Here is a 70,156-nt window from a genome sequence, read left to right as displayed (position 1 = left end):
TGACACCACCCCACCAGCGAGGAGGCTGGGAGTGCACAAGAAGCTGGGAGGGGACGTGACCAAGACAACTGACCCCACCTGACCAAACGGATATTCCATACCATATGACATCGTGCTTAACGTTATAAAGCTAGGGAAGAAGAAGGAAGAGGGGGATGTTTGGAGTTACGGCATTTGTCTTCCCAAGTAACCATTACATGTGATGGAGCCCTGCTTTCCTGGAGACAGTCGAACACCTCCCTGCTGATGGGAAGTGGTAAATCAATTCCTTGTTTTACTTTATTTATTTGCGCAGCTTTTGCATTACCTGTTGAAATGCCTTTACCTCAACCCACCACTTTTCTCACTTTTACCCTTCCGAGTGTCCCCCCCATCCCACTGGAGCAGGGAGTGAGCAAGCGGCTGTGTGGTGTTTAGTTGGCAGCTGGGGTTAAACCACAACACTCCTGTGATCACTGTCAGTGTTTTCACATAAGCAACAAAATTCAAGTCATCATTTCTACCACCCCCAAAAGAGGTTCTTCACATGTGAAGTCATTGTTACAGTTTTAGATAAAGGTAAGGACATGCAGAAGGTCTAATCACCGCTACCAGGTGGGAGCTTCCTACACGCTTCTCATTACAATCAAATTTATTCTGCATCCCAGGGATAAGCTTGGCAGAACACGGCCTGAAGGCCAAGCTGTACATAGAGCATAGTAGAGGCCTGGGTCTGCTCAGGTTTTCTGTGACACTGATCACTAACTCCTGGATGTACCATGGTCTGTACCATGTACCAATACTCCTCTCTGCTCACATTACCCTTTCTGGATTGTGCCCTCAAATGTGTCAGAGCAATCAGAGAGGTTCTGGGATCCTCAGAAAAGGCAGACATCAAACATTTCTTCAAGAAGGGCAAGGAGGAGGACTGGGAGAATTACAGGCTGGTCAACCTCACCTTAGTCCCTCAGAAGGTGATGGGCCAAATACACCTGCAGGGATTCACAGGCACTGAAGGAGAAGGAAGGGACTGCCGAACCCACATGGGTAGGGACAAGAAGGGCATGTTTCGTACCTGGACCTTAGCAAGGGCTTTGACATGGTCTCCATAGTCTCTATACAGTCGGATTGGGCCAACCCTGTTGAATGTCTTTATTAACTCCCTGTACAATGTGACAGAGGGCATTTTCAGCTCCTTTGTGGATGATGCCAAACTGGGCAGAGCCTCTGAGCGACCTCATCAGGTTAACCCTGCCTTGAGCAGGATAGCCGGACAAGAGGAACTTCAGGGCTCTCTTCCAACCTGAGTTATTTGATGATTCCATGAGTCTCTCCCTTGGAGTACTTTTGGAGACAGAATCGACAGAGGAAGAAGACAAAACAAAGAGGCCGAAGTAGAGATAGAAAATGCAGCAGTAGAAATACAGCAGTTCCTCTGAGGAACATTTCTCCACTCAAATTGTTGGTAGGAAATCTACTGGATAAATTTGATGAAAGCAGCTTACTGTTACCTGCTCAGGTACTGGGCCACAAAGAGGATGATGGTTGGGCATGGTATGATGTGGTCAATTGTGTATAAGTACCTCATAATCCAGTAGGAAGCAAATGGGGAGGTGAGGTCAGTTCTGCCTCTGGAGGTGATAGGCCAGCAGCAGGAATGTGGCTGAGAAAGGGACTCTGAGGTCACTTCATTCTGAAATAGCTGATAGGCCAGACCTTGGCCCATGGCTGGGATATGTGCTTTAAAGCTCACATCTGCCAGTGTCTCTGACAGGCCAGCAGAAGGCACCTGGTTGGCACATTGTCTGTGAGATCCCATCTGCCAAAGGACCTAGGCTTAGTCCAGGAAGGGGGCTTATATCTTGGTGGTCATGTCTGTTCTGCCTGAGAACATGATGGGACAGCAGCAGGCACACGGCTTGGTCGTGTCTATCTGAGAAGCTGAAAGGCTAGCAGCCTTGGGAGATCATGGTGAGGTTACTTCTGTCTGCTCAGCTGAAAGGCCTCAAGAAGACTGGTGGGTTGGGATGCCTGCCTGAAGGGTTGTTTCTCAGATGGTGGAGCTTTCCTTGGAGGTAGGAAACAACAGGAGAGAGAAACGCTGCCACACAGTGCAGTGTGGAAGGTGGAGACTGGACATGAGGAGGAAGAACTGTCACTCCAAGGGTAGTGCTGTGGTACAAGAAGTCATCCCGAAGGAGTATGAGATCAGTCCATCTCTTTGTGTTTCAAGGAACAGAGCGTGAGGGTGGACAGATGTCCGTGAATGTATGGAAATGCCAGGGTGAGAGCAAGGTGAGGTAGTAAGAGGGGTGTCTACAGTGTGCAGGGAAAAGAAGCAGCTGTGGGACAGCGTAGGACAACGTGTGGTGGAGATGGCAAAGGGTGCTGGCAAGGCTGGAAGTCGCCAAGAGAACCCAAGTCTGTGTCCCCTTGGCAATCGTCTCTGCCACCAAGGTCTGTGAGGAGACATGTTGTCCTAAGGCACTGGGGGGGCCTCATTGCCTCCTTGCACACCCCCAGTAAGGCTGGGAACTGCCATCCCGTTGTCCTTCACTCAGCACGACACCCCCCACATCCCACTGCCCCAGGAAGAGCCCTGAGCAAGGCGTGAAGGACAGGATCTGCCTTCCCAGGGGCTGGGGGTCAGGCCTTGGCCCTTTTGCTTCATCAGACAAAAGCAGGGCTTTCTCTGCATCTCAGCTGCCTGCACATTACCTTTGCCTACCTGCAATCATGGCCTCCAATTATCCCTTCTAACGAGTCCTCGGGGAGCCTTTGCTGGTCATGGTGCTCAGTGGGACTCAATGCTTCAAGGTACTCTGGGTTTTTTCCTTTTACACTGAGTCTTTGAGAGGTTTGTGCAATCTCCTCTCAGTACCTGAGGTTCGTTACCTAGCACCAAATACATCATGGGACTCATTAAAATCAAGTAAGCCCTAATGAGACATCTCTCTCCCTGTGATTTTCTTCAAGTCTTCAAGAGTTGTACAGATAATTGGAGCTGTTTCCCAGTGTAGTTGTGGAGAAAGATTTCAAAGAACTGCTAATAAAGAGGAGGTTTTATTTCCAAGGGTGTATTTTACTACTTTTCAGTTTAGAGAAGAGGTGATGGCAGCATTCCCCAGTAGATCTTGCTCCAGGGTCTCTCCTAAGGACGCCTGGACAGGAGGAAAAGCAGTCCCTTGAGGTCTGACACAGCATGGACAGCCTCCACCTCAGCTCCCCAGCCCCACCATTTCTCTCATTGGCCACCGGGGACTTTCCCTTACATCAGACTTCTCCACTGAATTCTGCAGCTGGATGTTACAGCTCCTTTGTACCAACCCGCACTTGCTTTCCTTAGAGAAATGGCTGCACATATTATTTTTTTTTTGCCTATTTGCAAGCAAAGAAAAGTCAAGCACGATAAAGTTTCATCGACAATAAAACACACTCTGCACCATACGCTTACTACAAGCTGCCTCTAATGACGTTGCATTTCTCCAAGGGATAATCTTATGAGGAATGTTTGAGACAGGTAGGTGCCAAAAGCTAGATATAAACACAGCTAAAGAGTTGGCTAAAGAGCAAATTGGACTAGTGTCGTGATTTAATCTGGTCGGCACCTAAACCAACCCCACAGCTGTTCTCTAACTCCCCTTCCTGGGATGGGGGAGAGGACTGAAAATGGAAAAAAAGTAAATCTCTATGGGTTGAGATATAGACACTTTGATAGGACAGAAAGGGATGATGACGATGTTAATAATAACAACAATAATAACAGACTATACAAAACAAGTGATGAACAGCACAATTTCTCACCGCCTGAAGTCGATGCTCAGCAAGATCCCAACCTGCCCCGTCTCCTGGCAAGCCCCCAGTTCTATATGGAGCATGATGTCATAAGGTATGGAATATCCCTTTGGTCAGTTTGGGTCAGCTGTCCTGGCTGTCTCCCCTCCCAGCTTCTTGGTGCCCCCCAACTTCTCGCTGGCAGGCCATATGAGAAGATGAAAAGTCCTTGACTGCTTGGCAACAACTAAAACCACCAGTGTGTTATCAACAATACTCTCCAAAACACAGCACTATCCCAACAGCTAGGAAGAAACTTAACTCTATCCCTGCTGAAACCAGGACAGCTACTTAATCACAGGGCAAGCATTTAACTCCCTGATGTCAAAACAGCAGCTTGGGGTGGGTGACAGGAATGTGAAGGAACAAAGAGTAAGGGGAGGCGAAAACTGGAGCATAATCGAAAAGGCCTTTGTCTAGACAGTCTGCTGGAAAGATGACTTTAGAAATGGTTGTTGTTATCAGGAGAGGTGAAAATATAGGAAAGATCAGGGAAATTAAAAACTCCATATAATGGGCAGAGTAGTGATGATGAAGGTACAGGGGAAGATCAATATTTCTTTTGAATATCCCTTTTCAAAGTTCACAGGCTTGGTAGAGGTCTCTTGTGAGTGAGGATGTGCAAAAACTGCACCCGTCTTGGAAAGTGGCCAACATTGCAACCCAGGGAACCCCAGGCTGCACCAGCTCACTTTGGTGAGGAGTGTGCCATCAGGTAGAGTCTTCTCAGGTGACATACCTGGGCACCCAGATGAGAAGAACGTGTCCACAAGCCGTCAGCATGGACTTCCCAGGGTATATCATGCCTCACCAACCTGGTTGCCTTCATGACGAACTAACTGCAGTTATGCATGAGGCGAGAAGAGGGGCCATCGTTTACGTCAGCTTCAGCAAGACACATGGCATGATCTCCCTCACTATTCTTGCTCCCACATTAGGCCATTACAGTCTGGAGGGGTAGACAAACAGATGGGTAAAACACCAGCTGGATGATCAGGCTGAGAGCGCAGTGGTGAAGGGGTCATACCCTACGTGGAGGCCAGTGAGACATCCTGGGGCATCGTGGGGCAGCACAGGGGATGCTCCTGGGCCCTGTGCAATTTATCACCTGCATCCATGACCTGGAGGAGGCAACTCTCACCACGTGTGTCAATGACACTAAATGGGGGGGGGGGGATCGTTCCTGTGCCTTAGCGAAGCCGTTCAGGGGAAACGTGCCAGGTGAAGGACTGTCCTGTCAGGAACTTCATGACAGAGAAGACAGACAAAGGCCAGGTCCTGCACCTGGGACAGACTGACACCAGCAGTGGCCGGGGCTGAGGAATGCCTGGCTGGGGATCAGCCCTGCCTCAAAGGCCCTGGTGGTGCTGGGGGACAAACGACAACGATCGATCCCACCGTGCGACCTGCTAGCAAAGGCCACCAGCGGTGTCCTGGAGTGTGTGAACTGGAGTGTCAGCAGGAGAGTGAGGGAAGCGACTGTGTCCCCCTGCTTATCGCTCTGTAGACCATCTGTACGCTGCTGTGTCAAGTTTGGGGCCCCCCCTGGGGAGGAGGAGGAGGGAGTGAGCAGCTGTGTGCCTGCTGGGCTGTTGGCCAGTCAAGCCACCCCATGGAGGAAGACGTTGATAACTGGGAGCAAGCGCAGTGGGAGGCCTCCGAGATGCTCAGGGGCTGGAGCACATGCCTGGGAGGAGAAACTGAGGGGAAGAACCTTGTTCAGCCTGCAGAAGAGGCGGCCTCAGGAACCTCGTAGCAGCCTGCCAGTCCCTACGGAGACTTTTTCAGGAAGATGGAGCCAGTCTGGTCACCATGGTGCTCGGCAGGGGGAAAACAGACAAGAGTTAGATGATGGAATAAGGCAGGTTCAGCACAGAGATAAGGAAAATCATTTTCTCCATGAGGACATCCAAACATTGGAACTGGTTTCACAGCAACGTTGTGCCATCTCTGTCCTTGGGTGTTTTCCAGCCCCCAAGGGATAAAGCCTCGAGCAATGTGGCCTGACTCCACATCTGATTCTGCTGCGAGCAGAAGGCCAGAATAGACACCTCCTGAAATCCCATTTAAGAAAGTCGAAACCAAAAAGATGCAGCAGTTTCTTGTCCTCAAGGTCTGCATTTGATGACAGCAGGGAATGTTCTCAGGTTCCCTGTGACCATGGAAGTAAGTCAGGTTCTTAGTTTAGTCAGAGCAGCTGCAGCTGTCATGCCTTGCTCCAGGCACTGCTGCTCAGGTGCAGGCCTGCTTGACAGGTATCCCCAAACTGTCCTGACCATTTCCTTTGCTTCACCATTCATTCCCTTGTCACTCCCTTCCCACCTCTCCAGCTCTACTCTATCAGCATTGTTAGACCCTCCCATACAAAAAGACAACCCCTTTTATCCATTTCCTCACAGGCCCTGCACGTGCTCACTTTGTGCCCTCAATTTCGTGTTTCTGAGATGGTTATCATGGTGCTTTCTGCCTTGATTAGCAACTACACTACACTAGTACTCTTTTTCTCATCTGTAGTGTCCTGTAGCTACCTCAGTTATCACCTTGTTAGAGGCACCATGACTCAGGATGAACATCAGCACAGGTACTTTCAGTGTTGGAGGTTCATTCCAGAGGGACCTCGATACACCTGGGGATTAGGCCAACAGAAACTTGAAGGTTTAGAATGAAAGGTCATCTCATGGTGCTTGACTGAACATGATGACCCTCAGCAGTGAGCATTCTCCAGCTCCTAGGCATGCACACAACATGGAAAAATCTTTTTCATCCCTGATTTGCAGAAGAGATGTCTTCCTTCCTGACATCTTCCCAGGACAAACCTCCTCCTCTTCCCCATACACAGGTACCAGCTGCTTTCATTTCTGGGCTCAGATATGGTTTCAGCATTTACTAAAATCATAAGCCGTCTCCTTGTTTCTCACTAACATCCCTTGACCTTCTCTCTGAGACCTACACATGGACAACCACTGCTGCTCAGGGTTTCTTGCTCTTCAGAAGAGGCCTTCACATTCCTGGTGCTTATTAACTATCTTTCTGGCTCCCTCCAGAGCTCATGGCAAACTTTTGTCTGTAACAGGGCCTTTATGAAATCGTTGTCCTTTTAAGATCTTCTGTGCATAAAGAATAGCCACAGAAAAGCACCAAATACACCAAAACAGGTGTGGAATGAAGTGCCAGTGAGAAGGAGCTGAGCAACACCCAAGGCTGTGGCTTCCTGGCAAGGAATCTCTGCGGTTTGTCACTTTTTCTCATGAAAGAAACAGGGAAACAGTCTATCCCATAGAGCTCTGCAGAAGGAAGATGGAGCTGTACGTAGCGTGAGGTGATACGAGTGGGATCAGCAGGTAGAGAAGATTTTTGTAGGGAAGTCTTTACAAAGGAGTACCCTGACTTCACCCCAATAGAAAACAGAGACCAGTGCTGATGTGATGGGGAGAAGTGTTCTGGGGTAAGTGCGGATGAGAGAAGTTTGGAGACATTTGGTTTGAAGAGATTTGAGGTAGTACTTTCCTGGCCTGAGCAGCCTGAGCTTTGGAGCCGAGGAAAAACAAAGAAGCTCTCAAGGATGTTTTGGACTTAGTGGTACTATCGCTGACGGCAGCAACAGGACAGTGCTGTAAGAGACCTCCTTCATATTGTTGCTGGTCAACCAATGCTCTTTAATTTAGGTTTTACTAAATTAGTTCAGAGTGGTTAGCCTCTGGCATGCAATTTTTAGAACAGTGCTTTAAGTTTGCACGGCAAGGTTTTGGTAGCGGGGGGGCTACAGGGGTGGCTTCTGTGAGAAGCTGCTAGAAGCTTCCCCTCTGTCTAAGAGAGCCAATGCCAGCCGGCTCCGAGATGAACTCACTGCTGGCCAAGGCCAAGCCAATCAGTGACGATGGTAGCACCTCTGGGATAACATATTTAAGAAAGAAAAAAAAACCCCAAACCAACAAAAAACCCCCAAAAACCGAAACAGAAGCAATTTTTGCAGTGAGAGAGATTGCAAATACGTAAAAAAAAAAGAACCCTGCAGACACCCGGGTCAGTGCAGAAGGAGGGGGAGAAGGTGCTCCAGGCACCAGAGCAGAGATTCCCCTGCAGCCCTTGTAGAAGACCATGGTGAGACAAGCTTTTCCCCTGCAGCCCATGGAGGTTGATGATGGAGCAGATATCCACCTGCAGCCCCTGGAGGACCCCACAGTGGGGCAGGTGGAGACACCTGAAGGAGGCTGCGACCCCATGGGAAGCCCGCGCTGGCTCAAACTCCTTGCAGGACCTGTGGCCTCGTGAGGAGAGGAGCCCATGCCGGAGCAGGTTTTCTGTCAGGACTTGTGACCCCGTGGGGGACCCACGCTGGAGAAGTCTGCTCCTGAAGGTCTGCAGCCCGTGGAAGGGACCCACGCTGGAGCAGTTCGTGAAGAACTGAAGCTTGTGGGAAGGACTCCCATTGAAGAAGTTCACGGAAGACTGTCTGCTTCGAGAGGAACCGCACGCCAGAGCAGGGGAAGAGTGTGAGGAGTCCTGCCCCTGAGGAGGAAGGAGCGGTAGAGACAACCTGTGATTAACTGAACATCAACCCCCATTCCTCGTACCTCTGTGCTGCACGCGGGGAGGAGATAGAGCAATCGGGAGTGAAGTTAAGCCTGGGAAGAAGGGAGAGGTGGGGGGGAAGGTGTTTTTAAAATTAGGGTTTCTTTCTCATTCCTCGACTCTGGTTTGATTGGTAAAAAATTAGATTAATTTTCCCGAGTTGAGTCTGTTTTGCCCATTATGGTAATTCCTGAGTGATCTCTCCCTGTCCTTATCTCGACCCACGAGCCTTTCCGTGTATTTTCTCTCCCCTGTCCATCTGAGGAAGGGAGTGACAGAGTGGCTTTTGGTGGGTACCTGATGTCCAGCCAGGGCCAACCCACCCCAGTCTCTCACTGCTAACTCCTCCTTTCTGCACTCTTCCCCATTCTTCCTACACTCAGCCCCAGCCAGGTCCAATGTGTGGCTTCAGAGGCAGCCTTGCTCCAGGGTCTGCCAGGGTCTGGGCCAGAAGAGAGCCCAGGCAGAGCTGGTCATTTCCATGATACAGGCTCTGAGCCCAGCAGGATGGTGGAGATGGCCTCGTAGCAAGACTAACCCATAAACGTGGGGTGAGCAGCCAGTGCTGGAAATGGCTGATGAGAGAGGCTGGGGGGTGATGAATTCCCTGGGACACCTTCCTGTTCAATCCATGCCACCAAAGGCACAGACTGACCTCCTCTCTCCTGCGCCTGAATGTCTTAGCTCCCAACCATGAGTCCTGGCTCTGTACGATCCTGCAGATCCAAAAAGGTCTTGGAGGAAGAATCTCAAAAAAAAAAGATAAAAGAAGGAGCTGCAGGGCCCTTTTTATTTGTTTAAACACACAGAGAGCAGGGATCTTCATTTACACAGCCACTCAGAAAAGAAAAGAAAAGCAGACAGTAAATGAGAAGGGGGATGACAACCTCATTACAAGTAAAACACTACCACCAGTAGCAAAAATTACAGCTTACAGGCTGGGTCAGTAATAAGTTACATAATAAATGCTATGCAGAAGAAGGTGGGCAGTTTATTGGATCGGAATAACATCCGGTCATCAGTTTCCACACTGCATCCCTGAGCTCCTTGTTCCTCATGCTGTAGATGAGGGGGTTCATGGCTGGAGGTACCACCGAGTACAGAACTGACACCACCAGGTCCAGAGAAGGGGAGGAGACAGACGGGGGCTTCAGGTCAGCAAACGTGCCAGAGCTGATAAACAGGGAGACCACGGCCAGGTGAGGGAGGCACATGGAAAAGGCTTTGTGCCGTCCCTGCTCAGAGGGGATCCTCAGCACGGCCCTGAAGATCTGCACATAGGACACCACAATGAAAACAAAACACCCAAATGCTAAACAGGCACTAACCACAATTAGCCCAACTTCCCTGAGGTAGGCATCTGAGCAGGAGAGCTTGAGGATCTGGGGGATTTCACAGAAGAACTGGTCCACAGCATTGCCATGGCAGAGGGGTAGGGAAAATGTATTGGCCGTGTGCAGCAGAGCAGTGAGAAACCCACTGCCCCAGGCAGCTGCTGCCATGTGGGCACAAGCTCTGCTGCCCAGGAGGGTCCCGTAGTGCAGGGGTTTGCAGATGGCAACGTAGCGGTCGTAGGCCATGACAGTGAGAAGATACAATTCTGCTGAAATGAAAAAGACTGACAGAAAGAGCTGTGCAGCACATCCTGTGTAGGAGATGGTCCTGGTGTCCCACAGGGAGTTGGCCATGGCTTTGGGGAAAGTGGTGGAGATGGAACCCAGGTCTAGAAGGGAGAGGTTGAGGAGGAAGAAGTACATGGGGGTGTGGAGGTGGTGGTCACAGGCTATGGCGGTGATGATGAGGCCGTTTCCCAGGAGGGCAGCCAGGTAGATGCCCAGGAAGAGCCCGAAGTGCAAGAGCTGCAGCTCCCGTGTGTCTGCGAATGCCAGGAGGAGGAACTGGGTGATGGAGCTGCCGTTGGACATTTGTTCACTCTGGGCTTGGGGGGCTGTTGAAAGAAGACATTGACAAGTCAGGGCAGACTTCTTTGAGCCAGTCCTATGCTGTTTCTCAAAAAAATCCCCTCAAAATTGCTTCTCTTTTTTCGGAGGGAACTTTGTTCAATTCCTTTTTCTGAGCTCACCTTTGTGCTGCTGAGTGAGGGCACCTTCCCTGAAGGGGCAGAAATCCTCATCTTTCACCTTGCTCTCAGCCTGGACACTGGTGAGCCCTGAGGGACAAAAGGGCTCCCTGATCCCTAATGCAGAGTCAGGAGAGCTGGTCTGCCCACGAGTGACCTGATGGTCACCAGGCAGGTGCCCTGTGCTAATTATACACCTCTCTCCGTTGGAGGATGATCTCACACACAATGGACTTGAAAGAGAAACTGGACTTGAGAGCTTGGAAGAGTCCCGTTTCAAAGTCCATTTCTCACAACTCTTCTCTCTTTCTCTAAGCAGCTGAGCAGAGAGTGATGCCGAGGGGTGGCCTGGCTCTCTGCTCCCTGGAGTTGTCCCTGCCGGGAGCCGTTTCTCTGTCTCCAAGTCTCCTCCCTGTCAGTGCTCACAGACCCCATCCCACCTGCTCTGTGCTCAGCTCTGCCCTGAAGACACCTCCTGGCAGCAGGGCTCTGCCCAGGGCATCTCCCTGTTAGCAGCTCCGCAGGAGTAGGTCAGAGAAGCACTGATGCTGCAAGCAAAGGTGATGGTGGTGCTGTCTGCTGGTAGAGGAGTGGGTGAAGGCACTTAGGAGGCTTCTGGCAGCTGTGTTGATCCCTCAGTGTAAGGGTTCAGGAGTCTCAGTGACTTCTTCAAACTTGACAGCTCCTCTCCCCTTTCCCTTAGAAGAAAGCTAAGAAGGTAGTCCCTGCCTTGACCTTCCTCTTGAAATGCTGCTTCTCCCAATGTCCAGAGTGTGATCTTTGAACAGCCCTGACCGACACAGCACCGTCTCACCACCAAAAGGACCCTACCCTGCCCTGTGTTTCCACCCACAGCTTCTCCCCACAGCACCATGGGGATCTCCCCAGGCAGGCTGAGTGCTGACCTTGGCAAGGACTCTGCTCTGAAGGACAGCCCTGGGCACCCCTGGCTGCACACCCACCTGCACACCTCTGCAGCTCTCCCTCTCATGCCCTGACCCTCTGATGGTGCAGCAGGAAAACCCTGCTCTGGAGCACAGCCTCCTCTATAGAAGAGAGAGATCCCATAGGCTGTGGGTTATTTCAGCTTTAGGAGATCCCTCCACGAACTGCAGCTGCATTTCTCTGCACCCAGAGCCTGACCTTGTCAAGGGCTGTGATGATTTCTCCTCTTCTGAGCTCTCAGCATCCTCCCAGCCCCATCTGCCTTTAACCCCTCTCTCACTACACTTGACTGCCGTCACTGTCTGCAGGCAGTGCCCTCAGCCCTGCTGCTCTTTGCAGAGGAGCTGCTCCTGAGCAGAGCTGTCTCTCTGCAGCACTGCCTGCTCACCATGAGCTCCCTCCGTCCCAGGAGCCCAGCCCAGCTCAGCAGCAGATCATCAGCCCAAGGTGGCACGTTCTCTGCCCTCCCAGGCTCCCTGGAGATGTCCCTGGGGCTCCCAGAGCTTACAGCTCTTGAAAGGCAGCAGGACCTCTCCTGGGGTAGACTCAGGCTGAAGTAATCACTAATTGGACGCTGAACACTGGAAAGACTGATTTTAGAAGTGGCATTTGTCCTGCCATGGATTTGACCTGTATGGCAGGTGTAAATGTTCCCCTCCCTTTACCCCTCTCCCTGTCCCATTGCCAGGCAGGACAGCGCAGCAGTGAAAGGCAGGGATCATTCCCCCCTTCCACGGAGGGCAGGGATTCAGCTGAGTACATCAGGCTTCTCCTCTCTGCTGAGTAGCCTGGAGAGCGGAGTGGGGTTGAGCTCTCCCTCATGCACCCCACAGACTCACAGGAGGTAGGATTCCTCTTGCTTCAGCTCCGTGGGCACAAAATAGGTGCCTGCAGGCCAGCTCCTTCCCTGAGCTCCCACGGGGATCCATGGGGATGAAGGGTGGCAGGCAGCTGGTCACACACAAACAGCTGGTGGCATTTGAGGTGCCAGGGGTACTCCAAGACTCGTGGATGTGTTTGTGGGCTCTGATGGAGCATACCTGGGACACCCACACCTGCCTGAGCATCAGCTGTGGGGTCTTGGGGACGGGTGCCTTGGTCGCCTCAGCCTACACCAGATGTTTAGGGCATCTGAAAGCCTGCATCATGGTTTAACCCACGCAGCTAAAGTAACCACACAGCTGGTTGCTCACTCTCCCCTAGTGGGATGGGGGAAAGAATCAAAAAGAGACAAAAAAGGTAAAATATGGGCATTGAGAAAAAGACAGTTTTATAGGACAGAAAAGGAAGGAAAAAAAAATACAATAACAAACAAACCAAGTGATGCACAGCACAATTGCTCACCAACCGAAGCCGATATTCAGTTAGTCCTCAAGCCGAACTCCCTCCTGGCCCACTCCTCAGTTATACATGGAGCATGATGTCATAGGGTATGGAATATCGTTTGGGTCAGCTGTCCTGGCTCTGTCCCTTCCCAGCTTGTTGGGCACCCCCGCCTTCTCGTTGGCAGGCCAGCATGAGAAGCTGAAAAGTCCTTGACTGCCTGGCAACAACTAAAACCATCCGTGTGTTACCAACATTGTTCTCATCCTAAATCCCAAACACAGCACTATCCCAGCTGCTAGGAAGAAAATTAACTCTATCTCAGCCAAAACCAGGACAGTCCGTGGGACTCACATTTCCGTGGTGGCTGCTGCACTTTCAGCTGACCAAATGGAGGAGTGCGCCAGAAGGAGGGTCAGATCTTTCTCTAGGCGCTCTCCAGTGCACTCACTAGAGCTCAGCTCACTGCCAAACTCAGGCCCAAGCCCATCCGTGCGTTGCAGGCACCTACATGATTTCAAGGAAATAATTGCAGTGGGGGATGGGCAGACACAGCATGGCCTCCCAAAGGGATCGGGTGTGCCAGAACCTGAATGCCAGCATCACGGCAAGATGGCAAGGTCCACCTTGTCTATGCACCCAGGTGTGCCGCATGACTGGGAGGCACAACACACCAGGGTCTCCACTCATGTCGCTATGCTCTCAGCCCCTAATGGTCCTCCTCTCCATTGTCCTCTACCCACCTCCCTGATGATATGAAGAAAAGCCATGCCACTGATGTCCACAGTCTGGCTGGATTGCAAGCTGACCTCACCCAGGGCCTTTCTCAGTGGTACCTTGTGTTCCTGGAGATTGGCACAAGGTGCTGCAGAGTCATCTCAGTCAGCAAATTCACAGATTCACAGATTCACAGAATGGTCGGGGTTGGAAGGGACCTCTGGAGATCAGCTAGTCCAACCCAACGGCTAAAGCAGGATCACTTAGAGCAGGTTGCACAGGATTGCGTCCAGGTGGGTTTTGAATCTCTCCAGAGAAGGAGACTCCACAACCTCTCTGGGCAGCCTCTTCCAGTGCTCGGTCACTCTCAAAGTGAAGATGCTTTTCCTCATATTCAGGTGGAACTTGCTGTGTTCCAGTTTGTGCCCGTTGCCCCTTGCACGGGCACCGGGCACCATTGAAAAGAGACTGGCCCATCCTCTTGACATCCACCCTTTAGATATTTAGAAGTACTGATCAGATCCCCGGCAGCTCCCGGCAGCACCAGGCCGCACGCTGCTGCAGCGCCCTGGGGCAGCTCAGTCTGGGCAGTACAGGAGCAATTCCACCTCAAATGCACGACACATTTTGCATTTGGGGTATCACCTGTATTCTATCTGTTTCAACACTGTGAAAGTGTCTCAGTGAAAGGCCTTTGGGGGCTCCGACTAGCAAACGTTGACTCTGATATGTGGCTATATATATAATCCTTTAGACATAAACCGTTGATCAAGTCTGGGCCTAAGACTGGACCTAGCCGCACCTAGGGTCCTCTCTGAGAAGGAGTTCAGAAAGCAAGGGGGTCCTTTCTGAACCTGGGGACTCAACAGGAGGGCCTCCCTCAGCCACGCATCAGACTCTCACCCTTTACGTGACAGTGGGTCAGGTTACTTTGCCATGAACTCTCTGGTCAGCATGCCTGGGAACATTCCATCTCTCCAGGCGTTTTGGTTTTCCCTCTTTCTAAGTCCTTTGCCTGGTGATGAATGTCTTGACTGGTAGTTTGTTGGAATGGTCTCTCCTCTTCCTCCCTCCTACCCTTCTCCCTGGACGTAGCTCTTTGGTAGAGAACCCAGGAGCAGTCAAATGGGCCTTGAAAACAACATTTGCCATATGACAGCATTTTTTATGGTATCTTGTCTTTCAGGGCCTAGATTCCTCATAGGGGAGCCCGCTGCAGACATCTCTCTGGCTGTCTCATGCTCTTCTAACCTCCTTCCCCAACTCCTTCCCCATGCTAGCTGCTGATTAAGTGGCTTTGCTGGAGCCACGATCTCTCACGCCAACCAAAACTGCTGCTTTGATTCCACTTCTCTGCATCGTCACAGCCACCCGGAATAACGAGCAACTCTCACAGTCAAGGCAGATCCTGCTGGGGTCCCTCCCAGACCTGCAGCACGACCTGCGTTGCTTCGTGTGTCCTTGGAAGACTTGAAAAGGGAGAGGGCAGGAGGTGGCAATGTTTGCTGCTGTTAGGAAGCTGTTTCAAGCAAAGTAAACAGGAGGTGGCCGGGAGAGAGCCACCCTGCTACAGCCACCAGCATTCCCATAGACTCCTCCCAGGCTGGTGTCATCGGCCAACTTGCTGAGGGTGCCCTCTGCCCCATCACCCAGACCAGTAGTTAAGGAAGATGTTAAACAGGATTGGACCCAGTACTGAGCCCTGGGAGATGCCGCTCGTTCCTGGCCTCGCACTAGACTTGGTGCCACTGAGCAGCACCCTCTGGGCCCGGCCGTTCAGCCTGTTTCAGTCCCACTCGCTGTCAGCTCCTCCAGCCCATTTCTGTTGGAGTGACTTGAACTCCACATTGAAAAAGAAGAAAATGCAAGATGGGCAGAGGCAAGCAGACTGCTTTCAAAGTCCCAAGTCATAAACCTCTCACACTGGGTATTGGCACCAAGTGCCTCAAAACCTGCAGAGAAGAAAACAGCCCACGAATGACATAGGCAAGGCCAACAAGTGGTTTTAATTTTGGCTGTGGCAAGGGGATCCCAACAGATGAACAGGGATTAAAGCTCTTCCTCAAGGGACCTGTGGGCAGGTGGGCCAGCCGGCAGAGCTGTCCAAGTCTCTGGAAGGTGTGTCTGAGCTCTTCCTGGCCAGAGGCAGCCCTGGGAGGAGGGCCAGGGTGGGCTGCTGGTGTCCTTTGTGCAGCTTGGCCCCTTGCTGGGGGCAGTGCTGGTGCTTCCTGGCTTCCTCCTCCTTTTTCTTCTCCTGCTCCTCTTGTCTGGCACAGCAGAGGAAAGATGGTGTTCTTCTTCACCCAGGATCACATTCTGCCCCCATCACCACGGCAGCGCCCTGAGCGTTTCTCTGAAATGCGTCTTGGGGACGCTGAAACCCTCCTGCTCCCTGCTGAGGGCTCATAATCCATGGTGTCAACAAACCGGCTGCAGAGATCATAGTCCCGCTGCGGGGATCTGCTGCGCTCTCTCTGCCTCAGCACGGTTTGCTGCTGAGCAGCCCTGGGTGCGGGAGCCACCTGGGAGGTGGTGTTGGAGGGACCGGGAGCTGCGGCAGCCCTGGGAGTGCGGTCACGCCTTGGAGAACTAGTTCTCCTCCTCCTGCCTGCTGACAGGTCATTTTTGTTATTGTCCATGAACCACCGACGGAGTTCATCACCCTGCCGTGGGGATCTGCTCCGCTCCCTCGGCATCAGCTGCGATTGCTCCCGAGCAGTCTTGGGCATGGAAGCCACCTGAGTGCGGGCGTTGGAGTGCCCTGGAGCTGCATCATTCCTTGGGGCTCGGGAACGATGTGGAGGACTTGTTCTCCTCCTTCTTCCTCCTGAGGGCTCATAGTTGGTGGTGTCCATGAGCTCATCACCCCGCCGCGGGGATCGGCTCCGCTCTCTCTGCCTGGGCAGAGTGTGATGCTGAGCAGCCCTGGGTGCAGGAGTCAACTGGGTGTTGGTGTTGGAGGGCCCAGGAGCTGCAGCAGCCCTGGGAGTGCAGTCACGCCTTGGAGGACTAGTTCTTCTCCTCCTCCCTGCTGAGGGCTCAGAATTGGTGGTGTCCATAATCCAGCTCTGCAGTTCATCACCCCACCATGGGGATCTGCTCCGCTCCCTCTGCATGGGCAGGGATTGCTCCCGAGCAGCCCTGCGTGTGGGAGCCTTCTTGGAGCTGGTGCTGGAGTGCCCTGGAGCTGTGCTGTCCCTTGGGGCTTGGGAACGATTTGGAGCACTCGATCCCCTCCTTCTCCCCACTGAGGGCTCATGGTTGGTGGTGTCCATAGGTGAGCCGCAAAGATCATTGCCCCACTGTGGGGATCTGCTCCGGGTCCTCTTTCTGGCACCGTTCCTCTGGCAGTGGGAAGAAGGGCTGAATCCATGCTCTGACAGGGAGCAGCCTTGGGGCCGTGAAGTCAGCTGCAGTGTGAGAGGGAAAAGAGAGCAATGTCAAGATCTCAGAAAGAAATCCACTGTCCATCTGGTGCCCTGAGCCACCCCCCAGAGTTACCTGAGTCCTAGGAGACAGACCCTGTGGTCCCACAGAACCCACCTGCTTGCTGTTGGCCACCCACTGGCTGAGGAGGGAATGGGCAGATGATGGTGCCGGTGAGGAAGAAGCCCTTTCTCCAATGTCCAAATCAGGGCACCTGGAGATAAAAAAGAGTGATCTCCTGTTAGGGCTGTTCTTGCAGCCTCCTCTGGGGCTCAGTCATTTTCTTGCAGCAGATTCTATCACAGAGAGAAGACGTCACCAAGACTACAAATGGGAAATTCGATGGGGGTCTTCCCAACACGTCTGCCCCTGTCGCAGCAAGACCTTGTCTTTATACCCCCTATGGCCTCCATTTCATAGAATCATAGAATTAAAGAATGATTTGGCTTGGAAGGGACCTCAAAGATCACCAAGTTCCAACGCCTCTGCCATGGGCAGGGGACACCCTCCGCTAGACCAGGATCTTCCTCACATCTAATCTAAATCTCCCTTCTTTCACTTTCAAACCATTACCCTTCATCCCATCACTGTACGCCCTGATCAAGAGTCTCTCCCCATCTTTCCTGTAGGCCCCCTTTACGTCCTCTTCTCTACAGAGGCCAGCTTCAGACAGCAGGCAAGGAGCAGTTTACACCAGGGCAGCAGCCTAAAGCCCAGCAAGGAAAGATAAGGACTGATGTGGGGTAGGGCAGGTTTGACAGCACTGAATGATGCAGGTAGTAATTGTCTCCTCTGACAGAAAGAGAAACACTCGGGAGGATGAGAAGAAAAACAGCAAAGCCATGAAAAGGAAACATCTGCTGAAGACATTTTAATACTGGTTCTTACCTGACATAGAAGAGCAAATAGGCTTGCTGCCTGAGAACTGTGTCGATGCCACAAGGATCCACAGACTTGTCGTCCATCTCGTACCACAGCCCATTGCTGGCCTGCAAAGAAAGGCATGGGTATCTGGAGATGAACTGCATGGTTTCTCCACAAAAACACAGGCAGAAAGCTGCAGAACCAAGAGTACGCCAAAAGAAATCCAATCCAAGCCGCTAAGGAGACCTTCTCCCCCAAAACCTTGGCTGCCAGTAACACTGCTAGGTGTGCCTTGTTAGGAAGGAAGCTGCTCTTTACCTTTGCGTAGCAGAAATAGTGTCCGACGTGACAGCTGCCACCGCTATGCACCAGGACGGCATACAAGGAGTAGAGCAGCGGTTCTCCAGCTGTCTGAGACATGTATGGCCGCAGATCCAAGCACTTGGGATAGTCCACAACCTACGGAGAGACCAAGAGGGCTCCGAAATGATCCTGGCAGATTTGATGAAATAGCCTTCCAAGGCCACATGCTAGAGATGTCTACACACTTCTTTTGGGCTCGTGAACACTTGGGTTTTCCCTAAAGCAATATGCAGTGGTTTGGGTGGCAGGAAACTGTTCCCAGCCAAAGCAGCTCTGTCGGAGCAGAGGACATGCTTGTCTTCCCACGGGAATTTTCCTCTCCTCTCCCCGGAAAGGAACAGGAACTTGTGAAAGAAAGAGCGCACTGCTTTGGGAAATCTCCTGCTCCAGGAAGAGGAAGCAGCACTCCGATTGTGTACACACCTTGCTGATCTTCCGGCCGGTGACATCTTGGAACCTTTTCAGACACAGCGTGAGAACCTTGGGCACGCCATGGATTGTAAACCCCTTGGAGGCGGCAACCCTCTTGTCACACCTTGAAACCAAGCAGAGAGCCACGTGCTGAAATGAGCCCTTTCTTCCCCCCAGAAGGACAGACAAGCTTTCATGTCTCACACATCCTTACGCTGTTTGGAGGCTATTTAGTACCACAAGGCCGTATTAAAAAAAGCTGCATCTCGTTATTGTGCATTAAAGCTATCTGACAAGATGACTTATGCTCGACGACATGCAGCACCCTCATGCAGGATCTCGTATTACTATGTCGTTAGTAATCGTCTTACTGGCTGCACTGAAAGCAGTTTTCGCCATCCAGCTGCTCGGGTTTCACAAAGTCCTCCAGAGCTGCGGTGACAGAGGAGGCTGCCTGGAGGAGTGAGAAAGGAGAGCACTGAGCTGCGGGAAACGCCCTCGCCCCAACACTTAGGAGGAGTTGACAAACAGTGCCCAGGAGGAGGCAGAAAGAGGGTTTGATGCTGAACGTTTCCCTCCATTCCCAGGGATTCCCGGGGCGATCGAGAGCGACCTCTCTGTGGCACCGCTCAGTCCAGCTACCGATGGTGTGCAGGGTCATCAGTAATGAACAAAAATACACGCCATCAGCCCAGGAGCCAGACGGCTGTTGAGGGAGGGCAAAGGGCAGAAGGATGAGAGTACGTCAAGGGTGCCGAGAGGATAATGCGTGCTGGTTCAGCTTCAAGCCAGCACCTACAGGGAGCCCACTGCCACGGCCTCCCCACAAGGACACCGTCCATTCCCCTCCCACCCACCACCAAGCTCTCTTCTCTTCGCAGCAGACATTTTTAAGTCAACTGCGTCAATACTGGAAAGCTACAGGGGCCTTGGGACATCTTGAATCACAAACCCTCTTACTTTTATATCCAACGGGACATCCAGGAAGGCCTCATAGGAATCAGAAATCGCTCTGCAGCTCAAGCACGTGACTGGAATGCAAATCAAAATGCTCAGAGATCGGGGAAGTCAAGTGACTGTGATGGTTTATGCTCTTCACACCTACCACAGGCAGACAGAAGGGCACAGACAATTCCAAGGAGAGCAACAGTTGTGGAAAAACCTACCTCTGGATCTCAGAGAGCCCCCAAATATTTGATGGACGATGGTAGTTTCTTGCAAAGAGAAGTCCAAGCTGGCAAAAAAAAAAATGGTACGGCAGAGAGTTACCTCCTCCAAGAGTTTTGCTTTGTCTGAAAGGCCAGGGCGTAGGTTTTCCTTGGTGGGAGTACATCAAGGAGTCCAAAGGGCTCAGGAACACCGAGAAGGTAATTTGCTTGTGCTTACTCGCTGCTTCCACTCAGACAAGCTCTCTGCATGGCATCGACAGTGGAGCGTAAGAACTCGTGGGCGTCTTCCTGCATGCCAAGCTGGAAATGTTCTCCTATTCCTGAGAAAGAAGAAGTTAGTTGTTCTCTCCTACAAGAACGGAAGAAAACCTCTACAAGCCCCTGAAATGACTTACGTGTGAGGACACTGATGATAGCCCTAGGCTCGATGGTAGAGCCTGAGGAATGCAGGACCTTGTTAACATGCGCTTCCATTACGCACATCATGCAGAAGCCTTCCTGACGACCTGAAGAGAGAGGGAAGCAAGCTTCTCAGGTTAGCAAAATATCCATAGTGATGGGAAACCTAATGGAGATCTTGAAGTGATAAGAACAGCCTCCACTCCTCCCAAGGTGACAACGTCCCAACAAGCCCCGGACGTTCTGGTGCACAGAAAACTTCCTTCTTTCAGAGGGATGCTTAGCGGACAGAAGTTTTCTGGGCCATAAGCCAAGAGGGTTTAACTTGCAGGAATAGGGACCAGCAAGAGGTGCCTTTCTGAAGATGCACAGACCTCGATAGGGCAAGCGGCTTCTAGGCTTGAGTGTCCAAAGAACACCCACTCGGGGGGTTGACACAGAAGGGCTGCTTTTCTCCTAAGTGACATTCCAGATTCTGGGAATCTGGCAAGTGCCCAGCAGATTCCCAAGGAGATGTTCATAAAAGTACTCACACGCCCGGCTGTGCTCCCCAGAGAGCAGGTAGTTGGCCAGAGGGGGTGTGTACGTCAGGCACTGCAGGACAGCGTTGAGGAAGCACGTATTGCCCAGGTTGGGGAGTCCCGCTCCAGCTCCCTGTCGTTGCTGCCACTCCATGCAAATCTTCTCCGGGGGGAAGAGCATCCCTTGTGGTGCAGCCATTCCCTCGGCAATGACTGCAGGGAAATGACATTTGAAAAGAGATGACACGATTTTCTTGCACAAAAGCATATGTTAAACCTCAAGTTCTGTACAGGTGCACCCAGGAGACAGCCAGCTCTAACCTCCAAGACAGAAGCATCGGGGGAAGCCTAACACTGCCATGGAAATTTACTGCTCAAGACACAGCTTTGGAAAACACTCCGTTACTTTGCCAAAAGCCCAACAAACCCACACTGATTTCTGTGCCTCGGGCTACCTTCCTTTCCCTCCAGAGTCTTGAAGCTCCACAGCACACTCTTGTACCTTCTTGTCACACCAGCCTTCACAACAAGGCAAAACCATTTTCTTCCTGTGGTTACTCTCACGAGTGAAAATGTTTGGTGGCTTTAACCCTTCATTGTTGGCAAACTCAGTCCCCATGTCTTGCAACAAGCAGCTTTGTTCCAACTGCTTTGGAGCAATTACAGAAGACATCCTGTCATTAAGGGCTGTTGGCACCACAGGGTCTTCTCAAGGATTTTAACATCCATCTCCAAGGTGACACAGGTCAACTAACATTTGCTCAGACAGCGTTGCATTCTGCCAGGCACACACCATGGAGGATCTAGAAGGCCACAGCAACACAGAGACAGATGGGGGAACTCCTGGAACAGTGCTCCCTGTTGGCATTTCTTGGCAGGCACCTACCCTTCCAAGCAAAAAGGCTTCAGGAGAATTGGTCTGCAATCAACTGGTTTGATCCCAGTTCCTCAGAGCACTTCCCTGCTTCATCCAGCAGCACCTCACAAACCTGCTGCCTTCCAGCTCCCATTCAGCAGCAGCCCATCAACACAGAGAAACAGCCAGTGCTGAGCAGAGGCTGCCTGAACTGAAGCAGAAACCCTTTGTACGAGCAGGTCTCAAAGCAGCAAGGTCTTCAACAGCCTGGCCTACATCCAGGCACGGCCCATTTCACTGGGCTACTCAAGCCCACGCCTAGCTTTAGGCAAGAATTCACTTTGTGCTGAAAGGGGACCAGCCTGTTCACCCCTTTGCAAGAGACCCTGAAGATCACCCAGCACACGCTGGGTCCTACAGCGGTGGGAAGTCTGAGAGCAAATGCATACCCACCTGCACACTGATCTTGGTCGGCACTGGAGCCTGAATCCTGTGGAAGGCTCACTGCAGCACTGCCGTGACACTCCGAGATCGGAGCGGGAGAGACACAAGCAGGGCCACTGCTTTCATCTTGAGATCCCGGTGTTTCTGGTTTCTCACTGTCAGCTTCAAGGGTGCTGGTCGGAGGTGGTGTTACCGACAGCTCTGGAAGGTCCTGAGAGAGTTCTAGCCTCTCAGGAGTCTGGCACAGAAGAGAGGGTGTCGTCGACACTGCTGACGGCAGGGAGGTCGAGGTTTCCTTCTCAGGGCATTCCTCTTCCTCGACGACTGCCTCTCTCGCTGGAGCACATGCTTCTGTGGCGGGTGTTGAATCTTTCTCTGGCACTTCTTCCTGCTGCTCTTCTTCATCGGCTATTTCTTGTTGGTCAGAACAGCTTGCAAGCTTTTTTCTCTGGGAATAGATCCACCAGCAGCCAAGAAGTGCCAGCGCTCCAGGTATGGCATATGGGATGACTTTGCAGAAGTGCAAAGCCATTCTCCAGAGCCTCAGCAATTCTCTCTAGAAGGAGAAACAGAGACCGTGTGAAAATCGTCACAGGGAAGGTAACAGCAAGGCTGAAGTTTCATCAATGCCTTGAGGTATGTCTATTCCCATGAACAGGCTTGTTTTCCAGCCGCTCTGTACATTCACATCTCTGCTCTACCAGCAGAGTACAGGACAAGATCCTCACCTCAGACTAGGGATGTCGGGACATTTCTCACCATTAGACTCATCGATTTCACCTTACCTCACCTTGACACTTCAAACCATTTCACCTTCTTGTTCCTGCCCCACCATTGCAGGTCAGTACTACACGCAGGACAGCATGCAGCACTGCAAGGTTCTCCAGAAGAACCACAAGTCCCTCAACAAGGTTTCGCAGCAGTGAAGATGGGAAATATGCTCTAACACCCTTAGAAGAGTGGTATTTGTCCAGCTTTAAAAGCAGCCTGGATACAGACACTACTACTCTGGAACCCAGCTCCAAAGTTTGTTCTACATCTGCAGTGACTACTACGTTAACTGCTGCTACTCCTCTGACTTTGTAGAGCTGAAAGCTGTCTCATACTCGAGAGACAGTGTGAACCCTTCCCCACTTGGATACTGCTGAGACTCGTGTCCTGGTCATGCTCCTCCATTTACAAGCCTCACCTGGGTTATACGAGGCAGGGCTGACATGCCTTTCCTTTTCCTTAAGGAAAGCCTACAGCTGGAACACAAAGCTCCACACTTACCCACATCCCCAAACCAGCCTGGTTGTAAAGCGCTCCCAGGTTATCTTTTCATGGAGCAGAAATGAAAGCAAAACACCACGTGCCTGACGACGCTTTCACACGACAGACTTTTTAACCTGCTCAACCAAACGGTTGTAAGATGCAGCACAGACTTCTGGTCTGTGGCACCAGCCGCTTCCACTTCCTTCTGGCACGTCAGGAATCTGGTCGAAATGTCACACCTTCTATCCAGAGACGGCCATGGAGCTGCAGCTAGGACATGAGACCTTTCCACCTTGCTAAATCATCTGTCCTGAAAGTCCAGTCCGAATTACCTTTGCAAGAGGATGGAAGCTGAGGAGCAGTGGGCAGGAAACGAGAAATGGTTGAAAACAGTAGGCGTGCACGTGGCAACGGAAGGAGCCGAGTTACCCCGACGGCCAGCTCAGCCCAAGTGGCTTTGGCTGGCCCGCTTTTCAGGATAGCAAGCCCTGGTCCGGTGAGGTCACAAGTGGTGGGCGGGTGCCGCATCACTGCCCCTTTGTGTCACGGGGCCGCACGGGGACGTGTCCCCTCAAGGCCACCCAGCTTCCAGTGTGAACTGGGACAGGGCAGGTCTGTACTGGGAGGGGTGAAAGGGATCTAGTTTGCACTGGGACAGGGCCAAACCTGCGCTGGGGGGGTTAAGGGGATGCAGTTTGTACTGGAAGGGGGCCAGTCTGTTCTGGGTGGGGTGAAAGGGAACCAGTTTGTCCTGGGAGGGTGCCCAGGATGTAGTTGGAGGGGTTACACGGAACAGGTTTGTACTGGGAGAAAGCTCAATGTGTACGGGGAGGGGTGAAAGGGATCCAGTGCTCCCAGTCTGTCCTGGGAGGGGGCCAGGGGATCCAGTTTATACTGGACAGGGCCCACTCCTTATGGCGAGGCGTTAAAGGGATGCAGTTTGTACTGGGAGGGGTCCCCGCCTGCAGTGGGGAGGTTCAAAGGGATCCAGTTTGTACTGAGGCAGGGCCCAGTCCAGACTGGGAGGGTGAAAGGGATCCAGTTTGTACTTGGATGGGGCCCATTCTGTACTGGGAGGGGTAAGGGGATCCAGGTTGTAGTGGGAAGGGGCCCACTCTTACTGGGAAGTGTTAACAGGATCCGGTTTGTACTGGGACAGAGCCCAGGCTGTACTGGGAGCGGTTAAAGGAAGGTGGGGAAGTCCTACGTGTACCTCAAGGGGATTTGATTTTGGGTGAGAACAGCGAATAAATTACATTGGATTATGTTAATTGCTAGGTAACCCTGCCATTGGATGTCATCATTGCTACAATTTCTATGTGCTGTATCCTCCTGCTCCTCCATTTCCTCCTTTTCCTCCTTTTCCTCCTCCCCCCCCCCCCCCCGCCCGCCCCTGCTCTACAGAGTCTCCAGGGCGGGGCCGGGCCAGGGGATGGTGTCCCCGCAGGGTCAAACTGCAGGAAGGCGTGCCCCGGGGCATGCTGGGAGCTGTAGTTCTGGGGCAGGGGGCTGCCAGGTGGCCATGTTTGTTCCTGGAGCATGCTGGGAGCTGTAGTCCTGGGGCAGGGCACTGCTGGGCAGCCATGTTGGTTCCCAGGGCATGCCGGGAGCTGTAGTCCTGGGGCAGGGCACTGCCAGGCGGCCATGTTGGTTCCCACAGCATGCTGGGAGCTATAGTCCTGGGGCAGGGCACTGCCAGGCGGCCATGTTGGTTCCCGGGGCATGCCGGGAGCTGCCATTTCCCCACGCTCAGCAGCCAGGGCAGCCTGCACCGTGGGGACGGGATAAGGAAAGAAAATTACACTACGGACAGGGAGAGAGAGAGTGTGCGTGTGTCTGTGTGTGTGTATATGTATGTATATGTGTGTGTGCGTGCATGTGCACGGCTGTGTATCTTGGAGGCCTCATGTTTTAAGAGCTGTAAGACACCCGTGTGTTCTCTTAGGTGGAGCACAGGCCAGTGACTGGAGCTACAGAAGAGCAAGGGAGGAAAGGACAGGCAGAGAAAGAAGTGCTTGAACTCTAAAATTTGCTGGGCAGCGAAGAGAGCAGGAACCACGATCACCTGCAGGACAGAGAGAGAGAAAAGAAAAAGGAAGAGGGAGCAGGAAAGAGAGGTGATGAGGAAAGTAAATGGAGAGGTAGGATGACAGAGAAAGAGAGAGACTTGGGGAGAAGCGAAAGGAGGGACAGGGAGCAGAGCACAAGGATAGAGAGGAAGAGAGAGGGAAGTGAAAAAAGAGAGGGAACGGGGAGGGGGCAGGGAGGAACTGAGACGCAGCAGAGGGGTGACGTGACCCCAAGGCCCGGGACTCAACACAGTCTGAATCATAGAATGATAGAATGATTTAGGTCAGAAGGGACCTCAAAGATCATCTAGTTCCAACCCCTCTGCCATGGGCAGGCACACCCTCCACTAGACCAGGTTGCCCAAACCCCATCCAACCTGGCCTTCAACACTTCCAGGGAGGGGGCCTCCACAGCTTCTCTGGAAACCTGTTCCAGTGTCTCACCACCCTCACAAGGAAGAATTTTTTCCTCAGATATAATCTAAATCTCTCCTCTTTTAAACTCATTACCCCTTGTCCCATCACTACACTCCCTGATAAACAGTCCCTCTCCATCTTTCCTGTAGGCCCCTTTGGGAACCGGAAGGCCACAATTAGATCTCCCCGGAGCCTTCTCTTCTCCAGGCTGAACAACCCCAGCTCTCTCAGCCTTTCTTCACAGGAGAGGTGCTCCAGCCCTCTGATCATCTTCGTGGCCTCCTCTGGACTCGCTCTAAAAGCTCCATGTCCTTCTTGTCCTGGGGACCCCAGAGCTTGACACAGTAGTCCAGGTGAGGTCTCACGAGAGCAGAGTAGAAGGCCAGAATCACCTCCCTTGACCTGCTGGTCACGCTTGTTTTGATGCAGTGCAGTATATGGTTGGCTTTCTGTGTCTCAGATGTGCATTGCCAGCTCATGTTGAGCTTCTCATCAATCAACACTCCCAAGTCCTTTTCCTCAGGGCTGCTCTCAATCCATTCCTCGCCCAGCCTGTAGTTGTGCTTGGGACTGCCCTGACCCACATGCAGGACCTTGCACTTGGCCTTGTTGAACTTCATGAGTTTTGCATGAGACCACCTCTCCAGCCTGTCAAGGTCCCTCTGGATGGAATCCCTTCCCTCCAGCATGTCGACCACACCACACAGCTTGGTGTCATCAGCAAATTTGCTGAGTGGGCACTCGATCCCACTGTCCATGTCGCTGACAAAGATGTTAAACAGTGCTGGTCCCAATACCAACCCCTGAGGAACGCCGCTCATCACTGTTCTCCACCTGGACATTGAGCCATTGACCACAACTCTTTGAGTGTGACCATCCTGCCAATTCCAGTCCATCAAGTGGTCCATCCATCTCTCCAATTTAGAGACAAGGATGTTGTGCAGGACAGTGTCAAATACCTTGCACAAGTCCAGGTAGATGGCGTCTGTCACTCTTCCCTTATCCACCAACGTTGTAACCCCATCATAGAAAGGCACCAAATTTGTCAGGCACAATTTGCCCTTAGTGAAGCCATGTTGGCTGTCACCAATTGCCTCCTTATTTTCCATGTGCCTGAGCATAGTCTCCAGGAGGATCTGCTCCATGATCTTGCCAGGCACAGAGGTCGGACTGACCAGTCTATAGTTCTCCAGATCTTCCTTTTTTCCCTTTCAAAAAATGGGGGTTACTTTTCCCCTTTTCCAGACAGTGGGAATGTCACTGGACTGCCAGGTCTTCCTCAAATATGATGGAGAGTGGCTTAGCCACTTCATCTGCCAGTTCCCTCAGGACCAGTGGATGCATCTCATCAGGTCCACCTTCATGTTCCTTAGATATTCTCGAACCTGATGTTCTCCTATAGTTGGTGGTTCTGCATTCTCCCAGTCCCTGCCTTTGCTTTGTGTGACCTGGCCAGCATGGTTCGAGCCCTTGCTGCTGAAGACAGAGGCAAAAAATTTGTTGAGTACCTCAGCCTTCTCCATATCCTGGGTAACCAGGTCTCCCGTTTCATTCCAGAGGGGGCCCACATTTTCCCAGAATGTCCACATTTCCCAGAAAGGATATCACAAGATCACAAAATTACGGTGAAGTCTGGGTTTGAAGGCACAGGACTGGACCCCGCACTGACTCCTGCTGTGCACCACTGGTGAGTGGCCTCCAGCAAGACCTCGTGCCGTTGATCACCATTCTCTGGGCTGACCATTCAGCCAGTTTTCAATCCACCTCACTGTCTGCTCATCCAGCCCGTGCTTCACTGGCTTCTCTATGAAGATTTTATGGGAGACAGTGTCGAAAGCCTTACTCATCTACCAAGCCAGCCATTTCATTAGAGAAGTTTATTGGGTTGTCAGATAGGCATGACATTTCCTTTCATCAGATGGGCTCTGGGCCTCTGTCTATCAGTCACAGTCTGGCACTTGGAGGGCCATGATGTTACACCATTGTATACCCCATAAGGATTTGGCCAGTTCAAAAAAAAGGATGATAAGAGGGAAGTGCTACCAACTGTGGTCATTGCTTGATAGCAAAGAAATAGTAGTCAGCTCTATCCAACCTCTCCAACCTCCCTTGCTCTCAGCTCTGTTTAGATGAAATGTAGACATACAATGTTTTAATATAAACATGTCCTGGAAACAATTTCTTCGTTCAAAGTGTTCATAGGAAACGTATTTTAGAAATGGCTGCGTAAATCTAGATTTATAAAGAGGGCTGAGAGTCATCAGCTTGCTGGTGCATTCAAGGCTTGAGAAAGTTCTCCCCCCGCTTTATGATCCCAGTGAGAGTGCTCAGTTCAATGTCCCCCCATAAACACAACAAGACATAACCCCATGACATGACATAACTTTTGCAGCCTCCCCCAGTACCCGACCCTTTCCCAGCCCCAGCTGTGTCCTACGTGGGGCTTTACAGTCAGCCTTTCTCTGGGGCTGGCACTGAGTCCAGCAGGAGGATGGAGGAGCCTTTGCAGCAACTGACCCGTAAACCTGAAATGAGCAGCCATTGCTGGAAATGGCCAGTGAGAGAGGCTGGGAGCTGGCAAACGTCCTGGGCCACCTTCCCAGGCTGTCCATGCCACCGAGAGCACCGACCGGCATCCTCCCTCCTGCACCTTCATGTCTTTGATCCCTTTCGTGAGCCCTGGCTGTGCACGACAACCCTCCCTGGTGTGAGTGCTCACCCTGCGTGCTCACACAGTGCCAGCTGTACACTGGTAGTTTCCTCTCCCGGGCACTTTCCAGCCCCAACAAGACCCTCCCCAGCTCTTCCCAGCTCCACTACCCCTCCCCAGCCCAGCCCAGCTCAGCCCAGAAGCCCAGTCTGGGCTGGCCCACGGCAGTGCCCACAGCAGGGTGCTGCAGAGTTCTGGGCGCTCACCCCACAGCCACAGCCTCTCTGAAGGGCACAGCAGCTCCCGGGGGGCAGAGAGGGCTCCAGCCTCCCCATCAGCCCCAGGGCTGGGGCCAGTCATGGCACGAGGAGACGGAGGACAGCATTTCTCTGTGTCTCCTGCTCTTCCCTCAAAGAGATCCTTATTGCCCATTGCTGGCAGCCCCTCTGTGCCCGTCCCTCTGCCGAGCGCAAGACTCCTGGCCTGGGGGCTCCCCAGGCAGCTCCTGCCGCACCAACAAGAGAGAAGCCTGCCCAAACTGGTGCATGCAGGAATAGGTCTCCTGCTCTTCTCCAGGGATGTCATCGTGGCATGGCCCCGGGCTGGCGGTGCTGCTCAGCAGGGCAGAGGTGCCCAAAAGCCACAGGGAGACAGTGCCAGGCAGATACCTGTGGATCATTCATCATTTCCTTTGGCACTTGGCACCCACACGTGAAGGCTCAGCTAAGGCCAATTCCCTGACACAGCACCCTGTGCCCTCCTGCTCTGAGCCCATGGACAGCCCAAGCACAGCAGCATGCTTGTAGGGACAATTTCTTCATCCTGTTCCTGACCTCAGCTTTCGAAGAAGAGGCCAACCTCCAGACACGGGCAGTGAGGAAATCCATTTAATTACAGAGATGTGACACAGTAGGTCAGCTATACTATCATGCAAGAAAACCGTACAAAGGCCTCTGGGCCAGACAGGCTGGCTTCATGCTTCTGGGGAAATTGAGCGGCTGCAGGGATTCCTGGGAAAGCAGAATTGTCTCAAATAATATGCCCAAAGTACAGGAAGTTCCGTGGATGAGTTTGAAATAAATAGTGAAGAGACACGGGCATCTTATTCCTGCTGCAAGACAAGTGATTGAATCAGCTTCTGCAGGGCATCTTTGAGCTCCCGGTTCCTCATGCTGTAGATGAGGGGGTTCACTGCTGGAGGCACCACTGAGTACAGAACTGACACCAGTGAGTCTAGCAATGGGGAGGAGCTGGAGGGGGGCTTCAGGTAGGCAAAAGATCCAGTGCTGATAAACAGGGAGACCACGGCCAGGTGAGGGAGGCACGTGGAAAAGGCTTTGTGCCGTCCCTGCTCAGAGGGGATCCTCAGCACGGCCCTGAAGATCTGCACATAGGACACCACAATGAAAACAAAACACCCAAAGACTAAACAGGCACTGACCACAATTAGCCCAACTTCCCTGAGGTAGGCATCTGAGCAGGAGAGCTTGAGGATCTGGGGGATTTCACAGAAGAACTGGTCCACAGCATTGCCGTGGCAGAGGGGTAGGGAAAATGTATTGGCCGTGTGCAGCAGAGCAGTGAGAAACCCACTGCCCCAGGCAGCTGCTGCCATGTGGGCACAAGCTCTGCTGCCCAGGAGGGTCCCGTAGTGCAGGGGTTTGCAGATGGCAACGTAGCGGTCGTAGGCCATGATGGTGAGAAAAGAATACTCTGCTGAGATCAAGAAGACTAACAGAAAGAGCTGTACAGCACACCCCAAGTAGGAGATGCTTCTGGTGTCCCAGAGGGAATTGGCCATGGCTTTGGGGAGAGTGGTGGAGATGCAGCACAGGTCGAGGAGGGAGAGGTTGAGGAGGAAGAAGTACATGGGGGTGTGGAGGTGGTGGTCACAGGCTATGGCGGTGATGATGAGGCCGTTTCCCAGCAGGGCAGCCAGGTAGATGCCCAGGAAGAGCCCGAAGTTCAAGAGCTGCAGCTCCCGTGTGTCTGCGAATGCCAGCAGGAGGAACTCAGTGATGATGGAGCTGCCATTGGCCATCTGCGGCTGCTGCTCACAGAGGTCTGTGCATGGAGGAAAAGACAGGGAAGAGTTAGAATAGAGCTTAACCTACTGCATTTCTCATAGAAACCTCCCAAAGCGCTTTTCCCCTTTCAGGAAGACCTTTGGCAGGTGTCTTTGCTACATTCAGGTTGGTGCTGCTTGTGGGTGCCATAGGAGCAGGGAGCTCTTCTGGGGGCTCTGGAGGACTTTGTCCCGCTTACAGCAAGAGCTAAACAGGAACATAGGGTGATATCAGGTTAAGTCCAGTCATAATTGCAAAGAGCTTTTCAGGATTGTTGGTCCCAGTACACCCGACTGCAGAGTAGAGCTGTGGGCATTTCGGTTTGCTTACTTTGTTCTGTTTGCCTATCCATACCCGAGGGATTTTTTAAAGGCATAAACCCTTGGCATTTCTTCTGCGGTCCAGGGGAAACCTTGTGGGTTCTGAGAGACAAAGGAACTGCTCCTCAATACAGAGTGAAGAGAGTCGATCTGTCCATCAGCCCTGGTCTCGGCTGGCCTGCGCTGGCACCTCTTTGAGCTGGAGGATGATTGCACCCAGATGTTCCTCTGAGAAGAAACTGGACACTGGAGGATCTCAGCTCTCCCCTCCTAGGCAGGGACACAGAGGGCTCATTGCAGCTGCCTGTCTTCTCCATGGGACTGCTAGGTGACACAGAGATGCCCTGGGAGAGCTAGGCCCTTTTGGAGGGCAGCCTGCAGCCAAGCAGGACCCACTCCCACCCATTCCCCCCAAGAAAATACCTGAATGTCATAAACACGAGGGGTCCTGCAGGAAGAGTAAGCTCACTCCCAGCCCCATACACTGCAGTGCCCAGAGCCCCAAACATTAGGAGAGGACGCGGATGCTTTTCCTCCATGGATCCATCTGCATGAGACAACATGCAGCACTGGTGTCTGAGCTGCACCCTAGCCCTCGCCCCTCACACCAGCGATTAACGGGGAAGAACAAGGGCGGCAGGGACAAGAGGGGAAAATGCCAAAGTACTCCTGCCAAGGGAGTCAGGAGAGGGAGACACAGCTGGACGCTTGAGTGTTTCTCCTCTTCGGTGGTTGGGCCGCTGGGAAGGAAACGCATGATCAAGTCCCTGTGACATTAAGGGTGGGAATATCTGCTGGGTGGGAGAGGAGACCAGGGAGTTGCTCTGGGGAAAGTGTCTGCACTGCAGGGCATGGCAGGGAGATGCCAAATGCCCCCTCCGTGGCATTTCTGGGAGCAGCTCCCTCTCACTCCCTGCCCATGTCACCACTGCCTGGAGCTGTCCCTGCTGGGACCCGTTTCTCTGCCCCCAAGTCTCCTCCCTGCCAGTGCTCACAGCTCTCATCCCACCCGCTGTGTGCTCGGCTCTTCCCTACAGACCCCTCCTGGCAGCAGGACACCGGCCAGAGAAATCTCTGTGTGTGCAGGGGCTAAGGAGCAGCTCAGACAAGTGCTGAAGTGATCCCGGAGTCGCTCTGGGGGACGCATCTGCCCCCATGGGTTCGAAGGGGGCTGGGGCACCTCACTCCCATGCAGACCCCTGCCTAGCAGGGCTTCAAGGGTCACTGTCTGAAACTCCCCCAACCCCACAGAGCCCACGAGCAGGAGCAGGAGCAGCACAGACAGGCGGGAAGAGGAGGAGCAGCACCACAAACAGAAGGAAAGGCACTTAAGACAGTCGTCACCTTCACCAGCCGTGCAGGCAGCCTCCCAGACAGCGATGCTGCAAGGCAGTCACGCTCAGCCCCTGTGCTGCGCAGAGAAAAATGGGCACAGGGCTGGAGAGAGGCACCGCTGCTCTGCTGGAGCTCTGGCTGCAGAGGGGGCAGCTGATGCCTTGTGCCCCACGGCCACGAGGGCAGAGACTTTGCTGGGTCAGACAGGAGGCAAGGGGGCTTGCTCAGAGGAAGGGGTCTGCACTGGAGGGGGTGACAGGGAACTTTCCCAATTCTCCTTCCCATGACATTGCCTTCTCAGTTTCATCTTCTTCCCTGCCCACCCCTCGGCTTCCCGGTCCTTTTCAACCTGCTGCTTTGCCCCACAATGTTTTCCTCACAGAAAATTCCGAGAGACCCCATCCCACCGTTGGTGCACTCAGTGTTGCCCTACAGAAAACTCTCCCCGGGAGGGCACCGCCTAGAGACATCTCCCTGCTTCCGACGGGTAAAGAGCAGGTCAGACGAACCGTGATGTTGCCAGCCAAGGTGATGCTGGTGATGCCTGCAGGCTGAGGGGTAGGTGAAGGCATTTTCTGAGGTTCCTAGAGGACCTTCTGATCATGCCACGTAATGGTTAAGAATCTCAGTCACTTCTCAAATGTGAGCAGCTCCGTTTCCCTTCACACCCCCAAAGCATGAAATTGAAGCCTGAGGGAAGCACCTTTGTTTCCAGATAGCCCCTGCCTGGACCCTCCAGCCCTGGGAGGATCTGGAGCTGTGAGCGGCCCTGATCCATGCAGCAGCCTCTGAACAGCAGAAGGACCCTGCCCTGTCATGCCCTGCCGGGTGTCGCTCCTTGCACCCAGACCTTCTCCCCACAGCACCGTGGGGAGCTCCCCAGAAAACCTGAGTGCTGCTCCTCGCAGGCAGCACAGTCCCTGTCCTGGCACAGAGCCCCCTTGGGCTGCAAGGACCCTGCCTGGAGCCCAGGGCAGCCCCACACCCAGCCTGGCACCCCTGCAGCCATCGCTGGGAGGAGGGACCCATCATGCCCTGTCCCTCTGAGGATGCAGCAGGGAAGCCCTGCTCTGGAGCAGATCCTTCTCCTCCACACCAGAAAAGCCAGGAGAGCCATCCTGACAGGTCCTATGAGAGGTGGCATGGGCCAGGTCTAGGAGACACTTCCAGGCACTCGTCTGCATTGCCCTGCAGCCAGAGACTTACTGTGTCAAGGGCTGGGAAGATTTCTTTCCCCGGTGAGCTCCCACACCAGAAGTCTTTCACCTTCTCTCGTTCCTCTTGTCTGCCCTCGCTGCCTGCAGGCAGTGCCCTCAGCCCTGCTGCGCTTTGCAGAGGAGCTGCTCCTGGGCAGAGCTGTCTCTCTGCAGCGCTGCCCGCTTGCCATGAGCTCCCTCCATCCCAGGAGCCCAGCCCAGCTCAGCAGCAGCACAACAGCCCAAGGTGTCACTTTCTCTGCCCCCTCCCCACCCTCCCCAACTCCCTCGAGGTGTCCCTGGGCCTCCAGGGCTGACAGCTCACGAAAGGCAGCAGGGTCTCTCCTGGGGAGCAGAATTTGAAGCAGACTGAAGTAATCACCCAGTGTCCCTCCCTAAGCACTGGACAGGCTGATTCCTGCGGTGGGAATTGCTCTTCCAGGGGGTGCAGATCTGCAGGAGGTGTCCATGTTCCCCTCTGGAAACCCCCATTCCTGCCCCATTGTCAGGCAGGACACACAGGCAGTGACAGGCAGGGGATCATTTCCTTCTGTGCAGGGCAGGGATGGAACCAAGTCAATGAAGGCATCTCAGCTCTCATCAGTATTCCTGAGGCCAGAGGGGATTCAGCTTCTCCAGTGCAACCCACAGACCCACTGGAGGTGGGATTCCTCTTGCCTCAGCTCAGCTGCAAAAAAATCATGGAATCATAGAATGGCTTTGGTCGGAAGGGACCTGAAAGAGCATCTAGTTCCAACCCCCCTGCCATGGGCAGGCACACCCTCCACTAGGCCAGATTGCCCAAAGCCCCATGCAACCTGGCCTTGAACACTTCCAGGGAGGGGGTTTCCACAGCTTCTCTGGGCAACCTCTTCCAGGGCCTCTCCACCCTCTACAGTGAAGAATTTCTTCCTAATATCTAATCTAAATCTCCCCTCTTTTAGTTTAAACCCATTACCCCTTGTCCTGTCACTACACTCCCTGATAAACAGTCCCTCTCCAGCTTTCCTGTAGCCCCTTTAGGTAGCTCTCTGATCATCTTCATGGCCTCCTCTGGACTCACTCCAACAGCTTCATGTTTTTCCTGTACTGAGGACCCCAGAGCTGGACACAGTACTGCCAGTGGGGTCTCACAAGAGTGGAGTAGCGGGGCCGAATCACCTCCCTTGACCTGCTGGTCACGCTGCTGGTGATGCAGCCCAGGACACAGTTGGCTTTCTGGGCTGCTAGCGCACACTGCCAGCTCATGTTGAGCTTCTCATCAATCAACACTCCCAAGTCCTTCTCCTCAGGGCTGCTCTCAATCCACTCCCTGCCCAGCCTGTAGCTGTGCTTGGAATTGCCCTGACCCACATGCAGGATCTTGCACTTGGCCTTGTTGAACTTCATGAGTTTTTCATGGGACCACCTCTCAAGCCTGTCAAGGTCCCTCTGGATGGAATCCCCTCCCTCCAGCATGTTGACCACACCACACAGCTTGGTGTTGTCAATAAACTCTCTGAGGGTGCACTTGATCTCACCATCCATGTCGCCAACAAAGATATTCAACAGTACCAGTCCCAGTACCGACCCCTGAGGAACGCCACTCGTAGCTGATCTCCACCTGGACATTGAGCCATTGACCACAATTCTTTGAGTGCGACCGTCCAGCCAACTCCTTATCCACTGAGAGGTCCATCTGTCAAATCCGTGTCTCTCCAATGTAGAGACAAGGATGTCGTGCAGGATAGTGTCAAATGCCTTGCACAGTTCCAGGTAGATGATGTCAGCCACTCTTCCCTTATCCACCAATGCTGTAACCCCATCACAGAATGCCACCAAATCTGTCAGGCACAATTTGCCCTTAGTGAAGCCATGTTGGCTGTCACCAGTCACCTCCTTGGCAGCTCCATGATCTTGCCAGGCACAGAGGTGAGACTGACCGGCCTGTAGTTCTCAGAGTCTTCCTTTTTTCCCTTGTTAAAAATGCATTTGATGTTTCCCCTTTTTCAGTCAAATAGGTCTGAGCTCCTTATCTAAGCTGCCATGTTAATAATGGAGATAGAGGCCAGGAGTGAACTTTTCTGATGCTAAAACCTGGTGCCATTTGAGGTGCCACAGGTGGTCCAAGGCACGTGCAGGTGGCAGCAAGCTGTAATGGAACAATTGTGAGGGACAGGGCGGCATGTGAGGGCATCACCTTGGAGGCTGTTGGGGAATTCCTTTGGCCAACAGACATGACAGCAGATGCTGACATTCAGTACAAAGAATCCTGTCCCTGATCAGTAGGTTCAGGGCAACCTATAGAGGTGTTCCTCTGACCAAATGGAGGCATGTGCCATAGGGACGGCTATGTCTCCTTCTCTTCCCCATCAGCTGTATTTCCCAGGTCTGCCCTGACTATAACGTCTCATGGTCTCCTGTCAGGGCTGCACAGCCCAGCCCTGCTTATCTCGGGCATTGGTGAGGACAGCAGGTTTTGCTGGCTCTGTGGGCACCTCATGTCAGCTACCTCATCATCTACATCTACAGCTCATATCATCATTGACATTGCCATCTAACACATAGTCCAAGCGCGTCTCTGCTATGAACATAGCGCGTCTTTGCATATATGGGCTCTTGGGACATCAGAGGGGCAGACTGGGGACCTTCAGGAGGGATCTCATGAGCAGCAGTACTGATAGGCAGCAGAGCCCAGCACAGCTGGTGTTTCAGGACAACCTCCTGCAAGGACAGCAGTGGTGCATACAGACAGTCAGTTGACTCTCATAAGGGAATTCAATGGCACCAAGATGAGCTGTTACTACTGAAGTTACAGTTAAAGAAGAAAGAAAGACTACGTGGGGCCACTGCAGAATTTACCAAGGGCAAGTGTCAATATGTCTGAGGTACAATATGCTGCCTTTGGCTCTGCCTTCATCATCCCAGGCCTTTGTGCCTTGAGGCACATGGAGAACAACCTGCAGTGAGTGGGGATCAAGTCAGGGCTCACCTGAGCACACTCAGCTCTTTACCAGTCCATGGGACCAGAGGGACTCCATCCAAGGGTGCTGGCCAGGAAGTCACAGTGACACTGCTCTCTGTCACTTTGGACAGGTCATCCGGGGCACTCCCTGAGGACTTGCAAAAAGCAAACATTGCATGCATCTTCCAAAAAGGCCCCAGGGATGAGCTGGGGACCTGAAGGCTTCTCACCCTCCTTTTGGTTGAGGAATGCGTCCCAGAGCGTGTCCTCTTGGATCCCATTTCTGTGTTTCTGAAGGAGAGGGTGACTGCATTTACTCAGGTACATCATGCCTGACCATCCGCACTGCTTTCTGAGATGAAAGGATTGTCTTTCCGAGTGAAGGGACAGCAGTGGATGCCATCCAGTTCATCTTTTTTACCCTCCTCATACTCTCCAAGAAGAACAGCGTCCCCTCTTAACCCTTTCCCCACTGGTTATCCAGACAAGGGCAACAAAGGTGTGAGGGGCCTCTTGGGAGCTTCACACAGGGCAACGGGAAAATTACTAAAACGTAGGAGCGTGTGCTGCACTGCAGCAGGACACCCAGCGTGTCTCTGTGATCCCCATCCTGGGAGGTTTTCAGCTATCCTCCCCAAAAGTGCCACCAGCCTGGCCACGGGTAGGTGGTAGCTCGTATGGTTGTATGTTTTGGATGTGCGATGAAAACAGCCTTGGCAACACAATGATGTGTTAGCAATTGCTGAACTGTGTTTATTCAGTGTCCAGGCCTTTTCTGTTTGTCAGGCTGCCCCACCAGTGAGTAGGCTGGGGGTGGGCGACATGTTGGGAGGGGACACAGCCAGGACAGCTGGGGGAATCTCAACTTAACTGCTGAAAGAGAGGTTCTCTGCTGCAGATTCAAGTCTTCAGGGGTAGGATCTGAAAACAACAGCTTTGAACTAGCAAAACTTTTAGTTCCTTTTCCATGCATTGCCTCACTCCCCTGCTTTCAGTCACTGGCACCCAGAAGCATCACCCCCTTTAATTTGCTCTCCTCTGAAATATGACCGAGGGATGGGAAGAAAGGAAGAAGAAGGAGAGAGGAGGAGGTCATTCCCACTGTTTCAGTCCATACATGGCTGGATTTCACAGGTGCAATTCAAGTCAATTTTGCCCCAAAACTCGATTGTTTGAAAGCGTTTGGCCCTGGCATGCTGAGCACCTCCAGCGCCCGGCTGTACAAGCACTGCAGTGACACGGCTGTGCTGGGCCTTTGTGTATCGGCCGGAGCCTGGCACTTGAGGGACAGGGTCTTGTGCCGTTGTGCATCCATAATGCATCAAGCTGGGAAGCGAGTCTGTGAGTCAGAACCAAGGAGGTCCATGGCCAGGCACGGCTGTGCCCATGGCTGTGGCTGGAGACCAGTATGCCCACAGCGTAGCTCAGCTCAGACTGACACTGCATTTCACATCCCGGATCCACTTTGCATCTCATGATCCTCATGCATCTGCTGGGTAGACACGGGACAGACATTGCCTCACTGCAGTGCTGGCGTTCGGTAACTTGCTCAGCAGCAGCAAATCTGTCTGAGATGCCGTTAGAGGTGTCTGTTATTTACCAGCTCTGAACGGGGATCGCTGTGCGAGAGATCCTCAAACGCCCTTCTCAGCCGCCCTTGTGCTGGGCAGCTTTGGCATCTGAGGTAGCACGACAGGCCTGTGCTTGGCCATAAAGCTGAGCAGCTGCCCTGGCCCTGTCTGGGTGACCGCTCTAACACCGGAACAAAAAAAGGCGATGCTGAGACCTAAGTGTGTCTCTGACAGAAAAGCCACTGCTGGAAAGAGGTGTCCTTCCCCAGCCGAGGGAGGGAACATCAGTGATTCCTTCAGCCTGTTTCTCAGCAGGTTCCCCTGGAGCCCCAGGGACATTCTCTGAGGGAGCCCAGAGGGGGCAGAGGAAGTGCTGCCTTGGGCTGGTCCTCTGCTGCTGAGCTGGGCTGGGCTCCTGGGATGGAGGGAGCTCATGGCAAGCGGGCAGCGCTGCAGAGAGACAGCTCTGCCCAGGAGCAGCTCCTCTGCAAAGCGCAGCAGGGCTGAGGGCACTGCCTGCAGGCAGCGAGGGCAGAGGAGCGAGGAGAAGAGAGGTGGAGGGCGGTCAGCAATGGCAAGATGTATAGAGCTCACTGGAGGAGAAGCCTTCACACCACTTTACATGGTAAGTCTTTGGCTGCAGGGCAATGCACGTGGGTATTCTGGAGAGATCTCCTAGGGCTGGCATATCCCATGGCTGGTGAAAAGGAGTGGGATGTTCTCCAGAGCAGTAATTCTGTGCCAAGCCATCAGAGGGACAGGGCATGGCATCTCCAGTGTTTTGGGGACGGCTGCAGGGTGTGAAGGCTGGTGTGTCATCTCCTCCAACGCAGACCCCTTCCTCTGAGCAAGCCCCCTTGCCTCCTCTCCCACCCAGCAAAGCCTCTGCCCTCAGGGCCGTGGGCTCCAAGGCATGACCCACCTCCTCTGCAGCCAGAGCTCAGCAGAGCCGTGGGGCAGCTCTCCAGCCACGTGCCCAGTTCCCTCTGCAGAGCACCGGGGCTGAGAGCAGCTGCCCGGCAATGTTGGTGTCTGGGAGGTGGCGTGCACAGCTGGGTCAGGGTAACGCTGTCCTGAGTGCCCGGCTGCCTCTGCCCTGGCCTCTCTGCGCCAGACCCTCCCTGTATTTTGCCTTCTTTCTCCACTTGTCTGTGTTCTTGCTGTTGTTATGCTGGTGGTGCTGTCAGACTCTCTGGGGATGGGAGGTTCAGCTGCAGAGTCACGGGCTGATCTTGTGGGTCCATTCACGCAAATGTGTCCGTGGGAACAAGTGTCCCAGCTTTCATCTCGCCTGTGGAGCTCTGCTTAATGCAGCCTGTAGAGCCCAAGTATGAGCTGACTCTTACTTACTGAGACGCCATCTTTAGGGCACTTACTTATTTAGGGCTATATATTTGAGGTGTCCTTCCAAGCTTTGAGTTGCCCTCAGGGATGCAGAGGCCCTTCTCCCACGGCACATTCAGCCAGCAGCAAGCAGAGTTCCAGCAATGGAGCTGCAGAAGTAGCTCCTAGAACACAACAAGACTGTGTGTGTTTGTCTAGCAGGGGGAGGGTGTGTGAGAAATGGCTTTGATTTTTCTTAGAGAAGAGTGCTCTAACTTGTCACTGCCTTTTCCTCCTTGAAAAGGTCCCCATGCCCAGAGGAAGGAAATGTCCAACAGCAGCTCCATCATCTCTGAGTTCCTCCTCCTGGCATTCGCAGACACACGGGAGCTGCAAGTTTTGAACTTCTGGCTCTTCCTGGGCATCTACCTGGCTGCCCTCCTGGGCAATGGCCTCATCATCACTGCCATAGCCTGTGACCACCACCTCCACACCCCCATGTACTTCTTCCTCTGCAGCCTCTCCCTCCTTGACTTGGGCTGCATCTCCACCACTCTCCCCAAAGCCATGGCCAATTCCCTCTGGGACACCAGGGCCATCTCCTACGCAGGATGCGAAGCACAGGTCTTTTTCTTTCTATTCTTTATTATAGGGGAGTATTGTCTTCTCACCATCATGGCCTATGACCGCTACGTTGCCATCTGCAAGCCCCTGCACTACGGGACCCTCCTGGGCAGCAGAGCTTGTGCCCACATGGCAGCAGCTGCCTGGGGCAGTGGGTTTCTCTATGCTCTGCTGCACATGGCCAATACATTTTCCCTACCCCTCTGCCATGGCAATGCTGTAGACCAGTTCTTCTGTGAAATCCCGCAGATCCTCAAGCTCTCCTGCTCAGATGCCTACCTCAGGGAAGTTGGGCTTCTTGTGGTTAGTGTCTGTTTAGCCTTTGGGTGTTTTGTTTTCATTGTGGTGTCCTATGTTCAGATCTTCAGGGCCGTGCTGAGGATCCCCTCTGAGCAGGGACAGCACAAAGCCTTTTCCACGTGCCTCCCTCACCTGGCCGTGGTCTCCCTGTTTATCAGCACTGGATCTTTTGCCTACCTGAAGCCCCCCTCCAGCTCCTCCCCATTGCTACACTCACTGGTGTCAGTTCTGTACTCAGTGGTGCCTCCAGCAGTGAACCCCCTCATCTACAGCATGAGGAACCGGGAGCTCAAAGATGCCCTGCAGAAGCTGATTCAATCACTTGTCTTGCAGCAGGAATAAGATGCCCGTGTCTCTTCACTATTTATTTCAAACTCATCCACGGAACTTCCTGTACTTTGGGCATATTATTTGTGACAATTCTGCTTTCCCAGGAATCCCTGCAGCCGCTCAATTTCCCCAGAAGCATGAAGCCAGCCTGTCTGGCCCAGAGGCCTTTGTACGGTTTTCTTGCATGATAGTATAGCTGACCTACTGTGTCACATCTCTGTAATTAAATGGATTTCCTCACTGCCCGTGTCTGGAGGTTGGCCTCTTCTTCGAAAGCTGAGGTCAGGAACAGGATGAAGAAATTGTCCCTACAAGCATGCTGCTGTGCTTGGGCTGTCCATGGGCTCAGAGCAGGAGGGCACAGGGTGCTGTGTCAGGGAATTGGCCTTAGCTGAGCCTTCACGTGTGGGTGCCAAGTGCCAAAGGAAATGATGAATGATCCACAGGTATCTGCCTGGCACTGTCTCCCTGTGGCTTTTGGGCACCTCTGCCCTGCTGAGCAGCACCGCCAGCCCGGGGCCATGCCACGATGACATCCCTGGAGAAGAGCAGGAGACCTATTCCTGCATGCACCAGTTTGGGCAGGCTTCTCTCTTGTTGGTGCGGCAGGAGCTGCCTGGGGAGCCCCCAGGCCAGGAGTCTTGCGCTCGGCAGAGGGACGGGCACAGAGGGGCTGCCAGCAATGGGCAATAAGGATCTCTTTGAGGGAAGAGCAGGAGACACAGAGAAATGCTGTTCTCCGTCTCCTCGTGCCATGACTGGCCCCAGCCCTGGGGCTGATGGGGAGGCTGGAGCCCTCTCTGCCCCCTGGGAGCTGCTGTGCCCTTCAGAGAGGCTGTGGCTGTGGGGTGAGCGCCCAGAACTCTGCAGCACCCTGCTGTGGGCACTGCCGTGGGCCAGCCCAGACTGGGCTTCTGGGCTGAGCTGGGCTGGGCTGGGGAGGGGTAGTGGAGCTGGGAAGAGCTGGGGAGGGTCTTGTTGGGGCTGGAAAGTGCCCGGGAGAGGAAACTACCAGTGTACAGCTGGCACTGTGTGAGCACGCAGGGTGAGCACTCACACCAGGGAGGGTTGTCGTGCACAGCCAGGGCTCACGAAAGGGATCAAAGACATGAAGGTGCAGGAGGGAGGATGCCGGTCGGTGCTCTCGGTGGCATGGACAGCCTGGGAAGGTGGCCCAGGACATTTGCCAGCTCCCAGCCTCTCTCACTGGCCATTTCCAGCAATGGCTGCTCATTTCAGGTTTACGGGTCAGTTGCTGCAAAGGCTCCTCTATCCTCCTGCTGGACTCAGTGCCAGCCCCAGAGAAAGGCTGACTGTAAAGCCCCACGTAGGACACAGCTGGGGCTGGGAAAGGGTCGGGTACTGGGGGAGGCTGCAAAAGTTATGTCATGTCATGGGGTTATGTCTTGTTGTGTTTATGGGGGGACATTGAACTGAGCACTCTCACTGGGATCATAAAGCGGGGGGAGAACTTTCTCAAGCCTTGAATGCACCAGCAAGCTGATGACTCTCAGCCCTCTTTATAAATCTAGATTTACGCAGCCATTTCTAAAATACGTTTCCTATGAACACTTTGAACGAAGAAATTGTTTCCAGGACATGTTTATATTAAAACATTGTATGTCTACATTTCATCTAAACAGAGCTGAGAGCAAGGGAGGTTGGAGAGGTTGGATAGAGCTGACTACTATTTCTTTGCTATCAAGCAATGACCACAGTTGGTAGCACTTCCCTCTTATCATCCTTTTTTTTGAACTGGCCAAATCCTTATGGGGTATACAATGGTGTAACATCATGGCCCTCCAAGTGCCAGACTGTGACTGATAGACAGAGGCCCAGAGCCCATCTGATGAAAGGAAATGTCATGCCTATCTGACAACCCAATAAACTTCTCTAATGAAATGGCTGGCTTGGTAGATGAGTAAGGCTTTCGACACTGTCTCCCATAAAATCTTCATAGAGAAGCCAGTGAAGCACGGGCTGGATGAGCAGACAGTGAGGTGGATTGAAAACTGGCTGAATGGTCAGCCCAGAGAATGGTGATCAACGGCACGAGGTCTTGCTGGAGGCCACTCACCAGTGGTGCACAGCAGGAATCAGTGCGGGGTCCAGTCCTGTGCCTTCAAACCTAGACTTCACCGTAATTTTGTGATCTTGTGATATCCTTTCTGGGAAATGTGGACATTCTGGGAAAATGTGGGCCCCCTCTGGAATGAAACGGGAGACCTGGTTACCCAGGATATGGAGAAGGCTGAGGTACTCAACAAATTTTTTGCCTCCATCTTCAGCAGCAAGGGCTCGAACCATGCTGGCCAGGTCACACAAGGCAAAGGCAGGGACTGGGAGAATGCAGAACCACCAACTATAGGAGAACATCAGGTTCGAGAATATCTAAGGAACATGAAGGTGGACCTGATGAGATGCATCCACTGGTCCTGAGGGAACTGGCAGATGAAGTGGCTAAGCCACTCTCCATCATATTTGAGGAAGTCCTGGCAGTCCAGTGACATTCCCACTGTCTGGAAAAGGGGAAAAGTAACCCCCATTTTTTGAAAGGGAAAAAAGGAAGATCTGGAGAACTATAGACTGGTCAGTCCGACCTCTGTGCCTGGCAAGATCATGGAGCAGATCCTCCTGGAGACTATGCTCAGGCACATGGAAAATAAGGAGGCAATTGGTGACAGCCAACATGGCTTCACTAAGGGCAAATTGTGCCTGACAAATTTGGTGCCTTTCTATGATGGGGTTACAACGTTGGTGGATAAGGGAAGAGTGACAGACGCCATCTACCTGGACTTGTGCAAGGTATTTGACACTGTCCTGCACAACATCCTTGTCTCTAAATTGGAGAGATGGATGGACCACTTGATGGACTGGAATTGGCAGGATGGTCACACTCAAAGAGTTGTGGTCAATGGCTCAATGTCCAGGTGGAGAACAGTGATGAGCGGCGTTCCTCAGGGGTTGGTATTGGGACCAGCACTGTTTAACATCTTTGTCAGCGACATGGACAGTGGGATCGAGTGCCCACTCAGCAAATTTGCTGATGACACCAAGCTGTGTGGTGTGGTCGACATGCTGGAGGGAAGGGATTCCATCCAGAGGGACCTTGACAGGCTGGAGAGGTGGTCTCATGCAAAACTCATGAAGTTCAACAAGGCCAAGTGCAAGGTCCTGCATGTGGGTCAGGGCAATTCCAAGCACAACTACAGGCTGGGCGAGGAATGGATTGAGAGCAGCCCTGAGGAAAAGGACTTGGGAGTGTTGATTGATGAGAAGCTCAACATGAGCTGGCAATGCACATCTGAGACACAGAAAGCCAACCATATACTGCACTGCATCAAAACGAGCGTGACCAGCAGGTCAAGGGAGGTGATTCTGGCCTTCTACTCTGCTCTCGTGAGACCTCACCTGGACTACTGTGTCAAGCTCTGGGGTCCCCAGGACAAGAAGGACATGGAGCTTTTAGAGCGAGTCCAGAGGAGGCCACGAAGATGATCAGAGGGCTGGAGCACCTCTCCTGTGAAGAAAGGCTGAGAGAGCTGGGGTTGTTCAGCCTGGAGAAGAGAAGGCTCCGGGGAGATCTAATTGTGGCCTTCCGGTTCCCAAAGGGGCCTACAGGAAAGATGGAGAGGGACTGTTTATCAGGGAGTGTAGTGATGGGACAAGGGGTAATGAGTTTAAAAGAGGAGAGATTTAGATTATATCTGAGGAAAAAATTCTTCCTTGTGAGGGTGGTGAGACACTGGAACAGGTTTCCAGAGAAGCTGTGGAGGCCCCCTCCCTGGAAGTGTTGAAGGCCAGGTTGGATGGGGTTTGGGCAACCTGGTCTAGTGGAGGGTGTGCCTGCCCATGGCAGAGGGGTTGGAACTAGATGATCTTTGAGGTCCCTTCTGACCTAAATCATTCTATCATTCTATGATTCTGACTGTGTTGAGTCCCGGGCCTTGGGGTCACGTCACCCCTCTGCTGCGTCTCAGTTCCTCCCTGCCCCCTCCCCGTTCCCTCTCTTTTTTTCACTTCCCTCTCTCTTCCTCTCTATCCTTGTGCTCTGCTCCCTGTCCCTCCTTTCGCTTTTCCCCAAGTCTCTCTCTTTCTCTGTCATCCTACCTCTCCATTTACTTTCCTCATCACCTCTCTTTCCTGCTCCCTCTTCCTTTTTCTTTTCTCTCTCTCTGTCCTGCAGGTGATCGTGGTTCCTGCTCTCTTCGCTGCCCAGCAAATTTTAGAGTTCAAGCACTTCTTTCTCTGCCTGTCCTTTCCTCCCTTGCTCTTCTGTAGCTCCAGTCACTGGCCTGTGCTCCACCTAAGAGAACACACGGGTGTCTTACAGCTCTTAAAACATGAGGCCTCCAAGATACACAGCCGTGCACATGCACGCACACACACATATACATACATATACACACACACAGACACATGCACACTCTCTCTCTCCCTGTCCGTAGTGTAATTTTCTTTCCTTATCCCATCCCCACGGTGCAGGCTGCCCTGGCTGCTGAGCGTGGGGAAATGGCAGCTCCCGGCATGCCCCGGGAACCAACATGGCCGCCTGGCAGTGCCCTGCCCCAGGACTATAGCTCCCAGCATGCTGTGGGAACCAACATGGCCGCCTGGCAGTGCCCTGCCCCAGGACTACAGCTCCCGGCATGCCCTGGGAACCAACATGGCTGCCCAGCAGTGCCCTGCCCCAGGACTACAGCTCCCGGCATGCCCTGGGAACCAACATGGCTGCCCAGCAGTGCCCTGCCCCAGGACTACAGCTCCCAGCATGCTCCAGGAACAAACATGGCCACCTGGCAGCCCCCTGCCCCAGAACTACAGCTCCCAGCATGCCCCGGGGCACTCCTTCCTGCAGTTTGACCCTGCGGGGACACCATCCCCTGGCCCGGCCCCGCCCTGGAGACTCTGTAGAGCAGGGGCGGGCGGGGGGGGGGGGGGGGGAGGAGGAGGAAAAGGAGGAAAAGGAGGAAATGGAGGAGCAGGAGGATACAGCACATAGAAATTGTAGCAATGATGACATCCAATGGCAGGGTTACCTAGCAATTAACATAATCCAATGTAATTTATTCGCTGTTCTCACCCAAAATCAAATCCCCTTGAGGTACACGTAGGACTTCCCCACCTTCCTTTAACCGCTCCCAGTACAGCCTGGGCTCTGTCCCAGTACAAACCGGATCCTGTTAACACTTCCCAGTAAGAGTGGGCCCCTTCCCACTACAACCTGGATCCCCTTACCCCTCCCAGTGCAGAATGGGCCCCATCCAAGTACAAACTGGATCCCTTTCACCCTCCCAGTCCGGACTGGGCCCTGCCTCAGTACAAACTGGATCCCTTTGAACCTCCCCACTGCAGGCGGGGACCCCTCCCAGTACAAACTGCATCCCTTTAACGCCTCGCCATAAGGAGTGGGCCCTGTCCAGTATAAACTGGATCCCCTGGCCCCCTCCCAGGACAGACTGGGAGCACTGGATCCCTTTCACCCCTCCCCGTACACATTGAGCTTTCTCCCAGTACAAACCTGTTCCGTGTAACCCCTCCAACTACATCCTGGGCACCCTCCCAGGACAAACTGGTTCCCTTTCACCCCACCCAGAACAGACTGGCCCCCTTCCAGTACAAACTGCATCCCCTTAACCCCCCCAGCGCAGGTTTGGCCCTGTCCCAGTGCAAACTAGATCCCTTTCACCCCTCCCAGTACAGACCTGCCCTGTCCCAGTTCACACTGGAAGCTGGGTGGCCTTGAGGGGACACGTCCCCGTGCGGCCCCGTGACACAAAGGGGCAGTGATGCGGCACCCGCCCACCACTTGTGACCTCACCGGACCAGGGCTTGCTATCCTGAAAAGCGGGCCAGCCAAAGCCACTTGGGCTGAGCTGGCCGTCGGGGTAACTCGGCTCCTTCCGTTGCCACGTGCACGCCTACTGTTTTCAACCATTTCTCGTTTCCTGCCCACTGCTCCTCAGCTTCCATCCTCTTGCAAAGGTAATTCGGACTGGACTTTCAGGACAGATGATTTAGCAAGGTGGAAAGGTCTCATGTCCTAGCTGCAGCTCCATGGCCGTCTCCGGATAGAAGGTGTGACATTTCGACCAGATTCCTGACGTGCCAGAAGGAAGTGGAAGCGGCTGGTGCCACAGACCAGAAGTCTGTGCTGCATCTTACAACCGTTTGGTTGAGCAGGTTAAAAAGTCTGTCGTGTGAAAGCGTCGTCAGGCACGTGGTGTTTTGCTTTCATTTCTGCTCCATGAAAAGATAACCTGGGAGCGCTTTACAGCCAGGCTGGTTTGGGGATGTGGGTAAGTGTGGAGCTTTGTGTTCCAGCTGTAGGCTTTCCTTAAGGAAAAGGAAAGGCATGTCAGCCCTGCCTCGTATAACCCAGGTGAGGCTTGTAAATGGAGGAGCATGACCAGGACACGAGTCTCAGCAGTATCCAAGTGGGGAAGGGTTCACACTGTCTCTCGAGTATGAGACAGCTTTCAGCTCTACAAAGTCAGAGGAGTAGCAGCAGTTAACGTAGTAGTCACTGCAGATGTAGAACAAACTTTGGAGCTGGGTTCCAGAGTAGTAGTGTCTGTATCCAGGCTGCTTTTAAAGCTGGACAAATACCACTCTTCTAAGGGTGTTAGAGCATATTTCCCATCTTCACTGCTGCGAAACCTTGTTGAGGGACTTGTGGTTCTTCTGGAGAACCTTGCAGTGCTGCATGCTGTCCTGCGTGTAGTACTGACCTGCAATGGTGGGGCAGGAACAAGAAGGTGAAATGGTTTGAAGTGTCAAGGTGAGGTAAGGTGAAATCGATGAGTCTAATGGTGAGAAATGTCCCGACATCCCTAGTCTGAGGTGAGGATCTTGTCCTGTACTCTGCTGGTAGAGCAGAGATGTGAATGTACAGAGCGGCTGGAAAACAAGCCTGTTCATGGGAATAGACATACCTCAAGGCATTGATGAAACTTCAGCCTTGCTGTTACCTTCCCTGTGACGATTTTCACACGGTCTCTGTTTCTCCTTCTAGAGAGAATTGCTGAGGCTCTGGAGAATGGCTTTGCACTTCTGCAAAGTCATCCCATATGCCATACCTGGAGCGCTGGCACTTCTTGGCTGCTGGTGGATCTATTCCCAGAGAAAAAAGCTTGCAAGCTGTTCTGACCAACAAGAAATAGCCGATGAAGAAGAGCAGCAGGAAGAAGTGCCAGAGAAAGATTCAACACCCGCCACAGAAGCATGTGCTCCAGCGAGAGAGGCAGTCGTCGAGGAAGAGGAATGCCCTGAGAAGGAAACCTCGACCTCCCTGCCGTCAGCAGTGTCGACGACACCCTCTCTTCTGTGCCAGACTCCTGAGAGGCTAGATCTCTCTCAGGACCTTCCAGAGCTGTCGGTAACACCACCTCCGACCAGCACCCTTGAAGCTGACAGTGAGAAACCAGAAACACCGGGATCTCAAGATGAAAGCAGTGGCCCTGCTTGTGTCTCTCCCGCTCCGATCTCGGAGTGTCACGGCAGTGCTGCAGTGAGCCTTCCACAGGATTCAGGCTCCAGTGCCGACCAAGATCAGTGTGCAGGTGGGTATGCATTTGCTCTCAGACTTCCCACCGCTGTAGGACCCAGCGTGTGCTGGGTGATCTTCAGGGTCTCTTGCAAAGGGGTGAACAGGCTGGTCCCCTTTCAGCACAAAGTGAATTCTTGCCTAAAGCTAGGCGTGGGCTTGAGTAGCCCAGTGAAATGGGCCGTGCCTGGATGTAGGCCAGGCTGTTGAAGACCTTGCTGCTTTGAGACCTGCTCGTACAAAGGGTTTCTGCTTCAGTTCAGGCAGCCTCTGCTCAGCACTGGCTGTTTCTCTGTGTTGATGGGCTGCTGCTGAATGGGAGCTGGAAGGCAGCAGGTTTGTGAGGTGCTGCTGGATGAAGCAGGGAAGTGCTCTGAGGAACTGGGATCAAACCAGTTGATTGCAGACCAATTCTCCTGAAGCCTTTTTGCTTGGAAGGGTAGGTGCCTGCCAAGAAATGCCAACAGGGAGCACTGTTCCAGGAGTTCCCCCATCTGTCTCTGTGTTGCTGTGGCCTTCTAGATCCTCCATGGTGTGTGCCTGGCAGAATGCAACGCTGTCTGAGCAAATGTTAGTTGACCTGTGTCACCTTGGAGATGGATGTTAAAATCCTTGAGAAGACCCTGTGGTGCCAACAGCCCTTAATGACAGGATGTCTTCTGTAATTGCTCCAAAGCAGTTGGAACAAAGCTGCTTGTTGCAAGACATGGGGACTGAGTTTGCCAACAATGAAGGGTTAAAGCCACCAAACATTTTCACTCGTGAGAGTAACCACAGGAAGAAAATGGTTTTGCCTTGTTGTGAAGGCTGGTGTGACAAGAAGGTACAAGAGTGTGCTGTGGAGCTTCAAGACTCTGGAGGGAAAGGAAGGTAGCCCGAGGCACAGAAATCAGTGTGGGTTTGTTGGGCTTTTGGCAAAGTAACGGAGTGTTTTCCAAAGCTGTGTCTTGAGCAGTAAATTTCCATGGCAGTGTTAGGCTTCCCCCGATGCTTCTGTCTTGGAGGTTAGAGCTGGCTGTCTCCTGGGTGCACCTGTACAGAACTTGAGGTTTAACATATGCTTTTGTGCAAGAAAATCGTGTCATCTCTTTTCAAATGTCATTTCCCTGCAGTCATTGCCGAGGGAATGGCTGCACCACAAGGGATGCTCTTCCCCCCGGAGAAGATTTGCATGGAGTGGCAGCAACGACAGGGAGCTGGAGCGGGACTCCCCAACCTGGGCAATACGTGCTTCCTCAACGCTGTCCTGCAGTGCCTGACGTACACACCCCCTCTGGCCAACTACCTGCTCTCTGGGGAGCACAGCCGGGCGTGTGAGTACTTTTATGAACATCTCCTTGGGAATCTGCTGGGCACTTGCCAGATTCCCAGAATCTGGAATGTCACTTAGGAGAAAAGCAGCCCTTCTGTGTCAACCCCCCGAGTGGGTGTTCTTTGGACACTCAAGCCTAGAAGCCGCTTGCCCTATCGAGGTCTGTGCATCTTCAGAAAGGCACCTCTTGCTGGTCCCTATTCCTGCAAGTTAAACCCTCTTGGCTTATGGCCCAGAAAACTTCTGTCCGCTAAGCATCCCTCTGAAAGAAGGAAGTTTTCTGTGCACCAGAACGTCCGGGGCTTGTTGGGACGTTGTCACCTTGGGAGGAGTGGAGGCTGTTCTTATCACTTCAAGATCTCCATTAGGTTTCCCATCACTATGGATATTTTGCTAACCTGAGAAGCTTGCTTCCCTCTCTCTTCAGGTCGTCAGGAAGGCTTCTGCATGATGTGCGTAATGGAAGCGCATGTTAACAAGGTCCTGCATTCCTCAGGCTCTACCATCGAGCCTAGGGCTATCATCAGTGTCCTCACACGTAAGTCATTTCAGGGGCTTGTAGAGGTTTTCTTCCGTTCTTGTAGGAGAGAACAACTAACTTCTTCTTTCTCAGGAATAGGAGAACATTTCCAGCTTGGCATGCAGGAAGACGCCCACGAGTTCTTACGCTCCACTGTCGATGCCATGCAGAGAGCTTGTCTGAGTGGAAGCAGCGAGTAAGCACAAGCAAATTACCTTCTCGGTGTTCCTGAGCCCTTTGGACTCCTTGATGTACTCCCACCAAGGAAAACCTACGCCCTGGCCTTTCAGACAAAGCAAAACTCTTGGAGGAGGTAACTCTCTGCCGTACCATTTTTTTTTTTGCCAGCTTGGACTTCTCTTTGCAAGAAACTACCATCGTCCATCAAATATTTGGGGGCTCTCTGAGATCCAGAGGTAGGTTTTTCCACAACTGTTGCTCTCCTTGGAATTGTCTGTGCCCTTCTGTCTGCCTGTGGTAGGTGTGAAGAGCATAAACCATCACAGTCACTTGACTTCCCCGATCTCTGAGCATTTTGATTTGCATTCCAGTCACGTGCTTGAGCTGCAGAGCGATTTCTGATTCCTATGAGGCCTTCCTGGATGTCCCGTTGGATATAAAAGTAAGAGGGTTTGTGATTCAAGATGTCCCAAGGCCCCTGTAGCTTTCCAGTATTGACGCAGTTGACTTAAAAATGTCTGCTGCGAAGAGAAGAGAGCTTGGTGGTGGGTGGGAGGGGAATGGACGGTGTCCTTGTGGGGAGGCCGTGGCAGTGGGCTCCCTGTAGGTGCTGGCTTGAAGCTGAACCAGCACGCATTATCCTCTCGGCACCCTTGACGTACTCTCATCCTTCTGCCCTTTGCCCTCCCTCAACAGCCGTCTGGCTCCTGGGCTGATGGCGTGTATTTTTGTTCATTACTGATGACCCTGCACACCATCGGTAGCTGGACTGAGCGGTGCCACAGAGAGGTCGCTCTCGATCGCCCCGGGAATCCCTGGGAATGGAGGGAAACGTTCAGCATCAAACCCTCTTTCTGCCTCCTCCTGGGCACTGTTTGTCAACTCCTCCTAAGTGTTGGGGCGAGGGCGTTTCCCGCAGCTCAGTGCTCTCCTTTCTCACTCCTCCAGGCAGCCTCCTCTGTCACCGCAGCTCTGGAGGACTTTGTGAAACCCGAGCAGCTGGATGGCGAAAACTGCTTTCAGTGCAGCCAGTAAGACGATTACTAACGACATAGTAATACGAGATCCTGCATGAGGGTGCTGCATGTCGTCGAGCATAAGTCATCTTGTCAGATAGCTTTAATGCACAATAACGAGATGCAGCTTTTTTTAATACGGCCTTGTGGTACTAAATAGCCTTCAAACAGCGTAAGGATGTGTGAGACATGAAAGCTTGTCTGTCCTTCTGGGGGGAAGAAAGGGCTCATTTCAGCACGTGGCTCTCTGCTTGGTTTCAAGGTGTGACAAGAGGGTTGCCGCCTCCAAGGGGTTTACAATCCATGGCGTGCCCAAGGTTCTCACGCTGTGTCTGAAAAGGTTCCAAGATGTCACCGGCCGGAAGATCAGCAAGGTGTGTACACAATCGGAGTGCTGCTTCCTCTTCCTGGAGCAGGAGATTTCCCAAAGCAGTGCGCTCTTTCTTTCACAAGTTCCTGTTCCTTTCCGGGGAGAGGAGAGGAAAATTCCCGTGGGAAGACAAGCATGTCCTCTGCTCCGACAGAGCTGCTTTGGCTGGGAACAGTTTCCTGCCACCCAAACCACTGCATATTGCTTTAGGGAAAACCCAAGTGTTCACGAGCCCAAAAGAAGTGTGTAGACATCTCTAGCATGTGGCCTTGGAAGGCTATTTCATCAAATCTGCCAGGATCATTTCGGAGCCCTCTTGGTCTCTCCGTAGGTTGTGGACTATCCCAAGTGCTTGGATCTGCGGCCATACATGTCTCAGACAGCTGGAGAACCGCTGCTCTACTCCTTGTATGCCGTCCTGGTGCATAGCGGTGGCAGCTGTCACGTCGGACACTATTTCTGCTACGCAAAGGTAAAGAGCAGCTTCCTTCCTAACAAGGCACACCTAGCAGTGTTACTGGCAGCCAAGGTTTTGGGGGAGAAGGTCTCCTTAGCGGCTTGGATTGGATTTCTTTTGGCGTACTCTTGGTTCTGCAGCTTTCTGCCTGTGTTTTTGTGGAGAAACCATGCAGTTCATCTCCAGATACCCATGCCTTTCTTTGCAGGCCAGCAATGGGCTGTGGTACGAGATGGACGACAAGTCTGTGGATCCTTGTGGCATCGACACAGTTCTCAGGCAGCAAGCCTATTTGCTCTTCTATGTCAGGTAAGAACCAGTATTAAAATGTCTTCAGCAGATGTTTCCTTTTCATGGCTTTGCTGTTTTTCTTCTCATCCTCCCGAGTGTTTCTCTTTCTGTCAGAGGAGACAATTACTACCTGCATCATTCAGTGCTGTCAAACCTGCCCTACCCCACATCAGTCCTTATCTTTCCTTGCTGGGCTTTAGGCTGCTGCCCTGGTGTAAACTGCTCCTTGCCTGCTGTCTGAAGCTGGCCTCTGTAGAGAAGAGGACGTAAAGGGGGCCTACAGGAAAGATGGGGAGAGACTCTTGATCAGGGCGTACAGTGATGGGATGAAGGGTAATGGTTTGAAAGTGAAAGAAGGGAGATTTAGATTAGATGTGAGGAAGATCCTGGTCTAGCGGAGGGTGTCCCCTGCCCATGGCAGAGGCGTTGGAACTTGGTGATCTTTGAGGTCCCTTCCAAGCCAAATCATTCTTTAATTCTATGATTCTATGAAATGGAGGCCATAGGGGGTATAAAGACAAGGTCTTGCTGCGACAGGGGCAGACGTGTTGGGAAGACCCCCATCGAATTTCCCATTTGTAGTCTTGGTGACGTCTTCTCTCTGTGATAGAATCTGCTGCAAGAAAATGACTGAGCCCCAGAGGAGGCTGCAAGAACAGCCCTAACAGGAGATCACTCTTTTTTATCTCCAGGTGCCCTGATTTGGACATTGGAGAAAGGGCTTCTTCCTCACCGGCACCATCATCTGCCCATTCCCTCCTCAGCCAGTGGGTGGCCAACAGCAAGCAGGTGGGTTCTGTGGGACCACAGGGTCTGTCTCCTAGGACTCAGGTAACTCTGGGGGGTGGCTCAGGGCACCAGATGGACAGTGGATTTCTTTCTGAGATCTTGACATTGCTCTCTTTTCCCTCTCACACTGCAGCTGACTTCACGGCCCCAAGGCTGCTCCCTGTCAGAGCATGGATTCAGCCCTTCTTCCCACTGCCAGAGGAACGGTGCCAGAAAGAGGACCCGGAGCAGATCCCCACAGTGGGGCAATGATCTTTGCGGCTCACCTATGGACACCACCAACCATGAGCCCTCAGTGGGGAGAAGGAGGGGATCGAGTGCTCCAAATCGTTCCCAAGCCCCAAGGGACAGCACAGCTCCAGGGCACTCCAGCACCAGCTCCAAGAAGGCTCCCACACGCAGGGCTGCTCGGGAGCAATCCCTGCCCATGCAGAGGGAGCGGAGCAGATCCCCATGGTGGGGTGATGAACTGCAGAGCTGGATTATGGACACCACCAATTCTGAGCCCTCAGCAGGGAGGAGGAGAAGAACTAGTCCTCCAAGGCGTGACTGCACTCCCAGGGCTGCTGCAGCTCCTGGGCCCTCCAACACCAACACCCAGTTGACTCCTGCACCCAGGGCTGCTCAGCATCACACTCTGCCCAGGCAGAGAGAGCGGAGCCGATCCCCGCGGCGGGGTGATGAGCTCATGGACACCACCAACTATGAGCCCTCAGGAGGAAGAAGGAGGAGAACAAGTCCTCCACATCGTTCCCGAGCCCCAAGGAATGATGCAGCTCCAGGGCACTCCAACGCCCGCACTCAGGTGGCTTCCATGCCCAAGACTGCTCGGGAGCAATCGCAGCTGATGCCGAGGGAGCGGAGCAGATCCCCACGGCAGGGTGATGAACTCCGTCGGTGGTTCATGGACAATAACAAAAATGACCTGTCAGCAGGCAGGAGGAGGAGAACTAGTTCTCCAAGGCGTGACCGCACTCCCAGGGCTGCCGCAGCTCCCGGTCCCTCCAACACCACCTCCCAGGTGGCTCCCGCACCCAGGGCTGCTCAGCAGCAAACCGTGCTGAGGCAGAGAGAGCGCAGCAGATCCCCGCAGCGGGACTATGATCTCTGCAGCCGGTTTGTTGACACCATGGATTATGAGCCCTCAGCAGGGAGCAGGAGGGTTTCAGCGTCCCCAAGACGCATTTCAGAGAAACGCTCAGGGCGCTGCCGTGGTGATGGGGGCAGAATGTGATCCTGGGTGAAGAAGAACACCATCTTTCCTCTGCTGTGCCAGACAAGAGGAGCAGGAGAAGAAAAAGGAGGAGGAAGCCAGGAAGCACCAGCACTGCCCCCAGCAAGGGGCCAAGCTGCACAAAGGACACCAGCAGCCCACCCTGGCCCTCCTCCCAGGGCTGCCTCTGGCCAGGAAGAGCTCAGACACACCTTCCAGAGACTTGGACAGCTCTGCCGGCTGGCCCACCTGCCCACAGGTCCCTTGAGGAAGAGCTTTAATCCCTGTTCATCTGTTGGGATCCCCTTGCCACAGCCAAAATTAAAACCACTTGTTGGCCTTGCCTATGTCATTCGTGGGCTGTTTTCTTCTCTGCAGGTTTTGAGGCACTTGGTGCCAATACCCAGTGTGAGAGGTTTATGACTTGGGACTTTGAAAGCAGTCTGCTTGCCTCTGCCCATCTTGCATTTTCTTCTTTTTCAATGTGGAGTTCAAGTCACTCCAACAGAAATGGGCTGGAGGAGCTGACAGCGAGTGGGACTGAAACAGGCTGAACGGCCGGGCCCAGAGGGTGCTGCTCAGTGGCACCAAGTCTAGTGCGAGGCCAGGAACGAGCGGCATCTCCCAGGGCTCAGTACTGGGTCCAATCCTGTTTAACATCTTCCTTAACTACTGGTCTGGGTGATGGGGCAGAGGGCACCCTCAGCAAGTTGGCCGATGACACCAGCCTGGGAGGAGTCTATGGGAATGCTGGTGGCTGTAGCAGGGTGGCTCTCTCCCGGCCACCTCCTGTTTACTTTGCTTGAAACAGCTTCCTAACAGCAGCAAACATTGCCACCTCCTGCCCTCTCCCTTTTCAAGTCTTCCAAGGACACACGAAGCAACGCAGGTCGTGCTGCAGGTCTGGGAGGGACCCCAGCAGGATCTGCCTTGACTGTGAGAGTTGCTCGTTATTCCGGGTGGCTGTGACGATGCAGAGAAGTGGAATCAAAGCAGCAGTTTTGGTTGGCGTGAGAGATCGTGGCTCCAGCAAAGCCACTTAATCAGCAGCTAGCATGGGGAAGGAGTTGGGGAAGGAGGTTAGAAGAGCATGAGACAGCCAGAGAGATGTCTGCAGCGGGCTCCCCTATGAGGAATCTAGGCCCTGAAAGACAAGATACCATAAAAAATGCTGTCATATGGCAAATGTTGTTTTCAAGGCCCATTTGACTGCTCCTGGGTTCTCTACCAAAGAGCTACGTCCAGGGAGAAGGGTAGGAGGGAGGAAGAGGAGAGACCATTCCAACAAACTACCAGTCAAGACATTCATCACCAGGCAAAGGACTTAGAAAGAGGGAAAACCAAAACGCCTGGAGAGATGGAATGTTCCCAGGCATGCTGACCAGAGAGTTCATGGCAAAGTAACCTGACCCACTGTCACGTAAAGGGTGAGAGTCTGATGCGTGGCTGAGGGAGGCCCTCCTGTTGAGTCCCCAGGTTCAGAAAGGACCCCCTTGCTTTCTGAACTCCTTCTCAGAGAGGACCCTAGGTGCGGCTAGGTCCAGTCTTAGGCCCAGACTTGATCAACGGTTTATGTCTAAAGGATTATATATATAGCCACATATCAGAGTCAACGTTTGCTAGTCGGAGCCCCCAAAGGCCTTTCACTGAGACACTTTCACAGTGTTGAAACAGATAGAATACAGGTGATACCCCAAATGCAAAATGTGTCGTGCATTTGAGGTGGAATTGCTCCTGTACTGCCCAGACTGAGCTGCCCCAGGGCGCTGCAGCAGCGTGCGGCCTGGTGCTGCCGGGAGCTGCCGGGGATCTGATCAGTACTTCTAAATATCTAAAGGGTGGATGTCAAGAGGATGGGCCAGTCTCTTTTCAATGGTGCCCGGTGCCCGTGCAAGGGGCAACGGGCACAAACTGGAACACAGCAAGTTCCACCTGAATATGAGGAAAAGCATCTTCACTTTGAGAGTGACCGAGCACTGGAAGAGGCTGCCCAGAGAGGTTGTGGAGTCTCCTTCTCTGGAGAGATTCAAAACCCACCTGGACGCAATCCTGTGCAACCTGCTCTAAGTGATCCTGCTTTAGCCGTTGGGTTGGACTAGCTGATCTCCAGAGGTCCCTTCCAACCCCGACCATTCTGTGAATCTGTGAATCTGTGAATTTGCTGACTGAGATGACTCTGCAGCACCTTGTGCCAATCTCCAGGAACACAAGGTACCACTGAGAAAGGCCCTGGGTGAGGTCAGCTTGCAATCCAGCCAGACTGTGGACATCAGTGGCATGGCTTTTCTTCATATCATCAGGGAGGTGGGTAGAGGACAATGGAGAAGAGGACCATTAGGGGCTGAGAGCATAGCGACATGAGTGGAGACCCTGGTGTGTTGTGCCTCCCAGTCATGCGGCACACCTGGGTGCATAGACAAGGTGGACCTTGCCATCTTGCCGTGATGCTGGCATTCAGGTTCTGGCACACCCAATCCCTTTGGGAGGCCATGCTGTGTCTGCCCATCCCCCACTGCAATTATTTCCTTGAAATCATGTAGGTGCCTGCAACGCAGGGATGGGCTTGGGCCTGAGTTTGGCAGTGAGCTGAGCTCTAGTGAGTGCACTGGAGAGCGCCTAGAGAAAGATCTGACCCTCCTTCTGGTGCACTCCTCCATTTGGTCAGCTGAAAGTGCAGCAGCCACCACGGAAATGTGAGTCCCATGGACTGTCCTGGTTTTGGCTGAGACAGAGTTAATTTTCTTCGTAGCAGCTGGGATAGTGCTGTGTTTGGGATTTAGGATGAGAACAATGTTGGTAACACACGGATGGTTTTAGTTGTTGCCAGGCAGTCAAGGACTTTTCAGCTTCTCATGCTGGCCTGCCAACGAGAAGGCAGGGGTGCCCAACAAGCTGGGAAGGGACAGAGCCAGGACAGCTGACCCAAACGATATTCCATACCCTATGACATCATGCTCCGTGTATAACTGAGGAGTGGGCCAGGAGGGAGTTCGGCTTGAGGACTAACTGAATATCGGCTTCGGTTGGTGAGCAATTGTGCTGTGCATCACTTGGTTTGTTTGTTATTGTATTTTTTTTTCCTTCCTTTTCTGTCCTATAAAACTGTCTTTTTCTCAATGCCCATATTTTACCTTTTTTGTCTCTTTTTGATTCTTTCCCCCATCCCACTAGGGGAGAGTGAGCAACCAGCTGTGTGGTTACTTTAGCTGCGTGGGTTAAACCATGACGCAGGCTTTCAGATGCCCTAAACATCTGGTGTAAGCTGAGGCGACCAAGGCACCCGTCCCCAAGACCCCACTGCTGATGCTCAGGCAGGTGTGGGTGTCCCAGGTGTGCTCCATCAGAGCCCACAAACACATCCACGAGTCTTGGAGTACCCCTGGCACCTCAGATGCCACCAGCTGTTTGTGTGTGACCAGCTGCCTGCCACCCTTCATCGCCATGGATCCCCGTGGGAGCTCAGGGAAGGAGCTGGCCTGCAGGCACCTATTTTGTGCCCACGGAGCTGAAGCAAGAGGAATCCTACCTCCTGTGAGTCTGTGGGGTGCATGAGGGAGAGCTCAACCCCACTCCGCTCTCCAGGCTACTCAGCAGAGAGGAGAAGCCTGATGTACTCAGCTGAATCCCTGCCCTCCGTGGAAGGGGGGAATGATCCCTGCCTTTCACTGCTGCGCTGTCCTGCCTGGCAATGGGACAGGGAGAGGGGTAAAGGGAGGGGAACATTTACACCTGCCATACAGGTCAAATCCATGGCAGGACAAATGCCACTTCTAAAATCAGTCTTTCCAGTGTTCAGAGTCCAGTTAGTGATTACTTCAGCCTGAGTCTACCCCAGGAGAGGTCCTGCTGCCTTTCAAGAGCTGTAAGCTCTGGGAGCCCCAGGGACATCTCCAGGGAGCCTGGGAGGGCAGAGAACGTGCCACCTTGGGCTGATGATCTGCTGCTGAGCTGGGCTGGGCTCCTGGGACGGAGGGAGCTCATGGTGAGCAGGCAGTGCTGCAGAGAGACAGCTCTGCTCAGGAGCAGCTCCTCTGCAAAGAGCAGCAGGGCTGAGGGCACTGCCTGCAGACAGTGACGGCAGTCAAGTGTAGTGAGAGAGAGGTTAAAGGCAGATGGGGCTGGGAGGATGCTGAGAGCTCAGAAGAGGAGAAATCATCACAGCCCTTGACAAGGTAAGGCTCTGGGTGCAGAGAAATGCAGATGCAGTTTGTGGAGGGATCTCCTAAAGCTGAAATAGCCCACAGCCTATGGGATCTCTCTCTTCGATAGAGGAGGAGGCTGTGCTCCAGAGCAGGGTTTTCCTGCTGCACCATCAGAGGGACAGGGCATGAGAGGGAGAGCGGCAGAGGTGTGCAGGTGGGTGTGCAGCCAGGGGTGCCCAGGGCTGTCCTTCAGAGCAGAGTCCTTGCCAAGGTCAGCACTCAGCCTGCCTGGGGAGATCCCCATGGTGCTGTGGGGAGAAGCTGTGGGTGGAAAGACAGGGCAGGGTAGGGTCCTTTTGGTGGTGAGACGGTGCTGTGTGGGCAGGGCTGCTCAAAATCACACTCTGGACATTGGGAGAAGCAGCATTTCAAGAGGAAGGTCAAGGCAGGGACTACCTTCTCAGCTGTCTCCTAAGGGAAAGGGGAGAGGAGCTGTCAAGTTGGAAGAAGTCACCGAGACTCCTGAACCCTTACACTGAGGGATCAACACAGCTGCCAGAAGCCTCCTAAGTGCCTTCACCCACTCCTCTACCAGCAGACAGCACCACCATCACCTTTGCTTGCAGCATCAGTGCTTCTCTGACCTACTCCTGCGGAGCTGCTAACAGGGAGATGCCCTGGGCAGAGCCCTGCTGCCAGGAGGTGTCTTCAGGGCAGAGCTGAGCACAGAGTAGGTGGGATGGGGTCTGTGAGCACTGACAGGGAGGAGACTTGGAGACAGAGAAACGGCTCCCGGCAGGGACATTCCAGGGAGCAGAGAGCCAGGCCACCCCTCGGCATCACTCTCTGCTCAGCTGCTTAGAGAAAGAGAGAAGAGTTGTGAGAAATGGACTTTGAAACGGGACTCTTCCAAGCTCTCAAGTCCAGTTTCTCTTTCAAGTCCATTGTGTGTGAGATCATCCTCCAACGGAGAGAGGTGTATAAGTAGCACAGGGCACCCGCGTAGTGACCATCAGGTCACTCGTGGGCAGACCAGCTCTCCTGACTCTGCATTAGGGATCAGGGAGCCCTTTTGTCCCTCAGGGCTCACCAGTGTCCAGGCTGAGAGCAAGGTGAAAGATGAGGATTTCTGCCCCTTCAGGGAAGGTGCCCTCACTCAGCAGCACAAAGGTGAGCTCAGAAAAAGGAATTGAACAAAGTTCCCTCCCAAAAAAGAGAAGCAATTTTGAGGGGATTTTTTTGAGAAACAGCATAGGACAGGCTCAAAGAAGTCTGCCCTGACTTGTCAATGTCCTCTTTCAACAGTTCCCCAAGCCCAGAGTGAACAAATGTCCAACAGCAGCTCCATCACCCAGTTCCTCCTCCTGGCATTCGCAGACACACGGGAGCTGCAGCTCTTGCACTTCTGGCTCTTCCTGGGCATCTACCTGGCTGCTCTCCTGGGAAACGGCCTCATCATCACTGCCACAGCCTGTGACCACCGCCTCCACACCCCCATGTACTTCTTCCTCCTCAACCTCTCCCTCCTTGACTTGGGCTCCATCTCCACCATTCTCCCCAAAGCCATGGCCAATTCTCTCTGGGACAACAGATCCATTTCCTATGCAGGATGTGCTGCACAGCTCTTTCTGTTTCTTTTTTTCATTTCAGGAGAGTATTTTCTCCTCACCGTCATGTCCTATGACCGCTACGTTGCCATCTGCAAACCCCTGCACTACGGGACCCTCCTGGGCAGCAGAGCTTGTGCCCACATGGCAGCAGCTGCCTGGGGCAGTGGGTTTCTCACTGCTCTGCTGCACACGGCCAATACATTTTCCCTAACCCTCTGCCACGGCAATGCTGTGGACCAGTTCTTCTGTGAAATCCCCCAAATCCTCAAGCTCTCCTGCTCAGATGCCTACCTCAGGGAAGTTGGGCTAATTGTGGTTAGTGTCTGTTTAGTCTTTGGGTGTTTTGTTTTCATTGTGGTGTCCTATGTGCAGATCTTCAGGGCCGTGCTGAGGATCCCCTCTGAGCAGGGACGGCACAAAGCCTTTTCCATGTGCCTCCCTCACCTGGCCGTGGTCTCCCTGTTTATCAGCTCTGGCACGTTTGCTGACCTGAAGCCCCCGTCTGTCTCCTCCCCTTCTCTGGACCTGGTGGTGTCAGTTCTGTACTCGGTGGTACCTCCAGCCATGAACCCCCTCATCTACAGCATGAGGAACAAGGAGCTCAGGGATGCAGTGTGGAAACTCATGACCAGATGTTATTCCGATCCAATAAACTGCCCACCTTCTTCTGCATAGCATTTATTATGTAACTTATTACCGACCCAGCCTGTAAGCTGTAATTTTTGCTACTGGTGGTAGTGTTTTACTTGTAATGAGGTTGTCATCCCCTTTCTCATTTACTGTCTGCTTTTCTTTTCTTTTCTGAGTGGCTGTGTAAATGAAGATCCCTGCTCTCTGTGTGTTTAAACAAATAAAAAGGGCCCTGCAGCTCCTTGTTTTATCTTTTTTTTTTTGAGATTCTTCCTCCAAGACCTTTTTGGATCTGCAGGATCGTACAGAGCCAGGACTCATGGTTGGGAGCTAAGACATTCAGGCGCAGGAGAGAGGAGGTCAGTCTGTGCCTTTGGTGGCATGGATTGAACAGGAAGGTGTCCCAGGGAATTCATCACCCCCCAGCCTCTCTCATCAGCCATTTCCAGCACTGGCTGCTCACCCCACGTTTATGGGTTAGTCTTGCTACGAGGCCATCTCCACCATCCTGCTGGGCTCAGAGCCTGTATCATGGAAATGACCAGCTCTGCCTGGGCTCTCTTCTGGCCCAGACCCTGGCAGACCCTGGAGCAAGGCTGCCTCTGAAGCCACACATTGGACCTGGCTGGGGCTGAGTGTAGGAAGAATGGGGAAGAGTGCAGAAAGGAGGAGTTAGCAGTGAGAGACTGGGGTGGGTTGGCCCTGGCTGGACATCAGGTACCCACCAAAAGCCACTCTGTCACTCCCTTCCTCAGATGGACAGGGGAGAGAAAATACACGGAAAGGCTCGTGGGTCGAGATAAGGACAGGGAGAGATCACTCAGGAATTACCATAATGGGCAAAACAGACTCAACTCGGGAAAATTAATCTAATTTTTTACCAATCAAACCAGAGTCGAGGAATGAGAAAGAAACCCTAATTTTAAAAACACCTTCCCCCCACCTCTCCCTTCTTCCCAGGCTTAACTTCACTCCCGATTGCTCTATCTCCTCCCCGCGTGCAGCACAGAGGTACGAGGAATGGGGGTTGATGTTCAGTTAATCACAGGTTGTCTCTACCGCTCCTTCCTCCTCAGGGGCAGGACTCCTCACACTCTTCCCCTGCTCTGGCGTGCGGTTTCTCTCGAAGCAGACAGTCTTCCGTGAACTTCTTCAATGGGAGTCCTTCCCACAAGCTTCAGTTCTTCACGAACTGCTCCAGCGTGGGTCCCTTCCATGGGGTGCAGACCTTCAGGAGCAGACTGCTCCAGCGTGGGTCCCCCACGGGGTCACAAGTCCTGACAGAAAACCTGCTCCGGCGTGGGCTCCTCTCCTCATGAGGCCACAGGTCCTGCAAGGAGTTTGAGCCAGCGCGGGCTTCCCATGGGGTCGCAGCCTCCTTCAGGTGTCTCCACCTGCCCTACTCTGGGGTCCTCCAGGGGCTGCAGGTGGATATCTGCTCCATCATCAACCTCCATGGGCTGCAGGAGAAAAGCTTGTCTCACCATGGTCTTCTACAAGGGCTGCAGGGGAATCTCTGCTCTGGTGCCGGGAGCACCTCCTCCCCCTCCTTCTGCACTGACCCGGGTGTCTGCAGGGTTCTTTTTTTTTACGTATTTGCAATCTCTCTCACTGCAAAAATTGCTCCTGTTTTGGTTTTTTGGGGTTTTTTGTTGGTTTGGGTTTTTTTTTTTCTTTCTTAAATATGTAATCCCAGAGGTGCTACCATCGTCGCTGATTGGCTTGGCCTTGGCCAGCAGTGAGTTCATCTCGGAGCCGGCTGGCATTGGCTCTCTTAGACAGAGGGGAAGCTTCTAGCAGCTTCTCACAGAAGCCATCCCTGTAGCCCCCCCGCTACCAAAACCTTGCCGTGCAAACTTAAAGCACTGTTCTAAAAATTGCATGCCAGAGGCTAACCACTCTGAACTAATTTAGTAAAACCTAAATTAAAGAGCATTGGTTGACCAGCAACAATATGAAGGAGGTCTCTTACAGCACTGTCCTGTTGCTGCCGTCAGCGATAGTACCACTAAGTCCAAAACATCCTTGAGAGCTTCTTTGTTTTCCCTCGGCTCCAAAGCTCAGGCTGCTCAGACCGGGAAAGTACTACCTCAAATCTCTTCAAACCAAATGTCTCCAAACTTCTCTCATCCGCACTTACCCCAGAACACTTCTCCCCATCACATCAGCACTGGTCTCTGTTTTCTATTGGGGTGAAGTCAGGGTACTCCTTTGTAAAGACTTCCCTACAAAAATCTTCTCTACCTGCTGATCCCACTCGTATCACCTCACGCTACGTACAGCTCCATCTTCCTTCTGCAGAGCTCTATGGGATAGACTGTTTCCCTGTTTCTTTCATGAGAAAAAGTGACAAACCGCAGAGATTCCTTGCCAGGAAGCCACAGCCTTGGGTGTTGCTCAGCTCCTTCTCACTGGCACTTCATTCCACACCTGTTTTGGTGTATTTGGTGCTTTTCTGTGGCTATTCTTTATGCACAGAAGATCTTAAAAGGACAACGATTTCATAAAGGCCCTGTTACAGACAAAAGTTTGCCATGAGCTCTGGAGGGAGCCAGAAAGATAGTTAATAAGCACCAGGAATGTGAAGGCCTCTTCTGAAGAGCAAGAAACCCTGAGCAGCAGTGGTTGTCCATGTGTAGGTCTCAGAGAGAAGGTCAAGGGATGTTAGTGAGAAACAAGGAGACGGCTTATGATTTTAGTAAATGCTGAAACCATATCTGAGCCCAGAAATGAAAGCAGCTGGTACCTGTGTATGGGGAAGAGGAGGAGGTTTGTCCTGGGAAGATGTCAGGAAGGAAGACATCTCTTCTGCAAGTCAGGGATGAAAAGGATTTTTCCATGTTGTGTGCATGCCTAGGAGCTGGAGAATGCTCACTGCTGAGGGTCATCATGTTCAGTCAAGCACCATGAGATGACCTTTCATTCTAAATCTTCAAGTTTCTGTTGGCCTAATCCCCAGGTGTATCGAGGTCCCTCTGGAATGAACCTCCAACACTGAAAGTACCTGTGCTGATGTTCATCCTGAGCCATGGTGCCTCTAACAAGGTGATAACTGAGGTAGCTACAGGACACTACAGATGAGAAAAAGAGTACTAGTGTAATGTAGTTGCTAATCAAGGCAGAAAGCACCATTATAACCACCTCAGAAACACCAAATAAGGGTTCAAAGGGAGAATGTGCAGGGCCTGTGAGGAAATGGATAAAAGGGGTTGTCTTTTTGCATGGGAGGGGATAAGGAGTAGGACTGGAGAGGTGGGAAGGGAGTGACAAGGGAATGAATGGTGAAGCAAAGGTGAAGCAAAATGGTCAGGACAGTTTGGGGATACCTGTCAAGCAGGCCTGCACCTGAGCAGCAGTGCCTGGAGCAAGGCATGACAGCTGCAGCTGCTCTGACTAAACTAAGAACCTGACTTACTTCCATGGTCACAGGGAACCTGAGAACTTTCCCTGCTGTCATCAAATGCAGACCTTGAGGACAAGAAACTGCTGCATCATTTTGGTTTCCAGACTCTTAAATGGGATTTCAGGAGGTCTCTGCTGTGGCCTTCTGCATGCAGCAGAATCAGGTATGGAGTCAGACAGTGTTGCTCAAGGCTTTATCCAGTTGGGGCTGGAAAACACCCAAGGACAGAGATGGCACAACGTTGCTGTGAAACCAGTTCCAATGCTTGGATACCCTCGTGGAGAAAAAGATTTTCCTTATCTCTGTGCTGAACCTGCCTTATTCCATCATCTAACTCTTGTCTGTTTTCCCCCTGCCGAGCACCATGGTGACCAGACTGGCTCCATCTTCCTGAAAAAGTCTCCGTAGGGACTGGCAGGCTGCTACGAGGTTCCTGAGGCCGCCTCTTCTGCAGCTGAACAAGGTTCTTCCCCTCAGTTTCTCCTCCCAGGCAAGTGCTCCAGCCCCTGAGCATCTCGGAGGCCTCCCACTGCGCTTGCTCCCAGTTATCAACATCTTCCTCCATGGGGTGGCTTGACTGGCCAACAGCCCAGCAGGCACACAGCTGCTCACTCCCTCCTCCTCCTCCCCCTCCCCAGCGGGGGCCCCAAACTTGACACAGCAGCGTACAGGTGGTCTACAGAGCGATAAGCAGGGGGACACAGTCGCTTCCCTCACTCTCCTGCTGACACTCCAGTTCATACACTCCAGGACACCGCTGGTGGCCTTTGCTAGCAGGTCGCACGGTGGGATCGATCGTTGTCGTTTGTCCCCCAGCACCACCAGGGCCTTTGAGGCAGGGCTGATCCCCAGCCAGGCATTCCTCAGCCCCGGCCACTGCTGGTGTCAGTCTGTCCCAGGTGCAGGACCTGGCCTTTGTCTGTCTTCTCTGTCATGAAGTTCCTGACAGGACAGTCCTTCTGCCTGGCACGTTTCCCCTGAACGGTTTCGCTAAGGCACAGGAACGATCCCCCCCCCCCCCCCATTTAGTGTCATTGACACACGTGGTGAGAGTTGCCTCCTCCAGGTCATGGATGCAGGTGATAAACTGCACAGGGCCCAGGAGCATCCCCTGTGCTGCCCCACGATGCCCCAGGATGTCTCACTGGCCTCCACATAGGGTATGACCCCTTCACCACTGCGCTCTCAGCCTGATCATCCAGCTGGTGTTTTACCCATCTGTTTGTCTACCCCTCCAGACTGTAATGGCCTAACGTGGGAGCAAGAATAGTGAGGGAGATCATGCCATGTGTCTTGCTGAAGCTGACGTAAACGATGGCCCCTCTTCTCGCCTCATGCATAACTGCAGTTAGTTCGTCATGAAGGCAACCAGGTTGGTGAGGCATGATATACCCTTGGGAAGTCCATGCCGACGGCTCTTGGACACGTTCTTCTCATCTGGGTGCCCAGATATGTCACCTGAGAAGACTCTACCTGATGGCACACTCCTCACCAAAGTGAGCTGGTGCAGCCTGGGGTTCCCTGGGTCGCAATGTTGGCCACTTTCCAAGACGGGTGCAGCTTTTGCACGTCCTCACTCACAAGAGACCTCTACCAAGCCTGTGAACTTTGAAAAGGCATATTCAAAAGAAATATTGATCTTCCCCTGTACCTTCATCATCACTACTCTGCCCATTATATGGAGTTTTTAATTTCTCTAATCTTTCCTATATTGTCACCTCTCCTAATAACAACAACCATTTCTGAAGTCATCTTTCCAGCAGACTGTCTAGACAAAGGCCTTTTCCATTACACTCTACTTTTCTCCTCCCCCTGGCAGGGATGGAGTTAATTTTCTTCCTAGCAGTTGGGATAGTGCTGTGTTTTGGATTTAGGATGAGAGTATTGTTGATAACACACTGATGGTTTTAGTTGTTGCCAAGCAGTCAAGAACTTTTCATCTTCTCATATGGCCTGCCAACGAGAAGGTGGGGGGCACCAAGGAGCTGGGAGGGGACACAGCCAGGACAGCTGACCCAAACTGACCAAAGGGATATTCCTTACCCTATGACATCATGCTCCATATAGAACTGTGGGTTGTCCAGGAGATGAGGTGGCTCAGGAACTTGCTGAGCATCAACTTCAGGTGGTGAGAAATTGTGCTGTTCATCACTTGTTTTGTATATTCTATTATTATTATTGTTGTTATTACTAACATCATCATCCCTTTCTGTCCTATCAAAGTGTCTATATCTCAACCCATAGAGATTTACTTTTTTTTCCATTTTCAGTCCTCTCCCCCATCCCAGGAAGGGGAGTTAGAGAACAGCTGTGGGGTTGGTTTACCTGCCGACCAGGTTAAATCACGACACTAGTCTAATTTGCTCTTTAGCCAACTCTTTAGCTGTGTTTATAGCTAGCTTTTGGCACCTACCTGTCTCAAACATTTCTCATAAGATTATCCCTTGGAGAAAGGCAACATCATTAGAGGCAGCTTGTAGTAAGCGTATGGTGCAGAGTGTGTTTTATTGTCGATGAAACTTTATCGTGCTTGACTTTTCTTTGCTTGCAAATAGGAAAAAAAAAAATAATATGTGCAGCCATTTCTCTAAGGAAAGCAAGTGTGGGTTGGTACAAAGGAGCTGTAACATCCAGCTGCAGAATTCAGTGGAGAAGTCTGATGTAAGGGAAAGTCCCTGGTGGCCAATGAGAGAAATGGTGGGGCTGGGGAGCTGAGGTGGAGGTTGTCCATACTGTGTCAGACCTCAAGGGACTGCTTTTCCTCCTGTCCAGGTGTCCTTAGGAGAGACCCTGGAGCAAGATCTACTGGGGAATGCTGCCATCACCTCTTCTCTAAACTGAAAAGTAGTAAAATACACCCTTGGAAATAAAACCTCCTCTTTGTTAGAAGTTCTTTGAAATCTTTCTCCATAACTACACTAGGAAACAGCTCCAATTATCTGTACAACTCTTGAAGACTTGAAGAAAATCACAGGGAGAGAGATGGCTCGTTAGGGCTTACTTTATTTTAATGAGTCCCATGGTGTATTTGGTGCTGAGTAACAAACCTCAGGTACTGAGAGGAGATTGCACAAACCTCTCAAAGACTCAGTGTAAAAGGAAAAAACCCAAAGTACCTTGAAGCATTGAGTCCCACTGAGCACCATGACCAGCAAAGGCTCCCCGAGGACTCGTTAGAAGGGATAATTGGAGGCCATGATTGCAGGTAGGCAAAGGTAATGTACAGGCAGCTGAGATGCAGAGGAAGCCCTGCTTTTGTTTGATGAAGCAGAAGGGCCAAGGCCTGACCCCCAGCCCCTGGGAAGGCAGATCCTGTCCTTCACGCCTTGCTCAGGGCTCTTCCTGGGGCAGTGGGATGTGGGGGGTGTCGTGCTGAGTGAAGGACAACGGGATGGCAGTTCCCAGCCTTACTGGGGGTGTGCAAGGAGGCAACGAGGCCCCCCCAGTGCCTTAGGACAACATGTCTCCTCACAGGCCTTGGTGGCAGAGACGATTGCCAAGGGGACACGGACTTGGGTTCTCTTGGCGACTTCCAGCCTTGCCAGCGCCCTTTGCCATCTCCACCACACGTTGTCCTACGCTGTCCCACAGCTGCTTCTTTTCCCTGCACACTGTAGACACCCATCTCACTTCCTCACCTTGCTCTCACCCTGGCATTTCCATACATTCACGGACGTCTGTCCACCCTCACGCTCTGTTCCTTGAAACACAAAGAGATGGACTGATCTCACACTCCTTCGGGATGACTTCTTGTACCACAGGACTACCCTTGGAGTGACAGTTCTTCCCCCTCATGTCCAGTCTCCACCTTCCACGCTGCACTGTGTGGCAGCATTTCTCTCTCCTGTTGTTTCCTACCTCCAAGGAAAGCTCCACCATCTGAGAAACAACCCTTCAGGCAGGCATCCCAACCCACCAGTCTTCTTGAGGCCTTTCAGCTGAGCAGACAGAAGTAACCTCACCATGATCTCCCAAGGCTGCTAGCCTTTCAGCTTCTCAGATAGACACGACCAAGCCGTGTGCCTGCTGCTGTCCCATCATGTTCTCAGGCAGAACAGGCATGACCACCAAGATATAAGCCCCCTTCCTGGAGGGAGCCTAGGTCCTTCGGCAGATGGGATCTCACAGACAATGTGCCAACCAGGTGCCTTCTGCTGGCCTGTCAGAGACACTGGCAGATGTGAGCTTTAAAGCACGTATCCCAGCCATGGGCCAAGGTCTGGCCTATCAGCTATTTCAGAATGAAGTGACCTCAGAGTCCCTTTCTCAGCCATGTTCCTGCTGCTGGCCTATCACCTCCAGAGGCAGAACTGACCTCACCTCCCCATTTGCTTCCTACTGGATTATGAGGTACTTATACACAATTGACCACATCATACCATACCCAACCATCACCCTCTTTGTGGCCCAGTACCTGAGCAGGTAAAAGTAAGCTGCTTTCATCAAATTTATCCAGTAGATTTCCTACCAACAATTTGAGTGGAGAAATGTTCCTCAGAGGAACTGCTGTATTTCTACCGCTGCATTTTCTATCTCTACTTCGGCCTCTTTGTTTTGTCTTCTTCCTCTGTCGATTCTGTCTCCAAAAGCTCTCCAAGGGAGAGACTCATGGAATCATCAAATAACTCAGGTTGGAAGAGAGCCCTGAAGTTCATCTTGTCCGGCTATCCTGCTCAAGGCAGGGTTAACCTGATGAGGTCGCTCAGAGGCTCTGCCCAGTTTGGCATCATCCACAAAGGAGCTGAAAATGCCCTCTGTCACATTGTACAGGGAGTTAATAAAGACATTCAACAGGGTTGGCCCAATCCGACTGTATAGAGACTATGGAGACCATGTCAAAGCCCTTGCTAAGGTCCAGGTACGAAACATGCCCTTCTTGTCCCTACCCATGTGGGTTCGGTAGTCCCTTCCTTCTCCTTCAAGTGCCTGTGAATCCCTGCAGGTGTATTTGGCCCATCACCTTCTGAGGGACTTAGGTGAGGTTGACCAGCCTGTAATTCTCCCAGTCCTCCTTCTTGCCCTTCTTGAAGAAATGTTTGATGTCTGCCCTTTCTGAGGATCCCAAAACCTCTCTGATTGCTCTGACACGTTTGAGGGCACAATCCAGAAAGTGTGACGCGAGCAGACAGGAGTACTTGCAATGAGCCTGTCCAAGGCGGGTGAGAGGAATCTCAAGGGGAAGTTGGGGGTTGTTCCTGCAGTCACAAATAGAAACGTCAAGGCCCTGTGAGATGTCCGCACCTGAGTTGGCCTCATTGACTCCTCATATACACAGGGGTCTTCAGAGCCACGAGTCCTTCCCTTGCAGACACAGAGGCAGTGCATCGCAGCAGTCACAGTGTCTCTCTGGCCTCTTGTTGCCACTCCCGGAGGAGGCTGGGAGGCACCTCAGCCCTGCAGTGTGTCGCCCTGCCCTGCACTCATCTGAGATGCCCCACGGCATGAGGAATGGACACCGGGACTTAGGTCCAAGGAAGCCCATCCCAGTGCTGCATTCAGGTGGTTTCCCAGGGGAAGTTACTCTCACAGTGAAGTGACCTCAAGACGCTGTCTGTCCCACAAGCCTTTTGTGGCACCTCTGAGGGAGAGCTGATGGCATTCATGCTCACTCAGGTTCATCTCCCCACATGCACATGATGTGCATGCTTCTATCTCGTCTGTAAAATGCAGACGTGAACTTCTGACCTAGTCATGCAGTGTCCTCCTTCTGAACAGGAGGGACAAACCACCTCTCTGAGCTGGAGTGAGAAGCCAGTGTTGGGAATGGTGGTTGCAAGGGGCTGGCCTGTGATGATTGCCCTGGGGCACTTTCCTTGGGGTGTCCAGTGACCATGGGCACAGACCAGACCCTGCTCTGCTGGTCCTTCAAGGCTATCCCAGGAGGACTGGCTGTGCGAGGACACTGCTGCGTTCCCTCACCCCGCACATTCAAACACTTGGTCTGTTCGCTGGTGTTTTCCTCACCAGGGCACTTTCTTGAGCTTGTTCTGGACAGCCACTTTGAAGGCAGACCTACGCCTTCAGGCACTGCCTCAGGAGGTCCCCTTGTCTGACGGAAACACTGTTATGGGGGCAAACTCTGTCATAGTAGTGCCCATTGCCTGTCCCTGCCTATGATCACAGGACTGCCACGCAGCAGGACTCTGACCAAGCTGCCAGTGCTCTCAGGCCTTGCACCAAAAGAAGAGCTCAGAAAGAGAGTGTGGAAGTGAAAAGAGAGCAGCTCAGGAAAGACCAAGCGCTGGTGCTGCTTGGCAGTGCTCCTGTGCTGGGACTCTTTTCCCCTCCACCTGTGCACACAGGCACTGACCTGCAGCTCCAGAAAGGTCTCTCAGGAAGGATCTCAAACAAACCAGTCACTGCAGGGTCCTTTGA

The 70,156-nt window shown here is 52.8% G+C and overlaps 3 protein-coding genes and 1 pseudogene across 3 annotated transcripts in view; 2 read left to right on the top strand and 2 right to left on the bottom strand.

Annotated features, from left to right (window-relative positions):
- Positions 1-5,569, top strand: part of LOC129200810 (olfactory receptor 14A16-like) — a gene marked incomplete at its 5' end in the record, with an annotated part of 7,045 nt that extends 1,476 nt beyond the window's left edge. The window contains one exon of the mRNA XM_054812062.1: positions 5,321-5,569. Coding sequence (XP_054668037.1) covers positions 5,321-5,569 — 249 coding nt within the window. The remainder of the gene's footprint in view (positions 1-5,320) is intronic.
- Positions 5,570-9,339: 3,770 nt separating this feature from the next.
- Positions 9,340-10,319, bottom strand: LOC129200809 (olfactory receptor 14A16-like; annotated as a pseudogene).
- A 19,076-nt stretch (positions 10,320-29,395) lies between these two features.
- LOC129200808 (olfactory receptor 14A16-like) lies at positions 29,396-30,334 on the bottom strand. The gene has a single exon (XM_054812061.1). It carries the CDS (start codon positions 30,332-30,334, stop codon positions 29,396-29,398), a length of 939 nt encoding a protein of 312 aa, XP_054668036.1.
- Positions 30,335-59,466: 29,132 nt separating this feature from the next.
- On the top strand, positions 59,467-60,423 carry LOC129200807 (olfactory receptor 14A16-like). The gene has a single exon (XM_054812060.1). The coding sequence runs from the start codon at positions 59,467-59,469 to the stop codon at positions 60,421-60,423; it is 957 nt and encodes a 318-aa protein (XP_054668035.1).
- Positions 60,424-70,156: the final 9,733 nt, after the last annotated feature.

Source organism: Grus americana, unplaced genomic scaffold, assembly GCF_028858705.1.
Source record: "Grus americana isolate bGruAme1 unplaced genomic scaffold, bGruAme1.mat scaffold_510, whole genome shotgun sequence".
In the NCBI taxonomy this organism is placed as follows: Eukaryota; Metazoa; Chordata; class Aves; order Gruiformes; family Gruidae; genus Grus; species Grus americana.
This window is presented reverse-complemented; position numbering and strand designations above follow the sequence as displayed.

Coding starts and splice junctions, on each gene's coding strand:
- LOC129200808 (XM_054812061.1), bottom strand. CDS start 30,334: ATGGCCAATGGCAGCTCCATCATCACTGAGTTCCTCCTGCTGGCATTC.
- LOC129200807 (XM_054812060.1), top strand. CDS start 59,467: ATGTCCAACAGCAGCTCCATCACCCAGTTCCTCCTCCTGGCATTCGCA.